General features: G+C 26.2%; 5 protein-coding genes and 1 long non-coding RNA gene across 11 annotated transcripts; 3 read left to right on the top strand and 3 right to left on the bottom strand.

Annotated features, from left to right (window-relative positions):
* Window positions 1-18,650: 18,650 nt before the first annotated feature.
* LOC113552629 (protein FAM200A-like) lies at window positions 18,651-19,235 on the bottom strand. Its single transcript, XM_026955477.1, has one exon. It carries the CDS (start codon window positions 19,233-19,235, stop codon window positions 18,651-18,653), a length of 585 nt encoding a protein of 194 aa, XP_026811278.1.
* A 2,474-nt stretch (window positions 19,236-21,709) lies between these two features.
* Window positions 21,710-26,251, bottom strand: LOC113551520 (sugar transporter SWEET1-like). The gene is made up of 7 exons (XM_026953800.1): window positions 25,856-26,251; window positions 25,699-25,790; window positions 23,680-23,757; window positions 23,491-23,614; window positions 23,253-23,408; window positions 22,106-22,225; window positions 21,710-22,048 (listed from the first exon to the last, which is right to left on the bottom strand). The coding sequence occupies exons 2-7, from the start codon at window positions 25,764-25,766 to the stop codon at window positions 21,959-21,961; spliced, it is 636 nt and encodes a 211-aa protein (XP_026809601.1). The 5' UTR covers window positions 25,767-25,790; window positions 25,856-26,251; the 3' UTR covers window positions 21,710-21,958.
* Window positions 24,877-25,426, top strand: LOC114253650. The gene is made up of 2 exons (XR_003625198.1): window positions 24,877-25,120; window positions 25,212-25,426. It is a non-coding gene; the product is annotated as an uncharacterized LOC114253650 (long non-coding RNA).
* Window positions 26,252-27,781: 1,530 nt separating the features above from the next.
* On the bottom strand, window positions 27,782-30,045 carry LOC113552312. Its single transcript, XM_026955132.1, has 6 exons — window positions 29,524-30,045; window positions 28,888-29,134; window positions 28,604-28,823; window positions 28,292-28,536; window positions 28,108-28,207; window positions 27,782-27,986 (listed from the first exon to the last, which is right to left on the bottom strand). Exons 1-6 carry the CDS (start codon window positions 29,739-29,741, stop codon window positions 27,868-27,870), a joined length of 1,149 nt encoding a protein of 382 aa, XP_026810933.1. The 5' UTR covers window positions 29,742-30,045; the 3' UTR covers window positions 27,782-27,867.
* Window positions 30,046-30,326: 281 nt separating this feature from the next.
* Window positions 30,327-63,561, top strand: LOC113552311 (rhotekin-like). Of its 6 annotated transcripts, none has more exons than XM_026955129.1 (10): window positions 46,641-46,817; window positions 50,316-50,496; window positions 59,892-60,073; window positions 60,154-60,369; window positions 60,434-60,613; window positions 60,708-60,802; window positions 60,900-61,117; window positions 62,021-62,175; window positions 62,236-62,348; window positions 62,675-63,561. In XM_026955129.1, the coding sequence occupies exons 2-10, from the start codon at window positions 50,338-50,340 to the stop codon at window positions 62,890-62,892; spliced, it is 1,536 nt and encodes a 511-aa protein (XP_026810930.1). In that variant the 5' UTR covers window positions 46,641-46,817; window positions 50,316-50,337; the 3' UTR covers window positions 62,893-63,561. The 6 variants fall into 6 exon arrangements, with proteins under 6 accessions (XP_026810929.1, XP_026810931.1, XP_026810930.1 ...); XM_026955126.1 differs by having other exon boundaries at window positions 60,897-61,117; XM_026955127.1 differs by having other exon boundaries at window positions 50,289-50,496; window positions 60,897-61,117.
* A 3,166-nt stretch (window positions 63,562-66,727) lies between these two features.
* LOC113555200 (ATP-dependent DNA helicase Q4) lies at window positions 66,728-71,789 on the top strand. Its single transcript, XM_026959583.1, has 14 exons — window positions 66,728-66,936; window positions 67,025-68,267; window positions 68,360-68,496; window positions 68,569-68,662; window positions 68,736-68,965; window positions 69,032-69,286; window positions 69,348-69,647; window positions 69,723-69,834; window positions 69,894-70,069; window positions 70,133-70,444; window positions 70,530-70,680; window positions 71,047-71,233; window positions 71,301-71,427; window positions 71,491-71,789. Exons 1-14 carry the CDS (start codon window positions 66,844-66,846, stop codon window positions 71,734-71,736), a joined length of 3,663 nt encoding a protein of 1,220 aa, XP_026815384.1. The 5' UTR covers window positions 66,728-66,843; the 3' UTR covers window positions 71,737-71,789.
* The last annotated feature ends 300 nt before the right edge of the window (window positions 71,790-72,089 follow it).

The following is a 72,089-nucleotide window of genomic DNA, read 5'->3' as shown; positions in this document are numbered from 1 at the left end:
ATTAGTACAACTAAAAATTTCATAGATTTTGTGCAAAGTAAATTAGAATCTATCTAGATTTCTTCTAGATTTCTCTATATTTTATTCTAGAATATAGAATAATTTGTCCAAGGTTAAAATAAAAGAGACAATCATTGGCTCAGCTGATTCCAACTCGAGCAACCGTAGGGCTATTTTGTGTGTTTTTATATACATATATTATTATACAGAATATAATGTGTACACATTAAAAAGTAACTTAATAATTATTGTCTACAGATAAAGATAGTACGTATTATTTATTTATTTATTTATTTCGTATATAATTATGGTATTTCGTGTGAAATATGGCCTAGAATTTTAGATTCTGTGTGGAGAACTCTTATGAATTATGTATTATTAATTTTTTTTTTTTGGAACCGAAAACTGATTGGTTCTAAAGTCAAAACAAATAGGATCTATTTATAAACTATATTCTATATGATAAAGAAAATTAGAGACTACCAAAAATTAATATCTTATATTTATTAAGTAAAATAATATAATACTAATTCGAAAATGCAAATGTGCAATACCTATAATTAGTTTATTAAAATGCAAATATACTCCTGTATTATATTTTAGTTTCAGAGGAGAGTAATGAATGTATTTTGATTTTACAATGATGTGTGTGTATTTTTTACATAATAAATAGTATATACATTCTTCGATTTTTAATTTTGGGGGTGCTTTTGAATAGAAGATAGGATATAGTTTGTACTTCATTTTTATTCTTTATAACATAGGTTTAATAACAACTTTTTGATCCCAGTTTATTATAAATATATTCATTATTAAGAAATTATATTTTAAAAATTTTATCCTACTGGCTTTTTTTAATCATGTAATAATTCATAATACTAACTTCATAAATATTGTTTATTTTTTATATTGCATTGTTTACAACCATTTAGAAAATTTTTTTTTTTTTTTTGTAGATCAAATATGTATGTAATTATTATAATTTTTAAATTTATATTTATATTTTCTACATGGTAAAATAAACTAGAAACTATCAAAAAGTTATAATACCTATCTTATTTTGATTGAGTAAAAAATGTAATACTAATTTGATAATATAATATTATTAATTATTATATTACCAAATTTTACTGAAATGCAATTAAAAAAGTTCTAACTTAACGAAAAAAAATAATTTAACAACCATATGGTTCTACAGCAGAACTTTTGTATTTCAAACTGACATAATTATTTTTCATTGTAAAAGCTATAAGAAGATATTATAGTTTGAAGTTTATGTAACTCTCCTAAGGAATTACTGAATATTTTAAAATTCTGATTATTCATAAATTTCAATACATTTCAATAGTTATTCATTAGGCATAACTAATTGGTAACGTTATTAATTACATTTTTTTTAGATGTGATACGTGGTACGTAGATGTTATTAGTATTTTAATTTTATTTGTATGAAATTTCAAATTCGCATTAACAAAATGTATAATGTGCTATGAACCAAAAACTTGTTAAAACGATTTTTTTTACACCGAACCAATTAATTAATTTTTAAATTTAACTGTTTAGTAGCCTTATAATTATCATCATTGTTATTGCAATATCCGTTTTTTTTTTCATATCTCACATCATTATTGTTTCTGTCAAAGTGGCAATAATGCTAACTTTGCGTTGGACCGGCATCACTGATAACTTATCAGTTATCATGAACAGTTAAATTGTGCTTCTGGGACACAAATTAATTGCTCTCTGCTCTAGGACACTACGCCGTCGTTGTTCTTCACAATTTTTATATAAATAAACGTCATATATATTGTATATTATTTATTCGTTATTGCTTGTACGATGTAACTGATTGTAATTTTTGAAAATTCTGCTTTTCTGCGTCCTTCATCAACATCGACCTTCATCACCTTCTCAATAAATTAGTATTATTTATTTTTGTGTGAGTTGGTGGATCATCGCAAAAAATATACGACATTTTCAATATTAATAATTTAGTAGGTATTGATATTATGATATATTTTATTACAATTTGATAAGTGTTACATCTATTATTAATTCATCTGTAGTACTAAACCTGCATGAATCGTTTTTAACTTACAAACGTATAACATTTATAGCTAATTTTTTATTAGAAGAAATGGTTTTGAGTTGTTAGCATTAATATTAGTTAGAATTGACCAATGATTAAACTTAAAGGTAGTATCACTAGTATCTTTATAATTTATCTCTCGTATGTTTGATCACTGTTTATTGCCATATTAAAATTCTTAAGTGAGTTATAATCAGGATTAAAATCATCACACAATTTTATAACATGTACGATAATTTGAAAACAAAATTAAATTAAGGGCTGCAACCGAGTTGGGTCCCGAATTAAAAATTGCTATACTAGTAGTAGTTGGGTTCGTAACTTTTCAGGTCCTACACTAATTACGTCCCTAATATTTTAGATTCTGAACGGAGTGATGAATGTATTGATTTTACAATGATGTGTGTTTTATTTTTTTTATTATTTTTTTTTATGTCTTTCATCACGTTTTGGAGTAGTAATAATGCTTCAATTTTTGACTTCAGCCCCTCTTTAAATAGAATAGGAAAATTCATCTAGTTGGTACTTTGGGGGTCAAGAGTAAAAAATTTCCAGTAGTTTTCAAAAGCGTCGTGAAAATCCCTGAAAAAATAACGGAAAAACGGGAATTTTTACTCATAATCACTTTTTGACAAAATCAAGTTTTGCTGTAACTCAAAAACGAATCATTGTAAATACTTGAAATTTTCAACAGATGTTAATATTATGGTTATATATTTACGATTCAATTTTCAAAATATTTTGACCTTTTTTAAGCTACTTATAGACAATTGAAATTTTAGACTTTTCTAAGTTTTTTTCTTAAAATGCCGATAAAAAAAATTTGGCTACCCAAAAAATCTTTAAAATGTAATACAAAGTTTATTATAAATTGTACTTATCGTAGTAAAAATAAATCAAAAATCGTTAGTCATAATTTTTGTTTATAAGCATTTAAATTTCAAATGTTTACGAAATATATCAAAATCGCGAAAATTTGCAAGGAATTTTGAAATTAAAAATTCATAAAATTTTTGTGATTTATACTTAAGGTTCAAAAATTCAATACAAGGTTATCCATAAGTTTTCCTTCAAGTAACTGTAAAAAAAATTCCAGCATCAATATAGAAAACATTTTATGAGCGTATGAAATTTAATTTTTTATGAAATCGCATAAAATAACGATATATTACAATTTAAATATAGGTAATAAACTAATAATATAATATATTAAACTAATTATCATTAACTGACAAATCATCTCCGTTCAGAATCGTTTTTCGTATACAATGATACCCGTCATTGCATTCAAATTTAACACATCCATTATAGTGACCAGTGACCTACTCTACTTACAGCAGAGTGATACCCACTTGCCCACTAGTTTTTTTATTTATATGTAATTCAAATATACAACTATAAATTATATATTATACAATGTATAATATAAATAAAAACAAAAAAATTGTATAAAAACCACATTTGTATTGGTAATAATTTATAAGACATTAATTTTACGAAATAGAATCAAGTAATTATTCCTGTATTTTTTTCATTCACTTTGTCATTTATAAATTTTTCTTTTAGTAAAATGTAATTTTTTTCATTATTTCTGATCTGCTTATTTTAATATAATAAGTGACAATTTGTACATTTTTGAAAACTTCTAAGAACTGCTAAATATTTGAATTTGGTGTGTAAAATACTAAAATATAAAATTAATATTTAAATGAAATGACATATAAAATAGTAATGCTAATGAGTAATGATATCGAATAAAAGTAAAAATATGACTGTATTGTGTTTTCTTGGATAATAATTGGGCACTGACATTTTTCATAGATGAAAATACCAGTTTAATGCTCATCTGTATAACTGTAGATAGGTTAGGTTTTTAGTTAGTATTTTTTTTTACAAATTATAATTTATAAGATCGTATGGTAGTTTATTTTTATTGTTAGCGTTGATTTTAGCTCGATTAAACCTGGACTATTTTTTTATAAAAATAGTATTGTTATTATATATAAAACAATATTTATTATATAATCTCAATTTACAATTTACAATTGTTACATTTATTTTAAGTTTTGAGTGTCCTAAAATTCGGTTTCAATTTTTTTGGTACTATTCAGTACAATTGTTTACAATAATAGTACGTATCTTGTATTTTTTTGAAAAATAAAATGCATGATTCTAGTATAAAATGTATCATGACACTTGATACTTTATAATTATATATTATAACACTATATACAATTTTATCTTTGATACTGCCCAACACTGGTTATAATAATATTTTAAATATTAAAACAAATTAACTCCGATAACTCGCTTGAAAAATTGTTTGTAAAAAAACGACGAAAGATGATATAATATTCTTGCCTTTATGTTTCATAATAGAAAAATTTGGATTAATATTAAAGCTACACATTATAAATCTCAAAAATCATTTCTACTCAGGCTACAACTATTTTTGATTTTTTTCGTGGTTTAAATGTTTAAATAACTATTATTTAACTCTAACATTATAATTTTTACATATTTCAAAATTAATAAAAAAAATTATTGTTTCTAGCCTATGAAGCAAGTACGTATTATTTCTTTATTTTGTATATAATTAAGGTATTTCGCATAAAACATATGGTTATAATTATAAATTTTGAGGCGAGAATTTTGATTAATGTGTTTTTCTTAATTTTTTTTTTTCGAAATGATTAATGTATGCTTCTATGGTTATATATTTTTGGTATAACATTGAATATAGCTGGCAAAATTTGTGATCAAAATTAACAAAACAGTAGCCAAAAATGGGAATATTTACCCGGTACCAGTTCTCGGCAATAAATATTTTGTAGTAATCAATCATGAAATTATTTGAATTAAATAGAACTATTTGGTTCTAAACTATAATTTAAAACTAATGGGTTATTACAATCATCGAAAATAATTTTAGATTTATGCTCAAGTTTGTTTTTTAATCGCAATATAAACAATTTAAAAGGGAACTTTTATATATTTTCAAATTGTAGACTGTTAGAACATTTTTTTATTGACGCTAATATTTTTAAAAAATAATTACTTTGATCAAAACTTAACAGTTTATTTGTTAATAAATAGCTTATATTTTATATATTTTGAAAATTATAAAATGTATATACAAATATTAACACTTGGTATAACGTATAAAAAACGATTATTCGTTATTAATTGCAATAAAATAATAAAATCAATTTCGTCGAAAACTTGTTTAGTTTAAAAATCACTGTCTTTTCATAAGTTTTTTCCATTTCCTAAGAGAACTATCGGATATTAATTACTCTTCACCCCTAATAATGTTCCAACTTGATTCAATTTTCTACTAGAAATTAGCACAAACTTTTAAATTGAAGTATTTTTCACATTATATAAAATCTACTTTAAACACACAATAAATAATTTGAAAAACAAGTATTTATTTTATATTTTATACTTTATGATAATATGTATATTTAATATTATTGTATCAGTATATAGGTACCTATTTTATAACTGTACTTACCATAAATTTTAACAATTTCACATAATATATTATAAAATGTCAGTCTATTTAGAGATAAATTAATGTACACTTTTTTCATTTAAATATAGGTGTTTCAGGTAATGTTGATAAAATTATTAGATTGTCATTATTCTTAAAAAATTCCAATATTATAAAATAAGATGTGGGTTTTTTTTAATTTCAAACATTTTTGTGAAAAAAAATTAATTAATGGTATTTAATTATAATTTAAAATACTTTTAAAAAGTACTCAGAAAGTCAGAATACTTAAAAAATACTTACAAAAATTGTATTTTAAATACCATAAAAATACTTCTACAAGTATTTAAATACAATAGTATTCAAATATTTTACAAGACTACATCAATTATTAACAGTTGTAATTGCTTTTTTTTAGGGAATGACAGAATTTGTAAGTAAATATTATTATTATTTTCTAATTGTATTGGTATGAAATTTCGTTATTAAAAACATTTTTTTTTAATAATTTCCAATAAAAGAAAACAACTTATTTTTGTAAACAAATGATATTTTTTATCATTACATTAGTATATTACTTTTTTTTTACAACATTTTTATTTTACATTCTGTAGCTAAATATTTTTTGAAGTATTTCACATTAAATTAAAAAATGATAAAATATGCATTAAAACAAAAAACTCTTTAAAATATGTGTATATAGAAAAAAACCTAAAATATACATTAAAATTTTTTAAATTTGAAATCCTTGTTTTAAAAAATAAATATGTAATATGTATTAAATTCAGTTTAACTTATATTATATTTCCCAAACAAATATATATTTATGTATAAATGTATTAATACTCCTAAAAAAATGTTGCTTCAAAATGTGAAATTAAAAATGTATAACGTCATTCAAAAAAGTTAAAACTTAAAAATTATAATTTTTAGTGATGTTGTTTTAATTTAACTGGAAGTTATGTAAAAATAATTTGTTCTACAAAATCCTTAAAAAGATTTTGAAATAATGAATATTGTTCGATAAAAGAATCACTTAGTATAATATTAAATATAGTATATTACGAAATGTACGTATTTAAAAATTAATTAAAAAATTATTATCCACAGGTCTTGATGGTACGTGTTATTTTTTATTTTGTAAATAATAATGATATTATATTGTGTGAAATATGGTATACGATTTTTTATTTTTAAAAGAGAATTTTAAAGATTATGTGTATTATTTGATTTTTAGGAATAGTAAAAATAATTCTATATTCTAAAAAAGTTTTTTTTTATTGTTCAGATCTGATAACAATAGCTCTACACTCTGTCTCAAAATAAATAATTAGTCATCCGACCAATTGTGATTTAATACCATGTTCTCACCAACAACCAGAACTTGGGATGTGGTTCCCAAATTATATATGATAATATTAGTCAAAATGTTTGTAGTTTGTACGTTGTTTTCGGGAAACATTAGCTAGTAAGGTGAGGGAAATCTGGCGTCAAAGCCAAGTTTGGCCGCAGGAGCGGCGGTCAGATGGTACTACAGTAGCACAGTAACTGATAATTATCTTTTGAGACAGGCTACAGGGTAAATTCATACGTGTTAATTATCTATAAAAAAAACACTAGATGATTGCCACTTGCCAGTTTATTTAAAAAATGTATCCATTATCTAGAAATTAAAACTAACAGTTTAATCAAAACCTATAAGTCACTAAATGTATAAAATTAACTCCTATTGGCTATTTTGAAATCACGATAATTAATAAAACATGTTTATTGTATTTTTTTTTATATTACTTTATCACTTGCAATTATAAATTATTATAACTTTTTTTTTGCAGAAAAAAAACTAAGTAAGTATTATATTTTTTAAATTAATATTTAATTAGTTAACCAAATGATGCTTTGTAAATACAGTTATTATTTTATTGTAATATGAATAGAGCTTTTTGGTTCTAAACTACAGTATTAAAACATTTAAAACCAATATGTTCTATCTACAATCTAGATCATAAAATAAATTAGAGATTACCAACCAGTTATTTCATATTAAATTAATTGTGTAAAAATGTAATAGGTACTTATTTGATGGATCAATATTATAAATGTTGTAATATCAAATTGTAAACACCAAACAATTTCTAACCAATTGAAAAAAATAATATGGTTTATGACATTTTTTTTATTTACTCTAAAATATGATATTATAGTTTGAAGTTAAAGTAGTTCTTCTGCAGAATTACTGAACATTTAGAAACTCTGATAATTCGTAAATTATGTTAATAATGATAGAACTAGATTCTTTTATTATAATATTAAATCATTTATCCTGTAGTAAGGTAATTAATAATTATGAATATTTTATAATAATGAAATTATTTTTTTTTTCATATTATTAAAGTTCTGAGAGGTACGTAAACTGTAAAGAATCTTATTTTCTTATAGACAATTAAAATTAAGTTTGTAGATTTGATTTAAAACTGACGAATGTGGTATTGTATAAAAGTCTCTCAGTCAATAGGTATAACTGGTAACATATATGTATATAATCGTAACATCGGGAATTCTACTCATGTAATTTTAGCTTATATGACGTTCAGAAGATTCTATGCGAACCAGTTTCGTTATTTATATCTCTATTATGTTAGTTAGAATGTTTAGTGAAGATAGGAATGCTGTAGTTATATGATTAATATGAATAGTTCACAGTTATAAGTAAGTTACTCTATACTTTGTAGTTTATCAGTATTGGAATTTAACGTTTGCACATCGTTAAAGTAACAAAAGTAAAATATTTCAAAGGTTAAATACTCATTGCTAGTTTAATAAAAGTTTTCCAATTTTGAAGGCATGTTGCGCATCACACTTTTATTTATTTATTTAATATATGAACATGAGTCCTATTATGTAAATATCAATGTGTGCAGAAAATACAAACATTTGTTTAACAGAAAAGTATAACTACAATTATGTTATGAAACAGTTTGTTGTGTCCGAAAGAATCTTATTATATTTAAAATGACTTGTGCGAAATTATGTTGTTAATTTAATTTATTTTTAGTCCTAAATCCATTTGAATAGATTTTAAAATATGTATTCAGTTGCAAAATACAATATTATCGGTTTTCTTGAAATTATGGTTGTAAAGTTTACAAGTTTCTAGGTTTTGACTTTATATATTAACCTTTAATAGGGTTAATCAAAAAGTTTTACTCAACGTCTTAAAACCCGCAAGTTTTAATGACCCATTAATACCATGTTTTGATCAATACTTATCTAATAGAAGATAAAGAGTAAATAGTTTATGGAATAAGATCTTGTTTTCCTGACATCCTTTCTGGTGTTCAACGAGGAGGTAAAGAAAACAAAAATGCTCTACTGTAGGTTGGTTAGATTAATTTAGGTTAGTCTACATATTGCTAAATTTAAATAAAGACAATGTTAGATCATCGATATTGTAATAATGTTGAGAGATAGACTAATTATTAATTAGTATGTTTATCATTTTATTCCAGACTATTTCAGTAAGTGCATTTTATATATATTTAATTTGATGTATGGAACGTTTTAACTTACGTATGAAATTTATCTCAATTCAAATTCAAATTTTCTATTATTGACAACCATATGTATAAAACTGTTTAATAAAGCATTGGGTACACTGAGATTGATAACAACTAATTGTTGTAAACGACTGCTAAAATTATCATATACCCGCCACCCGGTTGATATATTCAGGTCAAAAAATTGGTTGACCCCACACAAGTAGCAATTAAGGTTCAAAAAGGGTCTATTTATAGTTTATTATTTATAATTTGTTATGCAGAACATAGTTTATATTTGGTTCTTGAAACCAACCGTTAAAAAATTTCTACACGGAACTTAACATAGTATTGTCCGGGTTGATTGACATTGCAAATATATTTAATTTACGATTCTTCTACGAAATGTTAAATCTTTATTCTTGGTTTATTTTACGAGTACGATGTATAACTATAAACAAATCAAAATTGCATCTTAAATTTTTGAAGCATACGCATATTTGAGAAGAGACATTATAACGACATTGATATAATGGCCTCATATAATTATGAACCACAATTTGAAAAGCATTATCAATACTTAAGCATATATTATTTCTTTTGATTTAAAATCGGTTTATAACAGAAAATTTTAAACGCTTGCGTGTATATTTTTTTCTATACTTGGTTATACGGTAGGATCAGATACAAATTATATCACATCAAAATAACAATTTATTAATTTTATTTTTTAGTTGAAATTATTAAGGGTGCGTATGTTCTTAATTTAATTGTGTGTACAATATATTTATAACTATTTAGGTGCGTTTTCTACTATAAATATTTTTATATACTTTTAATAACAATTTTTGTGGGATATTGAATTACATTTTCAAGCATTTTGACTATCGAACAGTATTTAGATAAACATTTTTACTAAAATTATTTGTAAAAATTGAAAAATTATAATGTTTATAAATAATTCATAATAACCTATACAATAAGAATATAAATAAGTGTAAAAAAATAGTAATTAACTATATTTTTCTTTATAAATATGTTATTATCTCATTTTTATCTATATAATATTGTATTACTATTATCCATAGATCTATTGACTATTAATTATTTTAACTAGTCGTAGAGGATTATAATAAGTAATACAAATACTTTACAAGTTGAATTTAACTTTTAAATTTATTTTATTTTAAAATTTCTTGCTAATACACGTTTGTAAAAAGTACAAGTTTTTATTATCACTTTGTCAGATATATTTTTTAATTTTTTAAAAACTTAATCAATTAACATAACCTAATAACGTAACAGTTAAATAAATAATAATAATACAATTTAATCGGTGTGACCATCTGTGCCACATACTCCCTCTTCAGTAAGGGTCAACTTCTGAATCTCAGTGGCAGTACTGGTTGGCTACTTCGGGTAGTTCTTGGTCAGGTGGTCTATTTACTTTCTCTTCCGTTCCTCCTCGTGGAAGCTGGTTTTGGTTTGGTCGCTGTTAGATTGGTAATGTTTGTGACATATGACCTTGGTTAAGGGACTGCTGGGCTGGTGCTTCAGCGTAGGCTGGTTTCACCCTAGCAATTGAAACTTCCCTCTCTCCGTGCCTAATTTTTTTGTCATAGTTTTGTCTGTTCATTCCAAGACTTTAAATGGCCCATTATTTGCGGTCTTTCAAGTGGTTTTTTAACATGATCTTTTCTAAGCAAAGAATATTTACTATTGCTTAGATCCTTGTATACGAATATGTTGGTCTTATTTCATCAAACCAACGATGTAGTTTGGCAGCATATGTTTTCTGGTCCTCGTGGATATTGATGGGTGTAGTGATCTCTCCTGATAATCATAATGTACAACCATACACTAACTTTGCAGATGTGGTATTTATATATTTTTTCCTGCAGTAGCGCGTACCAAGTAGTACACTGGGTATAATGTATACCCAATTCTGTGTCATAACACTTGATTGCTGATTTCAGCTGTCTATGCAACCGTTCCACTTATCCATTAGGTTGAGGGTGGTATTCTGCTGCTCTGATCTGCTTTATCCTAGAAGTATAATAGTTTTATTAAAAGACAGTGATTCGAATTGAGTATCTTGATCTAAAGTTATAACTTATATTATTTAATTTTTTTTCTTCGGATTCAGATAAACGCTCAGCAAGCAGTTTTTTTTAGTTTTAGGTATTTATTTATTTACTGATAAATGGTGTTCCTAAGATATCTGATAAATAAATTATAATAATACAATATAATCAGTCTGAGTAGTCTGACCATCTGCGCCACATAGTTAATAGGTCTATATGGCTGTGCGGGACAGTTGCCCACCCTTGCCCCCTTGACGTCATCCCTGGGCCTATGCTATTATCCTATCTATCAATTTTCTTGATATTTTTTAGTTATTTATTCCTACACTATTATATATAAATTAATTATAACATTTTACAGCGTTAGCCACCCATTACCGAAATCATTATAATGGTATGTATTATTGTGTCGCAATATTAGCTATAAATACTAAAATATTACCTATTGTAATATAAATTATATTATAATCATGTTATTTATTGCAAAATAATAACTGAGTACTGTTATAATTTGCATTTATATTAACTAATTAACTAAATTTTAATTAATTTCAGAGTGTTTTATAAAGAACGCAGTTCTTGAAATTCTGGGAAATTATTTATTGTTGGGTGGGCGACATTGTTCTTATAATTTCTGTTATCTATTGGTTTTGAAGTTACTAAAGTAGTTATTAGTTTTGTGTCCCTTGCCATCGGAATTGGATTTATGTATTTTGATGTCATTGAAATGCATCTACAGTAAGTAACTATTTGATGCGACTTTTGGGATAGGTGGGTTGATTGGCCCAATATTTTTTGAAAATGGACATGGAAATGTAGGAAAATTGAATGGAGATCGTTATTGTGTTTCACATTTAAACCTTAAATCGTAATTCGTAGTGAAACTATATGTATCATTTATAATGTATTTCTTATAAAATTCAAAACTACATTCCTTATGAAACAGCCTTTATTTACAAATAATTCGGATCAAGGTTCTCCTCCGGGTTCGCGGTAACACCTTGTTTTCGTATTAATTGTAAATAAACGAGTTTTAAGTATAATAACACCCGAAGAGAGTGCATGCCTAATTTGTATGTACAATGAAACCTCTTAATACCGGTCACCCTCAGTCGCTGAAATTTTGTCTGCTATTTGGAGGAGTTCGGTATTTAGTGGGAGAAAATATACAATTAGAGAAATAAAAAATTGAAATTATAATTGAAAAATTGATTTATTTATTTTAATTATTTGTATATCTTTTAAAAAATGCGAAGATAAAGAGATAAAAAAAAATTAATAGTATAGATATTAAAACTAACATATATTAAAAAAAATCAGTTACTTTAGATTGTTACGTATTTTAACGCGAGATAATTTCGTATGTTAATGAATTTTCTAATTTCATAAAGTTACGATAGAAATGATTAAAATTAAATGTTAAAATGCCATAAAAGTGTCCGTTATTTAGAATTTTCGGTATTTAGAGGTTTTCTTATAGAAAAGTAGTGAAAATGTCCCTGTTCCCGAAAAATGTCTGTTATTTAGATGTGTCCGTTAAGGGAGGTTTCACTGTATTTGTTATTTTCATTTATGTATATAATTTACCACTTGTGTACATAATTCATTACACACACATAAATATATATCACGCACAGTACACACACACTCTAGTCTACTACCTTCTCATATATATATATATATATATATATATATATATATATATATGTGGATTTAATTATATGACAAGTTCATTTACCCAATTATAACTGGAGGCTTACCATTAACTACTGAAACAAGGAGCAGTAAACAGGTTTAGTATTAATTAAGGAAACACTCAATGAACTTAACACGTTTAAAAGAATATTTTTTTATTATTTAAAAATACAAAATACTATAATGAATTTATAACCTTACACTTACACAGTTACACCACTTGTTACATATGACCATTGCAAGGCACAAACGCAGCGAGTGTGAAGTTGTAGGGATCCGGCAGATAGTCTTTAAGTACGGTTCGAGTGGAGTTAGATGTTACAGCTTTATTTTATGTCAAGCACATAACATTATTATTTATTATTTACCCATGACTCATGACTATATTATAATGCATGAATGTGTATACCATAAGGCTCGGAAGTTGACTCTCTTTCTAGTCATTGACTGAAAAGGGTGGTTGTGGTTATCATTACATAAGATAATCGTATTGATGATCAATCAACCAAACTAATAACTAATTTAATTACTTTGCAGACTATAAACGGCATAGCATAGGAGCGTTGGACGCATACTGTATTGCTTTTAATAGTGATGCAAATGATGTTCGTAAAAAATTTTATAGAAAGATTTTCACAGATGCTCAGCAAAAATTAAACAGACGATGACTGTTATATGTGTAAACCAAACCTTCTTTAAAAAAAAATGTTTTATTTAATAAAATAGTTAAGTTTACAGTAATTTTTTTTTTTAAATAAATAATTTTAAATAATTTTAATTTATGTTTTAGTACCTTTATCTATATTATTCAGTACAATTACTATAAATAATGCATGTTTACAATCAATCAAAAGTTAAATGTTACGTTAATTAAGAAACGTTTTCGTAATGTGCACAATGTTTCAAACAGATTCGTATGTCATTCAACGACGTCACAGCCACCGAATAATCGGATCAGAATCGAATCGCACACGTTGCCAGATCATTACAGAGGCACACGAGACGGGCAGCTCAAACAAGAGCGATACACCCGTAACGCGGAACTCTGACGAGTCACTGCCTCACTGGAACTGTGCCATATGATCTGACGTACGCGCGACTTGTCATTTCTGCGGAACGTAGTAACCCGTCGTAGCTCTGCGCATATGTCGACAATTACGATAACGCACGGGGAAACGGGGTTTTACGAATATACTATCTGTTTGGGAAACATACTTGAACACTTACGAATAACGTATTCCTACGAATGACTGTTTATCGCTTAACTCGGAAACAGAAAAAATAAAATATGCATTAACGCAAATATTTAATACTGATGTGACGATCAGTGTTCGCGCAAACGCGACAAACCAATAACCACTGACGCTCTGCCCGAACCGTGTCAGACTTATATCATTGAGGGCCACGGAACAAGGCCAAGGTCAAATTTTGTTTGTGCATACCAGAGCTTGAGCTAAGGAAATGTTAGAGCTGCGAATAGGTATGAATGAAATCACTATTTAATAATACGAGTACAAGCAACGTAACGTGCACGAAACATAATATGTTAAAGATAAAAAAATATAGATACCAGATGACTTCCCTAATCGCGCAAGTCTGCCCGAGGTGGGTCTTGCTACGACGGAGGACAGACAGTGAATGTCAATGCTGGTCGTTTCGCCAGGCCTTTTATACCCGGTGTTCTGTGACAGATAACAAGAAACCGTAGAAACCCCAATAGTGCAATCGCCGATAAACGCACAATTTAAATAAAAGTTATTATAAGAATAAAATAATTATAATAATAATAAAAATAGTAATAATAATAATAATAAGATTAGGAATAAGAATAATAAAAAGGGAAAGAAGAATCTAGAACCTTATCCGTGCATTCCCCCCACACCGAACGGAAAAATCCCCCCTCTCGGAAAAAAAATTAAAAGTTAAAATATTAAACAATTATTTATTATGTACAAACTTTTTACAAGAGTTTAAGACTTTTCCAAGGTTTTTTCCTAACCCGTTCTTTTCGTATTCGCGTAGTTTGCGTCTTTTGAAAGCCGTGCGTATATACGATTTTTTTGCCGTTTGCGTTAACAAGTACAACCACCGACGACAGTCCCCCGGACGTTTTTCTTGGTTTTTTTTTTATTTTCGCACATAGGATTGCGGACGCCCATCGATGCACGTGACATTTATTCTATTGTTATTGCTTAAATGTACACGTGTATAATATACGTTTGATTCGAAGCCCAGTTTGTCGATGTACAATACTGTTTTTTTTTTTTTGTTCAATAAATTGCATTATATATTTATATTATTTTTGTTGTTCTCGGTAGCTAAACTTTTACGTCATATTTATATCTTCAACCACGGGTTGTGCTGTATACCATAAAAGCGTTTCTCGACGACGTTTGTCATGGGCGGATAGGCCATTTTTGGCCTACCGGGAAATTTTAAAAAGGGGCCCCTACACAAAAAAAAAGTCTAAAAAAAGCCCCATTACCGAAATACGAAGGGAGGCCCACCGGGAAATGCCCGGTTTCCCGATTGGCCTATCCGCCCATGCGTTTGTGTCGCACAATACTGTATTCATGTGTATGGGTGTATTGGTGTATATATGTAATAATACATGATAAGTTTTTTGTAGGTGTATTGATGAGTTATTAATAACATGTTATATATCTTTATAAATCGTAATTTAAATTATAATGTCATTGGATGGTGTGTAATAAATAAATAAGTGTTTCTTTATTTTAAAATATTTTTATATAATAAATTTAATGATTTTTGGGGATTGTGGGTGACTGAAGATGATGTGGCGGGCCATCCACTGAGTTCCCCTTCTAGTTTTTTTCCAAATCAAGCACTGATAACAACAAATATACTATTTTATATACGCAATTAATATTGTCTAAAAAGTTTAAAAAAAACACGAGATTTTAAAATATGGTAATGTTATTGATAATAAGTATTAATAAATATACTCATAAAACATATATTTTATTTACATAAATATTAGATAAATATAATATAGTATTTATTATTTGTGTGATGTTAAAAATTAAATCTTTCAAATATTTGAATAATATTAATTATCTTGTGTATATTTCATGGGTTTAATTCCTAATGCTCCGTGACTGGGATTGACTATATAACCTTAATATAACGACCTAACGTACAAGCATATCTATAGCATCCACTTAGTGTAATCGTATTTTTCATGAAATGGATATCCATTTCATGAACTACGATCATATCGTGTAAGTCAAATTTTAGTTCATGAAATGGACATATATTTTATCCATTTAATGAAACGCAAACTCTTATTTTACACTTTGTGTAATATTTTAAATCAATTACATCAATAGGTAACTTTTTGTGAAATCGAAATAATAACATTGATACGATAACACGAATTTAGTACCTTTAAATTGTAGGCTTTAAGATACTAAATAGGTATTATAGAACTTACTGTAGTACTGTACTACATAGGTGTGCGCACGGGGAGCACACCGTGGTGTGGCTAGGCACCTCCCGACATGTGATTGGGGCCCTAAAATTTAAATGTTACTAGAATAAAAATGGTATTTTTTTTTAAATATGTCGTAAAAAAAATTAGGTTTCGGGATAAAAAAAAATAATACAACGTAAACTATTTTAAATTTGCGTGGTAAAACTTATTATGATTATAACAGCTAGATGTTATTGACTACTAAAGTAAAAATAATAAATAAATATTGCAATTATCTTGAAAATAGATTTTAAATCCAACTATCTAATGAAATATATTATATTACTTGGTACTAGTAATACCACTGATTAATATGCGATATAATGTAAGTAATGTTTATTCGTGCATTATGATTTATTAATATATGTTCATATCTTTTTAAAAGTGGGCCCAAATTAAGAAAAGGGCCCCAAAAAATTGTAGGCACCTCCCGAAATTCAGGTCTGCACACGCCTATGGTGGCTGTAATGATGATATTTTGTCATCGCTAACATCGTGTCACGGACTAGACGGAGCACATTAATTTGCATAGGCATGCACGCGGAAAACATATTTTGAGTAGGAAAATTAATAAGTCTATCATCACCCCCCCCCCACCACCACCACCCCCCACGAATGCTATAAAAATATCAATGAGTTACTTGCCTCACCGGCCGGTAATTTGATTGCGCGATTGCCGCAACGTTGATCTGTGAAAAATATTTGTCGTGCCGCAATCGCCGTAATATTTTCCACCATACAGTTGGGGCGGCGTCGTTAACCGCGCTTTTACAGCAAACCACCGAGCCGCCAGAGTCTTCGGGTGGCCGAATAACGCGCGTCATTGGACTTACTGACACGTAAGTAGTTTATTTACTGTTCCATTTTCTCCGCGTGTCGCTGTCGCTCCTGTTCGACGACTCCGGTTAATGCGGTAGTTTTTCAGCGCCGTGTACGATATATTATTTCGGCTAACCTAACGCTGCAGAATCACACCTCACACGTTTGACGCAGCTTCGCTTGGTCGCTCCGGATAATGGTAACAAATCAAAGATACCCGATGTGGTGAGTGCCGCTGTATTAGCCGTCCCGATGGCAGGCAGCGGCCCAGCCATCGCAACCAGCATAGCTATCGCCGTATGATAGCTTTATTTGCTATATTTGTTTTATGATTATAAAATTATAACATTTTTGATTATTAGGTATTATAAACACAAAAAAATAACAAACTATAAAATGTTGTTAAATAATTATATACTGATAAGTGATAATAAACATATATAGGTACCTACTATTAATTATGATCATTTTAGCATTTATTCACATTTTTACACCTGTTACATTTTACAATTACCTTTTACCTATATATATATTATTATACCTACTTACCTGTCTGCTGCTTGAAATAATAAAAGTTGCAAATGTTGCAATAAATTGTAATTTCCTAAAATATGGTACCTAATTATGAGTATATACTCTAATGACACAATAGTTATTTTTCAATAGGTACTTGTAAAACTTAAACGATTTAAATCTTTAACCAAACACGAATACATGATTATATAACATAATTCTTCTTCAAAAGACTTTCAACTAGAAATATCCATTCAGCTATATAGCTACCTATATATATTATTATGTTCTCGGCTAATGGTAGACTTACATCGAGTGTCGAGTTAAATCAGCTGCAGATATTATGTCAATTGTCAAGACACTTCGATTAGACATTATATTTATAGATATTGTGTTGCTTTACGCATAACTGTATTCAAATTGTCTGTAGGTACCAGGCGGCAGGCACGTAGCCAGAAAATATTCATTAGGTGCGCAAATGTTTCGGCTCATAGTACATAAAAACAAGAAATTTATTGTAAGAGATACCCCTACAGCCTTTGAATTTTACGGAATACTAAAAAAGTATCATTTACTCTTCCTTGATGTCAGAGCACTGTTTTTGTTTTTTGTCTCTAGTCCAGTGGTTCTTAACCTTTTTTAGTTCAGCGCCCCCTTTATCGTAATAACTAATTGCTAACGCCCCCTCGTGCAAAATCAAATTTTCTTCTTATAAATATATATATATTTGTATATTTATTTATTCATCAGTATATTATAACATTATTAATTAAACTATTAAAGTAAAAACTCTTATTTTTAGATAGTTATGATTATATTTTACACCCCTTAACAAAACAATTTAATAATTTACTATACAAAAAGATTTACTGAACCATAAAAAAAAAATTATAAAATATACAAATTATACCTATCAATGACTGCCTTAAGCCTGATGAGTAGCTGCTAATTTAACGATGTCTGGTTTGATATTGGTCAAAGCTAAACGTAGATCACCTTTGTTGCAAATGTCCAACCGATTTCTTTGTTTCGTCAAAAGCTGGACAACAACGCTGAATCCTTTTTCAACTAGATACGTTGACGGGAAAGAGAGAAGCAACGATTTAACTTGTTGCCATAGTTGTGGATAAGTGTCTTTAAGCTTGATCCAGGCAAGCTCGTAACCGACCTGCTTAAAAACAAGTTGTGCCTCACAGTCGTGTTTAAGATCGATAAATTCCATTTGTAAATGAGGTTCGAGATCTTCCACAGATTCAAACGAAAATGGATCTAAAATCCAATTACAGATTTGTAACTCAAGTAGATCTTGAAATCTTGATTTCATGTCTTTTTTGAGCTGCAAAATATGATCAGTGAAAATTAGAATTTTGTCTTCTGGAATTAAACCATTTGCGTCTGAACATGACTTGAGATTCGGAAACTGAATCAGTTCTTGACGATTTATGTTTGTTCTGTAAAGATCTAATTTAAAAATGAATGAGGAAATACGTAAAATGCGATTAGATAACATGCCGTATACCGTTACATAGCGTACGCAATTGTCGCAATTACAACTATTCTGATTTCACGTTCAATTATTGTATTATTTTTCATCTCCGAGTTTGAAAAAGCTTACCGCCCCCTTCAAAACTATCGCCCCCCAGAGAGACCGAAATGCCCCCAAGGGGGCGGTACCGCCCCCGTTAAGAACCACTGCTCTAGTCCATGCACAACGTACTAAAAACGCATTTACGCAAAATTATTTTTTTATATTTTTGAGTCATCTTAGGGTAAAATTGCCCATTATTGGAGAATAAAATTGTTGAAGGTAAAAAATATCGACTTGTCTGATTATTGTCTTAAAACAATTTAAACATCATTTAAATGTACATTTTTTTTTTCTGAAAGTCGATTACAAAATTAAATATAAAACCAATACGCCATTCTCTTAAAAACATTGTCCTTTATAATTTTCGTTAAATGATTTTACTCTAAAATTTCTCAAAAATCATAAAAAAACAATTTTAGGTAAAAGCGTTATATCCATGTCACGCGTTGGTCTGATAGAGAAAATAAATATTGCGCTGAGATAGTGAAATGCTCTTAATAAGAAATAATAACCGTGAATAGAGCCGATAAGAATGTAATATAGACATAGTAAATTGGTATATTATGTATAGTTAGTAAACAATACACGCATCACAGTACCTACACGATTTACCACAAAATACAGATTACAGAATGGCAATCTGACTATCTCTATAAAATAATATAATTTTATTTGAGTATTACTTATTGTCAAATTAAGTATAGTATTTTTTATACTCCTCCAAAACGGTGTTGAAACTAGTTGAGTAGTCTAAATTGAACTAAGATTGTAATTAAGTTGGGTGGGCCGGCCTTCTCCCCCTTTGACTACGTACCTGGTAGGTACATTTGGTACAATACGCCGGACAAGCCGAGTAATATTATGTTGTATACATAATGTATTATTACTATTGTCTATTATAGCATTATTATTATATTTATATACATTTTATCTTTTTAGCTTTAAATACTGCCATACAGACGTTATTAGCTATAAATGGTTACTTTACAATATTTATTATTTTATTCATTCATTATCATAATTTTATTATGTTATTAACCACGTAAAAACTATTTTTCCTCTATCTTGCACAATTATTTTTAAAACATATTGAATTATTGATATAAATTTGATTTTTAAATAAACAAAGTATTTGGTAATGAAAGATAAATAGTTTCACTCGTGTAGGTAGGTTTCTTCAAATTATTTAAATATCTCCTTGGCATCAAGAGGAAAATTTAATTTTATATTTTTAATTATTTATTCGTAAAAACACTGTTATAATGAAATATTAATTATTGTCCCCACATTTATTTTAATTTTTCAAAATCTCATATTATGTGGTTATTTTTTCACGATACCGTTGTAGAGCAATGGTGACTATAATTATAGTACATGAATTTCGTAAATATTATAATTGGGCCTTTTTTAAATTTTTTTGAAAATCAAATTTTATTTTTATAATTTCTGGCTCCGCTTATATCCAACACGTCTCAAGGTAGCAAGCGAGTGAGGAGTGACCCTGTTTGGTTATGATAAGTCTAATAAATAAAATTGCAGTGCAATAGAATTGTGGTTATTATTATTATTTTTTTTTATTGAGAAAAGGCTCTTGGCAGTTGGCATGAGCAACACAGGTCATTGGGTGTGGGGGGGGGGGGGTTATTATTGATTAAGCATAGGTAAGTATTGCATAACTAAAAATAAAGATGTTACTATTATGTATTATATAATAGGTAATAATAATATACAAATCTCAATGTTGATGCGTAGGTCTAAATTTGTGACCCCTGAACAACGCTATCCGTGGCTCATGGGTTTGGAGCATAGGCGTGCGCACTTTGTTCGCATAGTATGCGACTGATAACATTTGCCCCCCCCCCTTTTCATTTTTCCAAATTTAATTTTAAAAAACAAGTCTATACTCCATAACAATATCGTATTACCATTTTTTAATTACCTACTAGTCAAGTTATGAACTGCAACATTGTTCATGTGCCCCCAAGCATCTGGCACAGGGTATGCAAGCACATACTCTGCATACCCCGTGCGCACGCCAAAGGTTTGGAGCTATTGCCTTAACTAATAATGTTAAAATAAAAAAGTAGTCAAGTGAGTAACGCTCTATAGAATAGTAGATACCGAATAGGTCACTAAATGGATATGTTAAATTTAAATTTAATGATATATCATTGTATTTTAAACATGAAAAATAATTCTGAACTGTCAGTTTATTTATAGATTAGTAGGTACATTTTATGAAATGTTTTTGATATAACTGCTAAAGAATTTTTTATTAAAAGATATATAATATCTAAAATTGTATTCATGATTTTTATAATTTAAACTAAAAAACAGTGAAATAGGTAACTAAATAAATTTAGTTTATTGGAATGATTTTGATTATTTGTATAAGATTCAGTAAATATAATTATATTTAAAACAAAAAATGACACTGACACAAAGTTAATAACTAGTACTTTAACATCACATTTTGGAATTTAAGAAAAATACATAGGTAACCTGTAATTAACTAATTAATTATATGAGCTAGTACTAAAAATAATGGAAATGTAAAGATATTATATAAATGTAATATTGCAGGATGCATAAGATAATCACAGTACACATAAATACATGCTACATTAAATAGGTAACTATGTTCATTAATCACGTTTCTTGCTTTCTGGTTTTGGATATTTGAATATTAATCCCAGTTGTATCAAACACAATATAACAGCTACTATGTTTTGAACCTAAAAAAGAAAGACGTTTAGTATAAATGCACGTTAAAATAGGATCTTTAATTATACCTTAATGAAAATGTTGTCTATTAACAACCCATATATTAACCACAAGAATCCAACAAAAGCTCCAGAAGCAATCATTGGAAAAGGTAGCATTGATGCATCTTTATTTTTAATAATATTATTCTGTAAAATAAATGATAATATAATAAGAAAACATCAATTTTTATTAATTATTATTTATTACTAATATTACTAATATTCACTAAGTATCACTCTCTAGCCCAGCGTTTCCCAAAGTATGTTCCGCTGAATCTTAGGGTTCTGAGAGACAATCTCAAGAGTTTTGCCAAATGTACGTGATAATAGAGAACATTATTTTATATAATTAAAAATGATTTTATATTATTTAAAAAAGGGGGTTCCATGAAACACAAACTATTTTTCAAGGATTCCGTGGTCATAAAAGTTTGGGATTGGGAACCGCTGCTCTAGCCTACAGAGAAGAACTAGCTTTAAGCAAGGGATGTATTATTTCTCCTTAACTCTGACATACCAGTCAACATGCTACTACATATGTGCAAAAACGGACACATTTTTGTTGAAGCACAGGTTCTTTCTTTCATGGGCCAGAATATAGAATTGACTATGAATGCTGGTGGGAAATTGATATCAGTCTCAAAAACTATTTGCATAATAAAACAATTCAACATATTATAATCAAAATATAATTAATCAAGTTTTAATTTTAAATTAATTAATTTTGTAATCTATTGTGCAAAAAAGGTAAACAAGAAATAAACATGGAAAATTATATTTTATGTAAAAACAATAATAATAAGACAATTTAGCTAAAAACTTAAAATAGCTATACAAGTTTCTTTATGAGGACATTTTACTTGAATAATATTAATGAAGTCAGATCCAGATACTAAAGTGTGGAAGGGGTTCATGCAGAGCTGTACAAAGAGAGGGGCATTAGAGCAAGTGCCTCAGGGCAGCGAAAAAGCCCCTAAAGCTCCCCCTTTAATTTTTGCCTATGATTAAGGGCGCCAAATATAATTTCTCTAGGGCACCACTGATGGTTAACACAACACTTAACATATTCTTAACATAAAGCCTGATTATCAATCTATATTGATATTTGATTATCCCCCACCCACAATTACATATCTTAGATCCTCCTTTTAATAAAGCACTTAGAATAATTTACCAAAGAGAATAAAGGAGATCCAATTAGTGCTAACATTAATACAGTGAGAATAACTCCAAAACGGTATTCAACTAGTTTTTCATTTTCAATTGTTGAATATCCCCACAATACACCAGTGAACAATGTAGCTTTTGTTAGCATGGAAAATAATGGTTTCTATAAATACAAAAGCAATATAATATTTAGAAAAACATTAGATGTTTAAAAATCATTTTAAAAATAACAGTAATTTATTTACCGAATCAGCAGTATAAAAATAAAACACTAAAAAATAAATCAAGTTCAAAATAAATCCAAAAATGTTAACTGGTATAATATTAGGATCATTCATAAGTATTCCATTTTTGATCATAAGTATGGACCTAAACAAATTAAATTAAAGTGAACAGATGAACAAATAAATAAAAATTATCAATATAATACTTACATAGCCATACCTCCAACAAAAGGTGTAGGATCAACATTTTTGGTGCTTTTATTTTTTATTATATCTCGACATATAAGACTGAAAAAATGAAATGTAAATTATTGAATGTTAAAAATGTATAGCCAACCAATAAATATATTTTTGTCTTATTTTATTAAGGTTATAATAGGTTAGCTATTAGAATAAGATAAGTTCAGTATAACTGGATAAAAAAAGGTTTAAAAAAATATTATTTTTTTTTTAAATACAATATAACATTAGTTATATAAATTAATATATAATATGCAATACAAATACATTTTAGACTAATTTATTTACCATTATACGTTTCACATAATAAAATAAATAACATAATTATATTTAAATAGAATTAAAGATTGATAAAATCATCTAGTATAATAAAATTATGTTAAGGATATGTATTTGTCAGAAGTTATATAAATGGATATGCTTTGGAATATATTTAAAATAAGTTGACATCAATACACCAACAAAAAACAAATATTTATTATTTACATATCATACATATTTTAAATTAAATATTTACTGCATAGATTTTCTTTTAAAAATATATATTTATTTTACTAAAATTCTAATCTATGTACTGTCATTGTTTATAGTATATTCAAAATTATTATATTATTATTGACCTATTTACTATTAAATTAACTAGAAAACTTAAATTATTTTTAAAAATTAAAATTTTTTCTTGATTATTTTTAATTTTAGAGTTTTGTGTTTTTTTTGAAACTTTTTAAGATATTATTGCATTTTAGTTTGTTTTTTTTATCACCATCTGTTCTATTATATAAATAAATAATTAAATAAACAAATTAATATATTTTTAATTATTATTAATCACATACTAATAATTTGATTCTTTAAATAAGATTATACATGGATTTAACTATTTTATAATCCTTTTTAGTTGACAACTGTAAATAATCTTCAAGTACACATAAAACTATTAATATAAATTATGTTTTCCTCTTTCAATATTATATTTTAATACATGACTAATAACTCATAAGATGTCATGAGATTATTGTCTGTATTATAGCACATATTTTTGCTATTTAGGTACTTCAATTTTATTGTTTAAAATATTTTTTAAGTATTCATTTAAAATACTTAGCTCATTGTTTAATTAACTATCAAAAATTTAAAATATCAATTTTATTATTGATTTAGCAGGTTAATGATTTCAATATTTTCAAGAGCCCAGTATTGATTTTAAAGGCAACTAATTTAAAATCTACATATATTATTATATTAATGGTAACAACACAAAATTGATTTTACTGAATATTACTTTTGTGTTCTACGCTTTTAGGAAGGCGACACATACTAGAAAAGAACAAAAACCTGTCAAATTACCTATATGAAACATTTGTAAATATATTTGATAGGTAGTTGATGAAAATTCATATAATTTATTCAAGTATGTATAACCATTTAACCATTGATTAAATATATTTAAAAAATATGTTTAGATGTCTTTTATTCTTTTTAATTATTTCTTTATGTTACAGGTAATTTACACTGTTCAGTGTCGGTAACATAATTTATTTAATGTTTAAATATAGAAGAACTAAAATATGAAAAAAATCGAAAAAAAGACAAAGAAATCATCATATGAGTAACTTTACTAATATGCTAAAATGAATGTATTATTTTACTGTTAAGAACTTTTCTTATAATATGCACTTAGGTAATAAACTGCAACCTAATAGGAATTAAAATGTTATATTGGTTTATATGATTGATTGATTAATAGAAAATTAAGTATTAGTGTTATTGAAATAAAATACTAATTCAAATTATTTAATGAACTTAAAATTATTCAATACTTAAAATATTGTGAAGTATAACATTATATGGTTTTAAGAATTTTTTTTTTTCAAAAAAATAATAATACAATTTAAAAATATAGGCAACAGTTTTAAAATGTGTCCAAGCCAATTATCAATATCAAATATTATAAAATACTGAATATTTTAAATTAAACTATGTACTTACACAGGGGCAAAGAATGTTCCAATAGTTGCAATTGCAGCACATTTGCCAACAGTGTCTGTGAGACTCATATTTCAATACCAGTTATAGGTAATCTAAAAATTATGAATAATATTTAAAATTTAAATACAATAAGTTATAGTTATTGGTAGATACCTACCAAGAGAAAGTGTTCCAAATACAATTAGCCAATACAAAATAATTAAAAAGTGAGCCAATAATCAAATAAATATATTTAAATAAACGTCATAATAGTAGTTTATGTATCTATTTATACAGGAACATTAATTGTTGAAGTGGCCACCGGACCACTTGTGTGGTTGACCTTCGAATGTCGTGACGTTTTTTTCATACTCCGACAAAAAATTGTTTAAAATACTACGCGAGGAGGAATAATTGATGGATTATTAGGAAATGGAAGGTGTAATGTATAAGTATACGAGTAATACCGAACATCCAAAGCATATAGAGTCGGGGGGGATTGTGTCGATTGACGAATGTGAATGTAGGATTATAGGAATAAAAAAAGCCGAATACCGAAATATTTTTATACCTATTACTGGTTAGCGAATAGTGATTAGACACCGATCATTATTGAGACGACAACGGCTGTAGATAGTATACTATCTACAATATTACAACCATCTGTGCACTACTGTCTAGTACATAATTACATAACGTCACTACTACCACAATAATCTATTCCGTGATAGTACTGATCGTGACCACAGAATTTATAATATTTATATTCTGTGATCATGATTTACGGCAACGGTTCTTAACCTTTTGTAGAACACGGACCCCCGATGAAAGATTTTTAGAAGTCGCGGAACCCTTACCAATTGTTTGTCGAATACCTTTTTTTACACAACAACCAAAATTATAATAATTATTTTATGTTACAAATTATATAAAGTAGACATAACAAAACATACACATTTATAATTATTTCTATTAAACTTCATTTTTCATAAAACAGTAATATAAATTATTTTATTTTTAATATTCTTAAAGCTACCATGGACCCCCAGGGGGTCGCGGACCACAGGTTAAGAACCGCTGATTTAAAGTATATCATAAATATCCATATATCATCACAGAATATGTAATAGAATGTATTATGTATAGATCTATTTTGTCATGTTATAGATATTGGATAGAATACATAGAATTATATGTCTATGAGGTTAGGTTAGGTATATCATCAGGGCTTAAAGTGGAAAAAAATTCCAGTGGGGACTACGATTAATGTCTCTAGATAGTTTTAAGCGATCCATATAGGTATCATTTTATGCATTATGTTTAATGCATAAGGTACAAATAGTGATTGTGTAACATAATCATCCCACTATAATTCTTGAATGATGTTTAAACTTATATATATTTCGTGAAAAATTTAAACCACGAACAATTTGTTAAAGAGAACACTTTTTAACCACCATAAGAGGTAGGGGTGACTAAAAAGAATTTTTTTACTATAGATGAAAATATGATCAAGAGATAAGTAATCAAAGAAATATTTTCTAGTATCAACTTAGCATTGAAGAAATTGAATTAGAAAATAACTTAATATCGTAAAAAAACAAGAAATTTTTAAAAAGTGCATTATGATTAATTTGAGGATGAACATAATACATTATTTCTATGTTTAGAAACTTTTTTTCTCTCGTGGTATTGCTTCATGGATTTTTAAAATCTAAAACACCAAAGTTAGTCTTTGATTACTTTTTAAAAATTGTCATTTTTTTTAAAAACAACCGTTCAGTTCTTTAATAGAAAATTAAAGTGTGGTACTAGTTTTTTCTAATATTTGTGACTGTAGATTTTTTTAATTTATGTGATCAAAATGTTGTAAATGTTGTTTAAGTAAAAAACATTCATTAATTGTAATTTGTAATGAATTAAAATAATATTGATATTATTATAAATCTGTTGTTACACATTTTTTCCTTTTGTAGTACACATAATAAATTATGTGAAAGAGGTCATGTTTTATAATTATTTTTCTTTTGAATTAATATTATGTATACTTCTTATTGTGTGCGTCTTTAAATCAGAACCTTAAAATATAATTTTAAACAAAAAATAGAGATAATTGTCAATTTATATAAAACATGAACAAATCACTCATACATTGATAATAACAATATACAAATAAAACAGGCAAACAGATTAAACAAGTTTAAAAATTTCAAAAAGATCATCAAATTCGACTTCACGCTGAGTTCCAATATCTTCTTCATCATCCATTTTAAATTTTGGATTAATTGTCATAAATTCTTTAATTCCAGCTAAAACAAATTAATAATAAAATAAAAAATAATAATTTAACCATAGCATTTATGTTCATAAGTAAAGTAATAAATAAATAATATCATATTTTACCAAATAATAATATAATGATTAACTTACAAAGTACTTGAATATGTAATGTACATTTATAAATGTGATCTAAACGTGCAGTTATAACTGATGACAAATGGGGTTCACCACATTCATTCATGGACATAATCTGCAATCATATAAAACAAAAATACGTTAAGCTTATAATACAATTAAATATATTTATACGTAGAATATAATAATAAAAACTTACTTTGAATTGTAATAAATCATAAATTTGTAACTCAGTAATATTTGTTATTTTTATCTGTGTCATGTTCTTCCAATCTACAACTAACATATCACAATGTTCACTTGTGATGCTATCACTAGATTTATTGTTTTCGTTTTCAGTATAATTTTTATTTTGTGTAGAAGTTATCGGTGTACATGTTTGACCACGTACAAATACTGGAACTTTGTGGAATTTAATATTTAATGGTTTTTCGTTTTTCCAAACTGAAATTCAATGGTAGGTAGTAATAATAAATTTAAAGTAATTTTTTTTTAAATAAATGTAACATACTAGGAAGCTTTGTATCTTTTTGTTCTTTAAAATTCAGAGCTGGAGAGTCACAACGAAAAACTTCTCTTGTTACTTCAAGTTTTTCTTCTTCAGAATGTATGGAATGAGAACTATCTTCTTGATTAAGGTTTTCTACATTATCTAATTTAAAACGTTTGTGCATTTTACAAGTTTCCTTTGAAGACACAATAGAAGTTTCAGATAATGAACCCACATAATCCTGAAAAAATATTTTTTTATAAGATGAGTATAAAATAAATTATATTACAAATTAAGAAAATTACTTTTTCAACAGGTTCAAGGTTTTTTTTATTTTTTTTATGTGTCCTCTTGCGTATTCTTTTCTTAGGATTTTTTAATAGTTCAGATGAAGTTGAATTTTCAATATCATTAATGGGTTCTACAACCACATCATGAAAGGTAGATAAAACTCCATTGGTATTATTAGGAATCATATCATGGTCTATAATAATTGATTCAGTTTGGGTGTATTTTGGTTCATCATAAATATTTCTTTTTTTCACTATAACACTAAAAAAATAATTAGGTAGTAAACTAGCTACTAATTTTAGTCTGTCACTGGTTATGGCAGGGTAAATAATCTCATGCATTTATAAATATTTAGCATTAAATTATTATCTGTAAGACAAGTTAGTAATACCGATTAGCTTATCATAACCATACCATAACATTCGATCACGGTAACAAATTTTAATTTCAATAAATTGTATTTATAAAGTAATATGCAATGTACTCATACAAGGTAAATGAAATAATTATGAGAATACCTACATTATTAATTATTATAAATTACAAAATAGCAATTTTGAATGGTAATTTTAAAATATTTTGTATTGTGAAATTTTTTTAACCCACACAACCAAATCTAAAAAAAAATATTATGTTAAAAGTATACTAACGTTATTTCTTCATTTTCATTAATTGCATTGATATCATCTTCATCCAGAAACGGTACATTATCGAAACATAATTCTATATCACGAGGTTCATTTAACACTTTTTGTACTTTTTGTTTAAGTTGTTTTATTAATTTAATGTAAGTCATGTCTATATGAAGCCAGTAAATGGCTGGATTCCTATCAGGTGTTAATTGCAAAAGGTTTAATTTAATGCGCATTTTTAAAATTGTTTCAATTTCTAGACTATTTAATAAAATTTAAAACTAATATTAGACATTCATAAATGTAGTATAGATTAAGTAAATTTAAGACGATTGAGAAATGTATAAGTTTTGAACAAATAGTTTAATCAGTAGTTATGACAAACTTAAACAGTGAAATAGTGGAAAAAACCAATTAAATGGAGAAAAACTTATAAACAAAAGTCAGTCAGTTTCACTGTATACATTTAGGATTTTACAGACAAAATAAGAATTAAGAATACACGAGTTACGAGTCGTTGAGCCGGTACCGGTAGTATCAACATGCCTCAAATATTTCAAAATAATACCGACAGACAACAACAATACAACCACGGCTGTACTATCTACCGCTATTCTTATCGCCGTAGGTGAACACTGGGTCCAACTGCCCGAGCCCCAATAGAGAAATCACTAGCAGTGGCGGCACTGTAACACGCACAATAACTGTGTTATCATAGGAAAATTTCGAAAAATAATCCGTTACCATTATACAATTGTTTTTTATCGACGTGTATTTAACTATGTGATAAAAAATTATAATAATTATTAATAACAATTAATAATAATGCCATTTACGTTTGTTATGTTTTTGACCGATATATTATTATTTTTTTTACGTAAATTGATTGTAGTATAATTTGTTGTGTTTCATGTCGAACGTTGTGGTCGTGTATTCTGAATAACGTAGTGTTTTATTGATATTTTTAATTTGTTTTGTTTTAACAATAAGTCGTAACGCCCGTTTATTTCGAAATCGTGTTCCATCGTAAAATAACAAATTAATATGGCTCCCACGTCAAAAAATTCAAGAAAATCCTTGTCGACGAAATGCCAATTGCCTGGTAGCACGGCAATTGACAAAGAAAACGCGTTCTTACATAGTGTTAGTGAATTTCATAGCAGAATTCGGCGGAGGGAATCGATACGACTCAAATATAAGGTAAGTACGCCTAAGTATATCAAGTCTAAACGTAACATAATATGTATGGTTATGGAAAATAGTAATAAATTATGAATATTGTGTATTTATTATTTATTTTCAATTATTAGAGGAATTCAAAAATATTTTCATTTTTTAGTACAATAAGTGGGGAAGATAGATTATTTAAATTGACAATCGTGTAGTTTGATTTGATAAGCCATTCGATGTTATACTCCGGAGTATTTGTTGTAAATGGAAAATATTATGGGCATTCCTTGGTTAAAAACGATTTACTTTATTTTTTTAAATTTCCATTTCCATTATTGGTTTTATCTTTAATACTTATTTAATTTAAGATAGAGAATAATTAAATAAGATAAAGTGACGAATTATTATATATTATTATTTTTATAGTTATATATAAAATACACTAAGTAAGTTATACCTAATTAAGTTCACGTGTATTTTTTTGTTACCAATAAAATTAAACTTTACAAATTAATTTGTATTACGATTTCAATATTATTTTTATATATCTAATATATATTTGCGATTTGTCCTACATGATAGTGTTTAATACAGTAAAATCTCGTTACAACGAACTCCAGGGGACCGAATTTTTTTTTCGTTGTAACGCAAATTCGAATGAGCTTTTTATAAGCCCTGCTTTTTTGCAGGGGAATTCTATGACTTTCGTTTTAACGGAATTTTTCGTTGTATTGGTATTTGTTGTAACGAGAATTTACTGTATAATATTTATGTGTATTACAATAATCATTAACCGATGAGTTACTTTTTGATATTTGTCTAGCCTTTATATGTATAGAATTAAGAATCAATGTAATTATGTTTGTAGTCTACATGTCTCACAAAAAATTACGTAATAAGTTGTAAATTGTAATACAACAAGCTTGCAAATGCGTACTGTGGATAAATCCTTTAAAAAGTTTCGAGGAAAAAATTTCAGGATTACTGTGAAAATATTTTATAAAATTTAAAAATATAAGCATTAATAATTACTATATTTGATACGAATTGTCGGCAAGTGATTATTAATAAGAGTAATATTTGATATTTGCTTTTAAAAGTCAAAATATTGTTATGACATTTCATCTAGAAATGTGTTACCAGTAAGGCCTGTAATTTAAATACCCCAAAACAATAAAAAAAACAAAAAATGCCTCTTCAGTTTTCGAAGCTTTGTTGACAAAAAAATGACTTAAATTAGTTAAATATCTGTAGGCACACTAGTAAGAGTAAGACGACGGTTTAACTTTTAGAATATTTAATACATCGTTATTTTAACTGAAGTTGAAGTAACTGTATTACAAAAACAAAATACTTAAATTTGGCATTCACAAACTCGTTAATTCGAGTACCTATATGTGAACGTGAAGGTATTCGAAATAAACAAGATCAGTATTTAACTTCCAACTCGCCAATTCGTTAGATACTAGGTACCTACATTTGATAATTGCTGTAGAGTGTAGATAGATAAAGACGTTATCGTTTCGTATATAGAACGATTGAGACGATTGATATTTAGTACGGATGAAAAATACACAAAAACTATGAAATCAAATATTATGAAAATAGTAGTTCTATTTATGTTATAATTTGAATTTTATAATTTCACTGAAAACTCGTGTATAATGTATCAATAAAATACTTTAAAAATGGTGAAAAGTTTCATCAATTTGAAGTATCAGTGAAATGAAACATATAACTAACTTGGAATGAATTATCTTATGGTCTTTATTGTCTAATTAACTTTACATTGAAATCCGGACCTATATAGTTATCCTTATCATTTATCAGATAAGTGTTAAGCTCAATATTTGCCGATATACAGAGCTATCCAGATTCAGATTTTAGTGCCATAATTTTGCAAGTCATTATAAATTCATTGCTAAGTCACAATTTACTACTATTTACATAAGTACTGAATATTTCGACTCTTTACATTTTTTTAATTTTTTATTTAGAGCGTGAATTTAGTTTTATAATGGTATAAAATATAAATTAGTTTTTATTATTTATTCTTTGTATCAAATTCTCAAAATAAGATTCAAAACATATTGTACATATAATTTATTATATTTTTGGTAGGCTAAAAAAGCAATTTACAAAAAGTAAGTGTGGAACTGTAGACACACATCTTGCACTTCCTCCCACAAATGACGTGCCTGTACGAAAGACTTAACCAAACAACAAACATAATTAAACTATATACATTAAATAAATATGTTTATACACACAAGCATAATATATTTTTATATATTTTTTATTTCCAGCAGTAAACCTTTGTAGGATTAATATTGATGTTTTGGCTAAGTACGGGACTTTTTTGGGATACGAGTAAAATCAGTTTAATCTTAAAGCAATTCCGTAATTTATTTTTGTGGTTTTGTTTTTTAAATTTATTTTATTTATGTAAAACAGAAATTAAAACTTTAAGCTTAGAGGACAAATGAAAAAACCTCAGGTATATTTTGATCAGACAAAAGTCTAAATAGATAATAATTTCTATTTAGAGCGAGCGTAAAATTATCAATTAAGAATTGTTAATACAGTTAAATTAAAATAATTTAATGGTATCTATATTATTAATACTAAACTTAAATATTTTGAGAAACTTAATTTATATATCTACCCTTATATATTTGATTAAGTATAAGAAAGAGGAATATTATGTTAAAGTATTGTCACGGTAATATACTCGACTGTCATTAATACCATTGATTATATAAATATATAATTATAAAATCAATGTTAAAACTTCTAATAATCTTATAACTTGTGTTATTATTTATTTACATGAACTCTAATATATTAAGTAAATACATATACCTACTATGCTGAGTTGTTTGAACGATTATTTAACATTTATCGAATCAATATAGTGAGCTAATGATTTTATAAACAAAATTTCAAGTTAAAAGATTTAAGTATTTAGATAATTGAATGAATTAGTTACAGTAATTTATAAGGTGCAAATAATAATTATTTATTATTAATTTAATTTTTATAGTAGAGTTATCTTATAAAGAATAGTTTAAAGCTCAACATTGTCCGATTGATAAATACTTTTCCAGAATTAAAATTTTTCTAAACCTAACTTTTTCTTTTACTCTTATATTTAATAAAAACATTAAACAATTGTCTTTCATTTTTGAAAATATTTTTTTCATGGTTATTTTAAAAATGAAAAAATGTAAGGTACCTATAGTGATATTTTAGTGATATTTTAGTGAATGCGTGATAATTTTTTCTTATTAAATCATGCTGAGAGTTATAAGAGTACGTTTCCCTCCTTTTATGCCTACCACTAGCTGTGCCATCCATCGACCACCGACAACTGGTTGTATAGAAACAATTATCTATTGTAGACGTAGTATTTTCGTGTTGTGTCGAAATCGACAGGCAACGTGCGTAAACGTTATTTCGTTCAGTTTGAAATGTACGCTCACGTGCCTAGGTTATTCTTGGCAGACGATATTTTTCAACGAAAAATAATTCGAATTTATTAAACTGGTATTTTTTACAATATAATTTATGTATACTTTTTTCGTAGTTTATTATGCCTTTAATTAAAATTTAATCGTACATACGTATAAGCCCCTTTTTTGTTAACTTAACTTCATTTTATGGCCAATTCATGTTGAATTTTAGTAAGTAGTAGTATGATATAATAGTAACAATTTTGGTGCTCGTTAATTAAGTTTATTGTGAGTCCAGAATGTACAATATACGGTTGTACATAGTACACGAAGACACATGCCAAGGCATGCAAATTGTCAAAAACTCTACTCAAACAATGAACATGTACAAGGTATTTAATTTTGCAAATATCTTTATTTCTAAATGTGTATAATATTACACATTTACACACACAGTTGAATGTTTTCTCAAATGTATGTGTTAAAATTTATTTTAAATAAGAAAATAGAAACGTTAAAATATTGGGAAAATAGATTTTTATTTTTGTATAGTTTTTATTATTAAAATAAGTAGAAGTATTTTTTAAATTCATAATAAGTTTTAAATGTTTTTTATTGTAACCTAATCAAATATGAAAATAGTTTAAGAAATACATCGAAATAATACTTTAAAAATATGCAATATTAATGTGCATTATATTATTATTTGCGGTTGAATTAGAACCGCACAATAAAATAGTTTAGTTTGATTCAACGTTAATTTAAATTTTAAACATAATAGTCTATTAATTTGAGTTTATTCTGGTTTTACAAAATACACACATATGAGCAATAAGCATATTATAAATTTTAAAAATATTACTGGTATTAATTACATATTACAAAAATGTTTAAAAGTCATTTACGAAATTATTAAGAAAAAATGTATAATACATTTATAAAATGATGTAATTTTTGTAGTATTTTTAGTATATACATCAATATTGATATATTTGTACTGAGAAAATTATTAGGATTAAAACAATTATTTTAAAAATTGAAATGAAATACAAGTAGGTACTTACGTATCTTCAAAAATCGATTTGTTGTATAAAGTTACATGTGTAAAATTAATTTTTTTTTGAAATAGGCAAAAATTCATAAAGGTGTCTAAATAAACATTATAATAATATATGGATATTAAATACCTTATTATTGAATTGTTTTATCTTTATTTAAAAATTAGTCTTAGTAAATTATTTACAAGAAATTTAGTACGAATTTTACTAGAAAAAATTGAAAAAAGAAAAAATAGAAGGTATATTTATATATCAAAATTGATAAGAGAAAAGTCTAAAACGAATAGTTTCCATTTAGACAATAGGATATGGAGTAATAATAGAGGTTATAAGATGAAAAACATTTAGGTGGATGCCATAACGAGTGTAAAATTGATAATTGTTTATATAAGTAAATATAAAAATAATATTATATTATATTTATAATAGTCGATTGTACCAACAATGAAAATGTGGACAGGAAAAAGGAAACCGGATAGTTATTAAATCAAGGAAAGTGTTCAATAAAGGGATTATGTTATTCCATTAAAACAATGATAAAGTGTATAAAGTTATACAAATAAATTCTATAGCCAAATTTAACTTAACTAAAGCTTATTTTGATAGTTTAAGGTAGAATATTTATATTTGTTTCTAGGTACAACAGTATAGTTCTTCCATGATTAGATATAACAGTCAGTCATAATGTAAAATAAAGAAATACTATTTTTTTTAATTATGCATATGATTGGAGCCCATTTCCTCTGTATCTACAGTATTATATTATATTTATAATATATGTATTTTCAAGACGTTGGTGGGTAGCAAAATCGTGTGCCATCAACCTTTCACAGTCTATCGATCATTTTAAACAATTGAATTATTATATTGCATTGTACTTCCTTCTTCCATACATAGATATATCATATATAAATATATTTTTAAAACGAGACTATGCTTACTTAGTCAATAAATTAATATGATTATATTATTATTATTACCGTTTTAACGATTATAATATTTATTATTTATTATTTTGTGTCTCAGTAGAATTTTGTGCTTTAATAATAAACAACTAGGCATGTTTAGGTACTAAAGTTAGGTAATTATAAATATCAACAATCGACATACTAAAACTCTTAACAACGTTACACCTAATTAAATTATTTGTAATGTGATTCGATAAAAATCAAATTATACATATAGTATAATCAATACGATATCCCAATATATAAATATAGTTAAATAAACCGACTAGGTAGAAAAACTTTTGTAAAAAAATTTATTCCATAGGTAACTTTAGATTTTATTTATTTTAATGAACTTATTTAATTTTTGTAGCGTTTATAAATAGCGTCTCAATTCCTTGTTATTATAATATCTTAATGCATTTTTAGATTGTTAAAATATGGTCTTTATGAAGGTAGCTAGTATGTATTTCTTATACGGATATTGTGATAGGTAATGAGTTAGCTGTCGTCATGCAGCAGTAGATTAGGAGTACTAAATTTTATTTTATTATTTAGATACGCCGATTCATTGATCATTTGACATAAATAACAACAGTTTTGTAAATATTAGAGGAGATTTAACTATGATGACATCCGTGTGTTTAATTGAATATTATGATTGGAATGGTGAAATTGTATCATTATGTAATGGTACCTATAAGGCTTTTGGTAATCTACTATACTACTATAGTATCTATAATTCTATATGGTGTACCTATATTATTTTAATACAACTGTACATTGGATAAATCGCACAATATTCCATGACAAATCACATTTACTTACCGAGATGTAAATGCTCTCAATAGGTATATGAGAGCTTGTAAAAATTGAAGTTTTTAAATTTAAATGTTAATTTGATCTACTTATTTTATTTTAAAGCTTATAATAATTCGTATACCTATATTCTATATAATATTATGTTTTTGCAGACTAATGTGTTTTTAATAGGTATATGTTTTTATTTAGAGTTTTTTCTCTAGCTAATATATTTTTTGAATTGAAATATTGTACTTTATTTTATTCATGTATTTTTTTTAAATCGAAAAAACAGCTCTTTATTTAACTATATTCTAATTTTAATTGATCTTATAGTTTTTATAAGCATGTAAATAACTCATCGATTATACACATTATAAATATATGTTATAAGCTTAAGGTATTAATACACTTTTAATTCGATTAATCAATGATTTGATTTAGTTTTAACCAATATGATCATTATATTATATTTTTTATATTTGGTAGAACTTATAAGGGAATAAAATTATTTTTTTAAAAAATGGCCTTGTGTATAATTTTATCTAGTGATAACACTGTGAACGACACGTGTACGTTTTCTCTTTTTTGAATTGACTACTGCGTTTCCATCTTCTATTTTTGTTATGTATTAAATAATAACGATCCACTCAAACAATAATAACAACATACGTGTGTGACAATCTTCATTAAAGTCCACTGACCGATTGAGCCATAGGTAAAAAAAAAAATCCTTTATGACTAATTTCAAATCGAAGTTTGAGGACTCTATATACCTTAAATGTATCTAATAATTTAGTTTGTTTATTTTATAATTAAAATTTATTTTTATGTAAAAAAATACAATGCGCAAGTACTATCTGCAATATCTAACTATACTGTAAAAACACTATATTATTATGTAATTAAATATTTATTTTATGTTACGGGTAGATTCATCATACGTTCATCCCGTTTGTTATAAATATGACAATAATATAAATTAAAACAATATAACATTATAAATTCAAGATTCATGTAACAATGATCGCATATTAAGAATAAATATCTTAAAAGAAACATGTAAAAGATAGTTATAACTTCCCTCACAAGATACATTCTTTTAAAAGGTACAATAATTTTTTTTTTTGATCGGCCTTTTCAAATTTATAATGTTGTGATTTATTTACATCAATGTTGAATAATGTTCATCATAATTCACGACTGTTGTATATGGTAATTGTATTACTTATTAGTTATTTTATTAATTGATAACAATTAACGAATGTTACCTATAGTTGTTTATTTGTTATAAAAATTAAAAATGAATTTATTTATTTTTCTTAAAACTAGTTACTACTTCCTAGTACTATTTTAGTAAATAACTAATCAATAGTTATTAATTATCACAAACAAGTCGTACTATATAATCTGTAATGTACTAATATTAAGTTGTTATTTTTTTATTACACACACACAATAGATAAAAAAAAATATACGTAATTGATTATCCGATTGTTGACTATAAGATCATACAAAATGTTATTGTTATTCATTTTCTATGTCACAACTGTTTGTAATCTGATTGAAGACCTATTATTTACACAACATGGATAATATATATATATATACATATATTATACATTTAATTATATAATATTATCTACGGTACACAGATATTTATAAGAAATGTATTTTTTCTTGTAATTTACAATTTGGCTTCTTAATTTTAAATGTGTGTATCATGAAATGAATCGATAATATTATATAAACATATATTATTTATTAAAAAATATTATTGTTTCTGGTTATAATTATTGCGTTATTTTAATTTATGTGTTATATCAAACTAATGTATTATACCATTTTTATATTGTATATATTATACAATGTATATAGAATATATATTATTTTCAATAATTAAATTTATAGGGATACTCTGAGAAATAATATTGGATTTATTTTATAGTTATTTTATGTATGAAAATACTTTTTAAAATTGTTTTGTTTATTTTAATTAAACATATTAAATTAAAAACATAAGAAGTGTATAACATGGTATTATGTTTGAATAATTGGTTTATTTAAATTATTTATTATTCTATTTTATTAATAAATTGTTGAATGGGCATGAATATGTTTTTACACAATCGTTTTAAAATAAATAGGTTTAATTTATTTATTTCCCCCCCTACTGTTTTTTTTATATATTTTAATATTTATATTCGGTTTTTTATTACTATTGTGTTTATTTTTCATTCTGAATTCATATTAGTTGTTTAGTGTTTACACATGATGTTTTTTTTTTATCAATTGGCAATTATTAATAACTCTTAGACCAGGTTTACATTACACCGTGTACCGTATATTTAATATACAGGTAGGGGATAAAATATAGGCAACATGTTATATTTACAAGTTGAATATAACCAACCCTATACAACGTTACTGAGAATCCGACTTTATTTAATTTATATTTTATGAATCAGAACTTGATTACAAAATAGTAATATTTTTAAATTTTTAAACACTTATTTAAATAAACTAATTAAAATATAATTAACTCTATAACATTAAAGTAATTTCATAAATAAGCTATATTAGGTATAATTTGGCATTTTTTTTAAATTTAGTAGTATCTATAAGTAATATCTATTAATTTATTGTAAAACTAATTTAGTAAGTATTGTTATATTTGTTGCGTCTCTTTGAATCTAAAACGTAATAAAATATACCAAATATTTATAGCCAATATTATATCATCATAATATGATACATAAAATGTAATTGATGTTGATATATTACCTCTACCTTCGCACTATATACAAATTATAATTGTAATTTATTATAACATAAATAAATTCTTAATTATTTGTTTTAATAGGTATTTAGTATTTTGGATTTATAATTTAAGATTCACATAAAGGTAAATTCATAAATTTATATTTTATTCATCTCTTGTAAATTATAAATGTATCTATTGTATCTAAGATGTGTGAATTGAATCGGCTTCGCACGATTCGTAAGAAAGCGTAATAATTGATTAACTCTGAATTAGTACCTATATTGATTAAAAAACATAATATTTTAATACTTATATAGTTACTCCTAAGAATTACACGTTTTACATTTTGTCGAAAAGACTAGTTTCAAAGAGTTCAATTCTTCATCTATATATATCTATAAAATGCATTATTGAATATATTTTATTTATTAGGTATAAACACAATAAACCTATGTACAGGCTATATTGGCTATAATATGATAATTATATAAAATTTAATATTATTAAATATTTTGTTTGAGCTGTATGTATAGTACAGAGATTGCACGATAGTGCACCCCTTTCTATTTTTATACCTAGATACAAAACTGTATATTATCATTTTCTATAATTTATAATTCATACTAAAGCAATAATAATAGCGTTTTCAAAAAAATGGTTATAGGAAGTGCTCAGTTCTAAAACATTGCTTACAGAGATAATTAAAGTATCTTTGAATTGCTTAAAAAGAGACAAAATATTTTGAAAAATTTACTGTTATGAAATACTAACAAACATTTAGTGAAAAATAAATTATATAGTTATTATTTGATTTTAAGTTACGCTAAAACTCAAAAACTGGTTTTTCGTAAAAATTTTCATTTCTTTTTGATTTTAGATACTGAGTGGAGCGATTTGAGCTATTGATTTTACAATATGTGATTTCTTGTCATTCTGGTCATGCCTCCAAAAGTGATGATAGACGCAAAAAATAAAAAACCACATCATTGTAAAATAAATACATTCATCGCTCTGCTCAAGATATAAAAGTTATTACACCTCTTTAATAAAGTATCAACTTAATGCAATTTCAAATTAATTAATAATATATTGCTGCACACAAATCTTCAATTTTTAATCCAACAATTTTAGAGGAAATAACATATTGTTTAGAACCAATAGATTACATGCTTCTATATTCTAAATCTAATTTTGTCTTTAAATACCCCTTTTCCTGTATATTTATTAATTAGCTCTTGTTATTTATTCAACATTAAAAATAAAATTTATTTGCAAGCAATTTGTTAATATTTTTAGTACTTACCTATAGTTTCTGTATTTATAAAAATTACTTTACTTATTTCATGTAAACATAAACATAATATTAATATTATTCTTTAGTAGTTTTTACGCATAGCAAATACATTACTTTTTAAAATTTTAAATATATATTTAAGTATTAAGTATAAAACAAATAATTGAATTAAATGTATGTTATATAGATGATTCTTTTATCATTGTACACTCAATATTTCAAAAAGTATTTATGTTTTTGAAAACATTTTTTTACATAGTTTCAAGTTGTTAAAAACAAAGTTTTTATTAAAAAATTATATTTTTAAATATTTTTAATATTGACACGACTTTTGAGGTTAAGTTATTATATATATCAGTTAAATATCACATACTTTATAATTTCTATAGTATAGGTTGAAAATTATCGAGCGAACAAAAAATATATTTATTTATGAGTATATATTTTTCAAAATAACCATACTATTCTTTTCTTAAGTAGATTAATGAATGAAATTTTGTTTTGATTATTTAATTTTATATCCCTTAATTGAAACGTAGTATAACTTATTTTATATACATTAAAATAATATTGTAGACAATTATTATACTAAATTTCATTTTTATGTAACAAATAAAAATGAGTAGTTTTATATCCTATATGTATATCTTATGTATATTCAAATAATTTAAAAACCAAGTGCATTCATATATATTATTCTCAAAGAGAAATATATAAAATGTAAATAATGATCTATCAAATATGATTTAACTTAATAATATAATATGACTGTTTTTTGTATTTAATACGGCTAAAAAAAAAAAAAAAAAATTAAAAAAAAAAAAAATGTATAATTTTATTTACTATGAGGCTATAGCACATGAGTGATTACGAAAACTTGATTTTAGAAGAAATTGGTTCTGTCCGTTATCAAATAAATGTATTTCGGTCTTTTATAATTACAGATCACTCTATTCTGACAAGTTTTATATTTGATAAAACGCTTCAAATATTTTTGTAGGTAGGTATATTTAAAATACCAGCAATTATATTTTACAGTCCATTATTACAGCTCATCATGTAGGCTTTTATGGACAATAATAATAATACAGAAAAATATTCCATATTATTATTATGATTGATGGCAATTTAAAAATACATATTTTTGGCCTGTGCCTGCAAAACTGGATTTATGAACAAGCCCGTTTAATTGTGCATATATTATGTTGATTAAAGGGCAAGTTGTTTTCGATTATTATATGATTTAGTAAATACTATGTTTTTTGTAGTTAAAAATAATTGTCTAAAATAATATTTAAACAACATACTATTTCTCAATAAAATAAAGATTATTTTTATTATTCATATATTGTAAGTTACTAATTATAATGTATTAAAATTAAGTTTATAAGTTTGTTCAGTGTGATTTGCTATGCAGATGAATGTAAATTTTAAATTCCTATACATGAGATATTAAGTATAACTGCGGGTCAAAATCACTCATGGATACGCAATAAAAAATACAAAAAACAAATTGTAACTAATACAAATTTCCTTTTCAGTTTATTCAGAATTATGACTGACAACTTAAATGTATAGTTGGTGGGGTTAAATTTTATTTGTATCAGTGATGCATAAAAACAAATCTAATCCAATTAGTTCATACATATAATAATATGTAATGTAGGTATAATCCTCATTTAATACGTAGTATAAACTTTATATACTATAAAGAATAATAATAATCACAGCAAAAATTAAATTATCAACGAGTATTTAATTTAAGAAAATGGATTGTTCATACTAAATCGTATCATAGGTAATAACTAATAAAGATAAGTCTAGATAGTATGTGGTGACTGAATAGTAGATATAACACTTATTAGTAATATTAACTCAGTACTAGCCATGCATTTAATTTTATCGTCGTACAGGAAAATACATTTTGGTGTATTTTTGTTCATGTAGAAATTCACATATGTAACCATCATCTTTCTGCTTCGTGTGGGAGTTTACTAAACTCCCGCCATGCATGCTCACTATATGTATTTACAATATACTTACTCGTAATTTGAAAATAAAAAATATTGAATTTTGTATATTATAAGATTAATTATCAATTTACAGTAAAAACGATGGTTCTTTTATTTTTAAAAGAAGTTTTTATTGTCATAAAACATTTGTTAAATAACGCAAGTATCAAATAAAATTCTAAGTAATTGAAAATAATATGGTTTTGTAATTTTTAAAATATTTAAATATTCCAAGATCAGGATTTAAAATTTAAGTAAATAAATTTAAATATCGTAAAAAACAGACGATGAATATAACATTATAATAAAGTTGTTCTAACCTTTAAATTTTATCATAAATCAATTTACTTTTAATATCGAAGCTAACAACACCAAATTCGTTCTGTTAAACAGAAATTTGCTTTTTTAATATTTGTAAGACGGAGTTAATAGGCGGGTGTAAAATTCTCTTAAAACTACATCTGTTTTAGCACATATTACTAGTGCCACCATTTATTTGATTCATAGGATCCCTAATACACCCTAATTCTTGGAATTATGGAACACGTATATGTTAGTTTTCACGAAATATGATCAGGAAACATATTTAAGGGTAAAAACTACCAATAGTTATATCGATTACATCGCTATTGATTAATACTTTTTGATATAAGTTAACATAATGTTCGTTTGGCAGAACAAAATATATATTCTTGAATAAAATGGTTAATTTTCGCATTTTGTAAATATGATGAAATATATATATATATTTTTATTATTATGGATTAAACTATCAAAATTTTAAAATATGTATTATACACTTATAAATCCATTTTATTTCAAAGAACAATTATTGATTTCGTATAAATATTTAAAAATTAAATAATATATTGGTCTATAGAATTTCTGATTATTATTATCGGACATTTATTGAAATTTAATATTGTACATAAAATATTATAATTTTATACAATATATTTTAACTACTTCATATTGTAAATTAATTATTATTTTACTTGTATATATATATATATTATTATACATAAATTAATAATAGAAGTTTCTTTATTACGATTTGATTGGTGCATATTATATATTATTCATTGATTATATTATTGACTACTGATTAGGTATATTGATTTTATAAGTATTTGGGAAGAAGAACATTTTTACATATATAATGAATGAATTTACATGAAATATGTTTGGTATTACGCAACGATTTTTGTATAAGTTATTTAAATTATTTAATATTATTTTATGATAATTTATTCTAGTTAAAGAAGTTTACTATTTATTCGTATTCCATTTTAAGGTATATAAACATTAGGTCTATATTATTTTATCAAATATAATAACATATATGTATTATTATTTAATGGTGTTAATTTATTGCATATCAGGCATAAGCAACATTTAGTTTGTCGTAATTTATTATAAAACAATTATTACTCGTTTTCTCCAATGTATTATGATATCATTTTTTATATATATTTATACACAAACATTCCGATATAACTTAAATATATTTTGAATCTTAACAATTTAGTTTAGTTTAAGTTTAGAGAGTTTCTCTGTTTTTATTGCTGCAGGTATAAACTCATTCGTATGCACTAATCGTACCTATTATTGCATCGCACATTCCACCATAAATATATTATAATTTATTGTCTGTATTAAATTTTGAATACTTTTTGTTAATAATTTTGATACTTAAATATTAATTAATAATTATTAATATGAATGTGAATTGTGTGTCACTCTGATATTTCTGTATGTTTTCTATTTTTATGTTTTTGATAATATTATGAATACTATTATTGTATTCTTTATATGTACTTGGATTAATAATTAATAATTAGTACCACCTACCATGACATTTATTTTATTATATATCATATCAAATATATATTAATTTTAATCGAATAAAATATATTTCTAATTATGTTATAATAATTGTTAATTTTTGGTCATTCATTAATCATCATTCATGATTAATCATTAGAATGATTCTAATTTTAGAATTATAATAAATAAATATTTCTAAATATTTTCGTAGTTCTTTATACAATTCTTTATTATAGTATCACAAAATTATACATACTTAATTACATTTATATATTTTTACACTTTGATCATTTTGGAAAAAATTCATATGATATTATTGAATTTAAGTTAAGGAGAAAGACGACTGTTGATCTTATAATAAAATATATATCATGTTTTCAGGTTATAATTTTAAGTCCAATGTTGATTAGGTTCAGTTATTTGATTGACTATATTTATTGTAGTAAATTATAATACAAATATATTAAGTAAATTTTATAATTAATTGTATTATTATTTTTAAATTTATTAATTTTCGTTAGAAAATTCTTACCTAATTTATATAATGGTATTAAATTGATTGATTGTATAATATTTCAAATAATAATTTAAAGAGTTCATAAATCAAAAATTTTAGTTTGAACCCGAATACCTGGTATAAATACAATCAAATACGATTGTACATATATTAAACGTAGATAGTAATAGTATGATACAATTTCGTACAATATAGATGTAAAAGAGTAGGTACATAAGACTTTTAGACTTAACTTTAAAGCGTCAATAATTTACTTATTCAAGTTATAATGACATATTTGCGGGGGAGGGAGATCTCTCCTTAACCTACCTTTTTTTTTAGTTATTTTTATAAAGTTATAGATTTATTTTTTCCATTTATCACTCTATCAGTAAGTAATCAAATTTTGAGCCGTTTGGCATCGACAATTTTAGTTATATCTCTTCACTAAATACACCTATATGGCTATATAACCTAAATCCTAAATACGCCACTGGATCAAGTGTCTTATTTCCTCTTGAATTATATTACTCCGTATATCTATAGGCAATATATGACTTCTGATGACGGGCACTTTACTGTATAATGTATACTTCAATACTTCATATATATTTTAACTGTTGTATATATTTACAAAATCATTAAAACCTGTGTTTGTTTGTCGGTCAATAAATATATAGGTATTTTTTATTAACTCATACTCATATAGCTCATATACATATATATTACTGGAACATCTTCGGGACACCAGAGTTGGAGAAGATCATTCACCTTCTTCTTTTGTATGATTTTATTTTATCTCAAAATTTAAATATTGTCGTATTTATTTTATTGAGTTTGACCAATTATCATAAAAATAAGCTTATGGACAGAAAGATATGTTGTAACTTATTCATTTATATTGAATAAGTCATGGTATAATTAATCGAAATATTTTATTTTTAAAATTAGACTAGTTGAGTCAAAAATAAACACAATTAATTTTAAAAATATGAGAAATCATTTCAAAACTTAATCGATCTACTTGCCAAACGTGAAAATGTGAATATGTTTTTAAGGAGGCTATATGTACATTATACATATACGGGTATGTACCAGCAAGAATCTTCTCCCTAGCCAGGTAATATGCCACAAAATATTTTACATCCTAGTCGTCATCGTAGGTCTTCAATCATCGTGGGCGATGACATCATCGTTTCCTTCGCAGTGCGATTAGTGCTTGCATCGGCCGGCAGGTCGCGTGTCGTGTACCGAATAAAAATAACCCACGCCGCGTCCGACATTGGTCCTCGCGCGTAGTACCGTAGTCGTGCGTTCGTGCCAGTGGCCGCTGCACCTTTGTCGTGTGTTCATACCTGTGAGATACAAGTGATAGTAAAGTACAGTGCATAGTATCATAATATAGTGTCGTATATTATTATATTATTCGAGAAACGGAAACCGTCTTCGCCGCCATCGTGTCACTAATTGATGTCCTGCTTTGAATATTATGTAAGTTCGTCACGAGTTTGGTCAATAAAATCTTGAAGATGATCACCTGCAGCATTTCGGTTAATATAAATCATAATCTGTTGTGCGTCGTCGCCGAAGTCTACTACGAAATCAGTCGTATACGTTGTTTACGTTGTCTCCCTCTATCATCTGTGTATCCGTTGAATTAGAGTCGATTCGCGGTGTACCTATGAACAGCTTACTCTCTTCTATAAATTTACGACCCTCGCAATATTCGCTATCGTTGAAAACAACTCGTAAAATATGAACATAATATGATACGCGGTAAGATCAAATGGTCGTTGCTTTACAATTTACGATATACGTTTTTACTTTAACCAGGCAGGTTAATATTTTCTATCGGCTGAGATTTCAAGTGTGTAAGACATTAAGTGGCGTTTTTAGAGTGAGACTTATACGTTGCGGCTGCATAATATCCTCTTTTCGTGTGTACAGCGTGTGTTTGTAAGTATGAGAAAAGGTGATTAAAATTAATTTTTATATAGGCATATCATATATAGGTATATAATGATAATCGTAAGTGAATATTAGGTTTTCTCGAATTTTTAATAATCAATCTCTATCGTTAGTATTTTAACACACTTGGAATTCTTTTATTTTTATAGAATTATTAAATTGCGCAGTCATAAGGTAATATTATTCTTCATATTTTCTTGTTCCTTATAATATACATGTATAAATACAATTATAAATATATGCACCTTATAATAAAACATTCTATCAATTTCTTAAAATTTTAAATAAAATCAAATCATAAACAAATAACAAATAAATTATAAATATTATTTTTGATAGAGGTTTATTTTTCATAATTTATTACTGTAGACAATTTATAATGCGTCCGTCAACAAATTTATTGTATTAAGTGTTAATCAATACTCAGAGTCAGTCAATATGAATAGTTTAACATTAAATAAACTATATTTCAAAGCGGTGCATGGTGCATGGTGACTCAAATATTTTAAGTTTTCAACAGTAAACTATATACTTTTTATTATAATATAATTAATAATAAAATTATGATAAAATATTGTTTAAGGTTGTATGGGCCCCATTTGATTGTTCTAAACTTTTTTGCTTATATTTCTCAATACTCTGTGAAAGGTGCGGAACCGGTTTTCGCGTGACATTTCTATAGCGAACGAAACCGGGCGGCAAAACCCTAAAAACATTACGATAGCTGTCTATAGGAATAGTATTTGATTTATAATATTTATATGTTTACAAGTTCATTAATGTTTTCTTACAACTGTTAGTAATTTGTATTTACGACCGAAAGCTTTTAAATGTTATCTTTTATGTTTCTCTCCCTATCATATTGTATATTATACCATCGTGTTATCATTCCAGTAACTGCAAACACGTGTAGGAGATTTGGTTTACTTATCTGTTTATCGAGAACATATTGTAATTTTTTTTAATGCAGGTATCATACCTGCATAAGGTATCTTAGGTATCTAAGATGATCTTAGCTTAAACTAGTATTCTGATGAAATTATGTTGTCGGCTCAATATTATAAATGTTGAAATTTAGAAAGAAACAATAAATATAAGTTATAACTATCACATTTATACATAAAACATATTTCTTAGTCTGGACTAGGTGTTTTTTTAATTATTATTTACGTATCATTTTTATTAACCAAACATGTAACTATACAAAGATTTTATAGTACACGCTGTAATGCTATTTAGCGTCCTTTATACATCATTAAATTGGCTTAAGGGTCTTCGTAACCGACATAATCGATACTAATAATTTAAAAGTCAAGTTTTAAACTTTATTTCATATGAAATAAAATTATTTGTTGAAAAATTTGATATAATTATCATTTCTTACGAATTGATACATTTTATATTTATTATAATTTTGTTAGATAAGTAGGTTATATAATATATTAATAATTGTTTATAGTTTTAAAAAGTCATCAATTTACTATTATATATTGATTATAATATTGATATTAATCCTTTTGACTTTTAATTACGTTCAACTGTAATAATCTTATTTATACTTATATTTATCTTTTTAAATTAAATGAAAATAAATAATATTAGACTATGAAACTTGCATATTTTTTAAAAGATTCTTATTCTAACATTTATATGTTTTATCCGTTTGGCCGAATAAATACAATAATAGTTATTCATTTCATACCATTTTAATGGCATTCAAATTGTCGTTAGTAGTTTTTAAAAATAAATTAGAAAGTCCGAAGTCGTACTCATAATAATAATTCATGAATAACAAGAAGGACGCTGGACTAGGAAATTTAATACATGTATTGTTCCTCGAGGATTCATTCTCCCGACGGCCCCTTTGATTAATTGCGTGCAAAAATTAACAAATATCAACCGTTTATCCTAGAAGTCCTAAACTACAAATGATTTGATCAATTAAAAACAAAATTAGATTAAATTTAACATTGCTATGATATGCAGCTCAGCAGCTGTTATAAGCTTTAGGAATATGAAAATTTCAGTACTGAAATGGCAAAGTACCTAATATATAGGTATGTAGGTCACCCGAAAATGTCAACAACATACTTTATTATTAAATAATAACTGATATTGTGACATTTTATTTTTCTATCTCTATTCAATAAGCAAACAATATATGCTAACATAAATAATTTTTTTGTTAACTAAGCTAAAGTTCGGTGTACCAAGTTCAATGTGCACCATATACAGTTTGTATCTATGTAATGGAGACATTATTGTTGGGTTTGATACATATCTAATTAATTTATATAAATTATACGTAGCTATACTATATAGTTATAATATGTATATTGTATTTCGTTATTTATTGAGAACCGATATTTTATATTGCATTGCGGGGTATTATAAGGATAATATTTCTAAACCATTTAGTTTAACGGTTGATCGTTTCGTTAAACTAATATTATTTTAATTTCATAATTCTGTGTATTTTCCCCTTAATCATTCAGTTTTTTTTAGATCACGTGTTTTTCTAAATTTTCTTTTGTGTATTTTTAAACATTCTAAACATAATTTTATGCGTCTGTAGATCCTAATAAAACCATAATCTTGATGCTGTATAATTAAAAGTGTAGTTTAGAATTTCAAGACTTTGTTTTAAAAATCTTGTACATAATAGTGGGAAGAAAAATGATTATAACTTATTCTTAATGTTTATTGTTTATTAATAAGCACGGTATGTGCCCTTTGTGATCAAAGAAGAATGAGCTCCTTTCTTTTGTCGACGTTCTAATTTTTGTTTTTGGTAATTCATGCGAACCATTATTCTCTGCGTTTAAACACATATACACCATGGTTTTGACCGATAGGATATTATAAAATGTTAGACGTTACAACGACTCGACGCACGACGATGGCGACGACTAAAATAGAGAGATACACTGCTGATTTGGATCAGATCCATTTCAAGACTTAATAATTTTCTCTCCACCTTTGTTTCTGTCATAGTGTAAAATCCATGCGTCCCTTTTACAGTAGTCAAATTTGACCGTCGGCCATGAATTCGTGTTTTCCGCCATTGGCCGCTTTAACGTTGAAAGATAAACGCCGAAATTCCGCTTATTTGGAGACCACCGGAAATCAAACCAGTGGAAAACCTAATGTTATACAAGACATGGAAATGTTTTATATAAAACAAATTGCTCATAATCTTAAGGTAAGAACCAAAATAAATTGTTAAAAACATTTTAAGCGTATATTATATTATTCTAGTGACGGAATTGATTTAACAGTTTAACGTTGTTATCTATTTAAAATAAATTATATTTTACACATAATAATACGTATTAAAAATAAGGTCTATCAGATGATATACACGATAATTATTTAAAATATATGTATAAAAAGGAGGTAGGTAGGTATCGCCCTACTGTACAATAGGAGTAGTGTTTACCTCATCATTGAATAAGTAACTATTAAATGTTATGTTTAATTTGAATTCAAATAAATCAATAATAAAAATCATTTCATACAAAAAACGATTTTGAGCGAAGACAATATAGCCGATAATACCTATTGGCTATTACCAACTACTATGTATATTTATACTGCTATTATAGTGAATTATTTTTCTATCAGGGTATACGGTAGAATGAATTAATTTTTGCCAAAAACATAATTGCATTTGAAAATTTCATTATTTGTATATAGTTATATACTTATACATAATAATACATGTTAAAAGTTTCAAGTAATCAAGAATAATATTTTTTAATTATACAAAATTACTAACATAATTATTTTTCGTTTAAGCATCTGATTTCATCCAAATTTAAACTTATTATGTCAATAAAGTAAATCGTTCTATTTAAACATTTCCCCCTAAATTCTAATTGGAAGTAGGTAGTGTCGATGGACTCTCCTTTCCATCAAGTTTCCATGTCTAGTATTCTATGTTATCTTATTTACTAATTGTATTATTCTGTGTATACAGATTTTAAATATCTTTTATAAATAAAATAATTAAAAAATACATTTTTTTTAGGTTATTTAGTTATAACTTATAACTTTTGTACATATATATTTTCAAATTTTTTGACTAAACTAAAATTTTCTCATCAATATTTATAAAAAAATGTGTTAAACTATATTTAGTATAATTATCAAATATATTATATATTATACTATTTTTATGAATGATTGTAATATTATCATATGCGAATTTTTTTCGCACGAATGGTTTTACATAAATAATGATAAATAACTTTAATAGGAAGTGCTTAATGATAATGATTTTTAACAATACACGTATTACATAATATGTGGTCTGTATCCCAAATAAATTTACTAAACTATTGTTAAATTATTTTTTGCATAAATAGTTATATTTTTTTGATAAATATAAAATAATTATTAAGGATTGTATTATATAATATAATATATAGGATTATAGGTATATTATCATAATTTATTGTTGTATAATTAAAGAGGTTATTATAAAAAAATTCATAAAGCATTTATATGCTACCATAAACATTGAACTCGTGACTGTCTATATAGTACAACAAAATGGCGATTCAAAGTAAATAAATTTAAGTCCTCACTTAACATATTAACCATACCATAATCATACCATCATATTCGCCTATGTGTTGTTTCTTGTCCTGAGGGTTGAGATATTTTTGGATAATATTATAATTTCTCCTCTCAATTGATTAAATAATTTTTAGTCACCATCATCGGCTTACCTAGTAACATTAAATTAGAACCAAAGCTTTAAACGCATGTCTAATTATGCTTAAAATATTAATTTCAAATAACTAACACATAAAATTACACAACCTAACCTAAACGGTTAGAAATTAAATAAAAACAATATAGAGGTAGTGTCGCCACTTTAGTGGCTTCTTTTGTCAAGCAATCCACTGTCTTATTTCATATTCACTTATTACATCTACTCCAGGGTACAAATTATATACATACATATTTAAAAAATAAACTTATCGTTAAGGAAGGTTTACTATACATATTAGTTCATATTTTAGGTATCTATTTTAATATTTTACAAGATTTTTGTTGTATAAAAAAAAAATTAAAATTTTTAATTTCAGTCATTGTCATTACCTTATTTTCCACACATTTAATTTACTTATTAGGTTTAAACACGCGTATTTCACTAACTATACAAATTTTTATATTATATCTTTACAAATAATTTTTATGATTATTTTCATATTAAGAGAACGCCATAGCCGCATGTGTTGTCTCTGTCTTACTAACGTACATCATAACAAATTTTCATTCAGCAGAATACATTTTGTGATGTTAGCTTTAATATTAGAGTACCTATTATCAAATTTAAAGGTGAGAATATTATCTAGACAATGATATATGATTTTATTGATATTATCATTTTAAAGTGAGTTATGAACATTTTAAAGTTGTAATATTTCACATAGCTACAACTCACTTTAAAATAATAATATCATTAAAAGCCTATGTCATTGTCTAGATAATATTCTTACCTTTAAATTTGATAATTGGTAAATTTACTCTAATATTAAATATAACATCACAAAATGTATTCTGCTAAACGAAAATTTGTTATGATGTATGTATGTTAGTAAGACAGAAATAACACATGCGTCCTCTTAATCATATTAGTTTTTATTGTTTTTAATCTGTTCATGAAATGAGGTTTGTATTATCAAATGATCCATCTCAGAAACTATACTGGACCGATTTAATAAAAGTTATATCGATAGATTCCTTGAGAGCAGGGATGATTTAACTACTTTTTTCATCCCTTAAAGGTAGCTTCTTTTTTTAGTTCACGACGATCGAATAATTTCTTATTTGTATTGTCATTGGTTACAGAAATATAATTTAAAAAAATTAATTGTATTGATTATTTTTTTTTTGAAATAAATTTAAATAATTTTGATTTAGTTTTTTTTTTCAAATATACAACCAAAGGTAATGTACTTATTTTTGTAGCTTATAGACCCTAAAATTACACAAAAGTGATTTTAATGAGTTTTGGTGACTGTTTTTAAAAACAGAAAAGTTCTACATCCAATTTCGGTCTAATTAGTTAATATAAAACTATAAGTTTACTGATGTCAATTTTTCCGTGACCGATAAGTACACTAAACTGGAATATACCGATATAGCACCGTATTTAATGTTTGTTTTTTCTGGATCAATTATTACATTATCCTATTATATGCAATTTCTGATTTTAGTAATTTACAAACGATGGCTATATTTTGTACTAGGTATCTAATCTATAGTTATAAATTATTTATAATTGTTTCATAATAAAAATGTTTATCAATTTTTATTGACCATAAATACTTTGTAGTATAATTATTACAAATTAACAAATTTTTAAGTAAAAACATTACTATGGGTCTATGAAGATTATAATCATTTTAGTCACTATAGTGATTATTAAAATAATTGATGATTTTTGCTTTTGTTCGGTTTTTTATTTTTCCATTTACATAATGATTTTTAAATAAGGGTAATAATTTATAATTGAACCTATAATAAGACTTGTGTATATGTTTATATATAATTTTTTTTATCGTTTTTTCGCGTGATATAAATCGGACGGTTGGATATGCATATTTACCTGTAAAATAGCACAGTGTTTTTTATTTTAAGCTTAAAAAAACCATACCCATCGTTGTTTGCATATTTCTTAAACTACAAAAAAAATTTCACTTCTCGAAATAAAATACTTATAATATATTATATACATGCATGTATATTATCGCCGTTCCTTCGCTTAATGATAGGATGCATCGTGATCGCGGTATTTTTTATATTTTTATAATTATAACGTAGGATATCTTTATTTTTTCATCGTAACACCGTCGTTTAGTGATCCGTTTTTTTTTCTTTTCGAGTCCGCGTGGGTACGGTCCGGCAAAATTCGCCATGCCCGTCGACATCGGTCGCAGAGTTCGTTAAATAATAATGGAAAAGACCCGTTATGATTCGAAAAACCATTATTATTACTACGCTTCATCGTCATAGGTATATTATGTATTATTATTGTTACATACGATCACACGAGTTGATCGCCACGGCCCCCGTACGGACACAATATGCGTACCTACATGCGTATTATAATCGTCGTCCATCACCATACGCGATCGGCACAATAGGAAGGTTTCTGCGCTGGACAATGCACCGCTGATTTACCCAACGCGCGTTGCAGTATATAGGTACTTTTTCATATTATAGTCAGTCACCTCAGCGATAAACTCTCGTGACCGGAATCTCCGACGACCAACTTGCTGCAGCCGAATGCATATTATTATTTTTGTTGATATTATGATTCAAACCAATAATATGTAGAAAAATGTAAATTAGTACTCATATCTTTGTTTAATTAAAATAGTAATTCAAAAATTACTTTACTCGTGATATTACCCGATAGTTTGCGGTAAAAGAATCACCCTGTGGCCTGTGTATATAATATATAGGCACAATAGGCACTGCATTAACTCTGCACCTATATCGCACAAACCTACGGTTTATTAGGCGCAATAATTTTTTTTTTTATATGTGCACGGAATTAAATTATTATATTATGTATATACAACAGGGTCCCTTGAACAAACCGTTATTATTATTTTATATTATATGTACTGCGCGTATTCGATTTCCGCAACCGTTAATTAATACCTCCAAATAATATCGTTTTTCCGCTGAAGTCTCTGCTGCACCGTTATCGTTACTATATTACAATAATTTAACCTATTTACTACACGGACTGATGTTCCTGTACATATATTATTAAATGTATTGGGCGCAAACCAATTTTTTTTCTATTTATTTGTGCATGACATGGCGTTAATTGGGTTTTAAAAATGCATATCTTATACCTACGTATATATTAATTGTTATATATAAAATAATGAAAAACAGAAAATTGGCATCGATAAGAAAGTGCATTTATACTATATTTGTACGTATAAATTGTTAATCATGTACAGATATATACATAGTTGTATACATTTTTTTAAAAACGTTAAAACACGCAGTCATTCATTATGTTAGAATAATATTAAAAACCGGAAACTAGAGTGGCACCGTCGTAATAACCGGTATCGAATATATGGCAAATATGTAATAGTCACGGTAATAAAATATTTGATAAGAAATTTTTTCAACATATCCTATCTCAAAAGCAGTTAAAATTGAATATAATCAATAGTAAAAACGAAGATACTTCAAAGTATTATATTATATAGCTAAGGACATTATGGTAATATTTTTGTGAAATTCTACTTTTACTTAAGTAAAACTCTTGTGGTACCTAATTACTTTTGAGTTATGACTATGAGAGACTTGTAACATTTATACTAATCGATGTAACCGATTATAGAATTGCGTGATAATTTTAAATATTTTAATGGTATATATAAGATATAACGTATTATTTAAAGTTTAAACACTATATAGCTAGGGATATACTAATATTGTGCCTCAATTAACTCTATTTGGTTATTTTAATTTATCGTTTAAGTAAATGTCTTCTTTGTATCATATTAAAAGATAAAAATGTATTAATTTTATATTCGTTAACATTTAATATTTTCTTAATTAATAATCTCTTTAAATATAACTTATATAATATGCCAAATCTTTATTTTTACTTTACGTGTATAATTTATATTACAAAATATCAAAATTTAATATTACATATACATAATGTATGTTTATTTTTATTTTTGTACCAATAATAAAATTCAAATGTTAAAAAATATCATATTTAAGAATTTATTTTAACTAAGCTTGTAGTCTGTCTCTTTCTCTTTCTATCTATCTAATGGCCTTATATTATAATAATATATTGTTGGTATTCATTTTAGATATCAATTACTCATCTAGAAATCGTAACTTATTTCTTTACACGTTTCTGTTATAACTAGGCTCGCTACTGCTTTTTATAATACTTTCCATTGAAGAATAACACATGCAATGCATAAGCCTAGGTACTGAGATGCATTCGTCCACTTCCATTTGTAAACCTTTTATTGTGCCGAATTATATGTGATATTCTTAATCGATAAAGACATTATACAGGTATTGAACTACATCATAAGATTCTGTTACGTCTTGCTTTAAGATGTAGTTACCCATTTAATTTTCGTTATATTTACTTTTAATGTTAGAAAAATAAAAATAAATGTTAAATGTATTACTTTTTAGTTAATGTTCAACCCTGCAGTAATTAAATAACAGATTTTATACAATTACGTTATAAAAAATGATAATATAATTTGGTTCGTGGAGTATGTGCATGTTAAGAAGAAGGTAATTATTGTCCACAATAAATTTGTATGGACCGTTTCCGAACCATCGCCGTTGATATATAATTATTATTAACACACTCATTCGCATTAATTAATTAAAAAACAGCTGATGTCGGTGAGTCATGTGTGGCATATTGCCCAGTCACAGTGGTAGACATCAAATAAGTATAGATACAATGGAAAAACATACATCTTCACTATAGACAAAAAAAAAACAAATAGTATCAATTCTAAAAGTACCATTTTGTCTCCTATTACAAAATTCTAATTTCCGTTTTGTTCAAAAATTTATGCACGCGTCATCAATTTTATTATTAAACATTTAACTGCTTTATCAATATTTTTTTATGTGTTGTCTGTGTGGAAAAAAACTTCAGTGTTTTTGTATCTGACACGTTTTCCCAATATTATTTTACTGTTATTGCGATCTATATTCAAGTTTGAGGCAATTGATAGTAAATAAATTTATTTATTATTTCTTTTTCTTATATTCATTACTTTTTCTATACAAATAACTCAAATGTATGTCGATTTTTAACCTAAATAGGTACATATTAGTATTAGGTATTTTCAGTAATTTTTAAATTACTGCTAAGAAAATAAACAGTTTATTGTATTTACCATGTCTACCTTCACATTTTTTTATATTCAGTTTAACTTATCTTATAAAATAAATTAAATTATAATAAACTATTTCATTTTTGAGTCATCTTAAATGTATGACACATTTATTTAATACTATTTTTCTTCTTATTTTAAGGTGGACTATGATCATATAAATACAATGAGCTGGTATATTATTATTTTAATAATAAACAATAATACATCTGAGCTAATTAAAATGTATTTATTTTAATGTAATTTCATATTATGGATGTGATCGGTAGGTATATAATGGTTTTAAATCATTAAAAAATAATAGTTAGCTATAATTAAATAATTTGAATAAATTTACAATCAATAACGAATTTGGCGTTGAACCACATAATAAAGTCCATTTTTTTATTCTGAGTTAAACCTAAATAAAAATACTCAAAATTATCACAATAAACACAATTCATCACTTTCAATTAACAACTATAAATATATGCCTATACTACAAATGTGTCAATTAATTTTTCAAGATTAGTTCTCCTTACTATAATAATTTGTATTACAAACCAGCCAGCATTTATTTTTTTATAGTCACGAAATATAGAGAATATTTTTTGAGTGTGTTTCTGGAAGACAACAAATTTTGAGCTAAAATAGTTTTGACTTAAATTTATTACTTGTCGCTCTTTATTTATAAAAAAAAAAACAAGGGATAAAAAGTGAAAATTTGTATGGTTTTTTCTCAATATACTTCTTTTGTATGGATTAAACTGTAGTTTTCCACTCTTTATTTTTTTGAAGTATATAGTCATGGTGTCACACGTGTTTTGAATTTTATTATCATCTGCGCCGTACCTATACAAAAAGCCCACAGATGTTATCATAGCCACGTGCCAAGACGATACAGGATATTGGTGTCGGTTCTTTAACTTCCTGTAACCGTATATCCTTCTTATTCCCGGACCACCCTTACTACATTTTTATGGGATGTTCGTTGTGATCAGAAAGATAAAATGCGGGAATATTGTTTGTACCTAGGTATATATTTATTGTATTTTACATTTTTATCTTGATCACAGTGATATTAATAAACGTATCTTTCCAGTTTTAATTATGAATTAATGCTATTTAAAATTCATTGTATTCAAGTTTTTAAATACCAATATAAAAAAAATTATGTATAACATAATATTTTTTTATTGGTATTTTATTAATTGAATGTTTTCAAAAAATTAAGATTTATATATAGGTATATACCTACTACTATAGTATATTATAATTAATATTAGAATAAATTCAAATATTTTTATGTAGATACCTATCAATGTTGAAAAAAATATGCATCTAGTATTAATCGTAGACCATAGTAATATATTAAGTTATAACTTAACATTTATAAGGGTCATAATTATATTTATTTATTAGGTATTTTAAAAATATCTATATAACTATAACTAATACAATTATTCGGTTATAAACTATTAGTTACATATATAATAATAAGGTAATTGTATTCCATTTTATAATTAAATTATACCGCGTTATTTATATTTAATTTCACTTTGTTAAATACTACACACTTTTACAATAAAACCGTTTCAAATGTGAATTCTACGCCGTGTGTGTATATTATAAAATACAAATATAAATATTATACACACATTTTTTTTTGGTTCATCTTCTACAGAAGTCATCATTGGAACTGATTATTTGTTATACACTTATGACCTAATTGGTTAAATACGATATACCTATGTTATATAAGTATAAAAAGTATATCAAAATAGCCTTTAGTATACGTCTATTAACAGCTAACTTCCTACTCTGACCTTTTCGTTCTATGCATGAAAATATACAGCTGAATTTATCCTTAATAATTTGTCGTTGCAATGTGTAACTTTATCCTTTGACCTTTAAAAATCACGCTATATTATTTCTATTTAGGTACCAACACTGTATATTGATGTGTTATGTATGGTAGGCCAGCTGATGTCAACCTATTTTTTATAATATATGTATATACTATATACGTATAATTTATAGTTACATATAATATAGTTACATACATCGATGGTCATTGTGATTGTATTTTTTTATTGTTACTCGAAAACGTACTATTCTTCCCTTTTGAGGTTAATTAATAACATATGTTTTTTTTAATTTACGAAATATGAGTGATTTACAACTATTAACTTGAAGTAGTTATGTTAAAAAAACATCACGTATAAATCATTAAAATAAGGTTATAAAATGGTTTTGTGTAAAATCGAACCTGGGAAATTCAGAAATTGAATTTTTTGCACACGCTATTCGTGTTTCTTTTTATTAGTTTTCAACCTATTAAAATACGTATAGTGTTACTGTGATTATGTTTATTTATGGTGACATAAAAACGTAGTTTAAAAATTGGCTTGACACAAATCTTTAGATACGCAGTTTTTTTATCGCCCATTTAAACTATAACTGTGCGTTGTATCTGGGATATGTCTTATAAATATTAACTATAGAAACTTTCAGTAGCCCGGAACACATAAATATATGAGGTGAATGAAATATTATGTTCTCGCTATCCACGAGCATTGTTGATTATTGTTCTATATTTTGTTGGGTTCATTGGCACGCGTGTATTTATTTTTTATTTTGTACTTATATAATTGTTGTGATTTATTTTTGTTACTTTGAACAGGACTACGAATTGGAACAAAAAATGGAATTCGAGATGAAAATGCGCGAGGGTACAACTCGTCTCCTTGCCGCCTGCAAACACCAAACTCAATCGTTGCAAGCCGCCAAGAGCTTGTTGACTTCTAACGAAAGAATGACCGCTTACATCGCCGAATTGCACCGGAAAAGCCGAGAACCCCCACAGTAAGTATTGATGAATTATACATTATTATAAAATCAACGAGGTACCGTATACAACCGATCGATATTTTGTATTCTTTTAGAATCGGATGGAACGGTGGCAAGGCTCGGGTGTCGCTTTCGGACTTACGACTCCCGTTAATGTGGCGGGATACGGATCATTTCAAGAATAAAGGCGACTATAGGCGATTTGCGGTGTTCTGTTTGGCCAAAATCGGCACACAACTGTACGATACCAGCCTTATGTTCCCGGTAGACAGATCCATGACCGACGTTACGTTTAACGACGTATTGCTCTTGTAAGTCACGTGTTTTAAAGTTTCGTGAATATTTCTATTTTTTTTTTTTAATTTACTGGTGTAGTGAAAACGTTGGACCGGATTTCAAACTCGACTTAGAAGTATATGCCCATGTACTGCGCGACGATTTTTCGATTGCTAGCACGCCGAGGAAAATTAAGAACACATTGCACAGTTCCATAAGCCGCACGGTTGGTAAGAAGTTGGCTGCCACGTTGAGAGACGAACTGAATAACGGTAAAATGTAAGTCTCAAACATTTATAACGTACACATTTTTTACAGGTGTTTTATTTTTATATCAGTATTCTGTATTAAAGTGTATTATAACGCATTTTAGTGGACCTAATTTTGAACTAATGGCATCAGCCAAACTGACTTTAGAAGAAGTGGATGACAGAGTACATACGCACGACATGAAAATCGAGAGCACTCGTAAGTAAAACAAAACAACGTAATAAAGGCTGCCGAAATATATATTATATTTGTAATGATAAATAATGGTTTTATTTTTATAATTTCATATCAGCAGAAAATCGTAATAACCAGTTACCTCTATTTGGTCATTTTTGTTGTCGGCTGGCTGCACAGCCCCAATGTATATCATCTCCGGTATATTCAGGGTATGTACGGCAACGAAACGAGTCATCTACCTCATGGGCCAGTCTCCAAGCATTTGAACTATCGGTATGGTCAACAGCAGAAGAAGCAAAATCTCAACCACCCCAAAATTCATTTCGCGTTGATAAGGTATAATACGTTAATCAGTGTGTTCTAATCAGAAATAATAATAAGCTAAATAACTTCTACGATTGATCGACAAATAAAGTGCATAAAAGTAACTTTTATAATTTGAACTTGAAAATGTACATCAATTAGATTTTCCATTACTAAAAACAGAGTTTAGTATTCGAATAACTTATTTGTGTTTTCGATGTTCAGATACACCGAAATAAAATATTAAATTTAATAAACATTCTATTAGAGCTTATAACTGTTATTTTATCCTAGGTGATACCTAAAAGTTAAGTTTTCAGGTAAAACTTCATTTAGAAATTATATTTTCTTTTATTTCTTTATTATATAACGTTCCATTTTAATCTTGATTTTAAATGATAATTTTTCTTAAAATATTAATGACATAAATACATAATTATAATTATCGATTATTTGATAGTTAGACAAAATGTCCATTTAGATAGTACCTAGACCAAAAACAGTTTATTTAATTTAAGAGTTTTAACATAATCTATACCTATTCATAATTATTATTAAAAATAAACTATAAAATTGAATAAAATTCAAAAAATACACACAAAGATCAAACCACATAAATTTACATTGTAAAAATTAAATGTTTTATTTTAATTAGGTTGTGTTTGAAAAAAATGTTTGGGTTGTATGGGTTTTTAGTCTTCAGATTGTTATGGGTGTTGCAAGTATTAGTTAGTAAAAATGTTTAGTCCCGAACTAAGGATTAATTTTATGTAAAAATAACTCATATTTCATTGTGAAAAAAATATTTAGTGAAACTAATCATGTTTAAAATTATAAATATAATCTTCTTATAAACTTTTACCTTTGGGTAATTATTGTTTTTTTTTCTCTACTATACTAATATAGCATTACAATATTTTGTTTTGTTTCATTTAGAATACAGTAATTCGAGTGCTAAAGACTAATAATGAAATTGAAATATCCAATGAATCTGAGAAGCGAACAGTATCATTTATATTTTCAGTGGAAAACGGTGAAGAGAAGGGTAATTGGCTGAAATATTTAGTACAACATACCAAAGAACATTACAAGTAAGGTGTATTCATATAATCATGAGATGATTTTTAAATTTAATGAATTTCTTTTCTTAGATGGAAAAAAGCAGCTGAAAATGTCATGGAAGTACAATTACTAGAAACTAACAGGCATTCATTTGTTAAACCAGAGCGACAAGGATCACTTTATGATGAAACTCCACTGTTAGGTAAATCAACTCATTAAATTTATATTTATATTTTTGAATATTGCTTGTGTAGATAATGAAATGTCTTAACTTAAAGTAGTGTAAATGTTGGAACTAATATTTATATCTTTAAATTTTTATATTATTTTCAATACCTACTAATATACTAATTGATTTAATTAAAAAAAAAAAAAGATATTAAATTTGTATTAATAAAATCCAAACCATACATAATAAGATTATATTAAATCAAATTAAATGTTTGCTATACTGTAACACATTTTATGTAAAGCATGATTTTATTAATCTTAATTACTCAGTAAAAGTATTTAATCTTCTATGCTTAGAATCTTTTGATAAGAACAGTCGCGATAAGAACAGGCCTAGTGTAATGGATATGTTTTCCAACGGAGGCCAAGTGTCTACTAGCAGTCTTAGCTCATGTTCATCCACCAGTTCTGTGTCTCATAATTTACGCTCAAACTCGTCATCATCGTCATCATCAACTGTGAGCAGTAGTGGAACTCAAAAACGATTGCATTGGCCGTTTTCTAGAAAAACGTGATTGGCACACAAAGTTTCTATTTCTTCATTAAGATATACATACTGGAGTGGGCTACACCTTATTAAGATTCCTAGTTTTATACCCTTATTTACCATTTTTGTACCTGCTTAATGTTAAATTTTAAAAGAACTAAATTCTAATAGTTTTATTATTACTCATTTTTATCTATTTTGTACCTATTCCCATGTGTACTATTTCATTGATTATTCATTTTATTTTTAAGCATATTATTATCATTTGAAGTATAGCCCTCTCTTATTCAAGTGTCTTTAAGATTTGTAACAAAAGTATTAAATTTAATTGTACAAAATGAATACTTATTATTATTTTAGAATTATAAAACAAGAACTTTTTTTTATTTTTATTTTTATCATTATTTAATAATATGACAATTGTTGTATTTCAAATGTATCCAATTGGCAAATTCATCACCATAATATATCCCATTTTTCATGCTAAGTTAATTCTAAAGCTTTTGTATTAAATTGTATAATTTGAAAGTATTAATGTAATAATTATAATAATGAGTAATAACTATATTTTTTTTACTGATTGTTAAATTGTGTCAAGTGTGTATAATTTAGTAGACCATGTTTGTTAAGGCTATACATTCTTACACCTTGTATACACATACAAGGACATTAAACACATATGTATATTGGCATACAATTCTGGTGCATTATATCAAATATTATTCAATTTAAGCCAGAAATACCATGGGTGGAATACAGTGCCATTTCTTACGAAGAACATCCGTGTTAGATATACAAATATACTTTATGCATCCATAATTACAACATGATGTTTTTAAATCAATACTTGTTAAGTTCTAGAGCCATTGACAAATACAAATAAAATATCAACCATTAGAATAAGTACATATGGTTAGGTAAACACATTTACACATTTATGTGTATTGTTGTTTATCAAGTAATTATTTGGTAATGTGTAGTGTACGATTGACTACTTACCAAAGCTACTAGGTTTCTATAGACGTGTAACAATGCATGATGTTATAACTGTCGTGATTAATTTGAGTTTATTAATCTTCAAATAATATGGATTTTATTAACTTGAAATGAACGTTTGATGTATCAGAAATTATATAATGCCCATCGACTATGGTCCCATACTCCCATGAAATATAGATCTACATTTACAGCCATGACCATGAGTACTAAATAGTACAATCTCAATAATGTTAAACTTATTATAATTTATTCAAAATATTATTTAATTTTGTATTGTATATTTAATACGTATTATTATATTTTATTGAATGTATTACAAAAATATAATATATTAATATAGTATTAATTTAAAAATTAAATTATTTGGCACCTGGATATTAGACTGGTTATTTATACATTATAAATATTTGAGTACAATTATAAAAAAAATAAAATAAATTATCAAAATTATAATAAATTAATAAAAATAGAAGCATTTAGCCATTAGTTCCAGCTTACCATGAAGGATTGAAGGGACTATAGGTAAGTGTACAAAATTGAGTAATTCAGAGTAAAAATAAAGGTCTTTAAAATAATATATGAAATAAAATTAACTATACAAAACTGTATCAACAGATTAAAAATTGAAAAAATTCAAATAGACGCTGGAACATATAATTTATAATTATAAGACTACAACTATTTTTATACAATATCATTATTGGGGTTAATAATAATTATTATAATTAACAATACATAATGCATCCATTTTTATTTCAACTAAAAGTTATAACAAAGGTAGATGTACTTTATATAGAAATAAGTATTGTCTACCAGATATAATAACTAAGTGGTTGCAGACTATAAAGCTTACTACGAGAAGTAGAATTAAATTAATTATATCAGATTCAGTGGACTCAGACATAAATTGGGTAAAAAATTATCGGAGGGCTAACATGAAATAAATATTGAGTAGGATAAAAAATGTTTTTGCTTCTCTCAAACAACTGTTAATACAATATAACCTCATTACAGGTACAAAATTCTCATACTACAAAATTGTAAATTCCTTAGGTTTTCAATAGATAGATAATTAAAATCACAGAAATGTACAAATTATTTAATAATTATTATAAATTAAATGCCTTAGAATTGAAAATGTTGATAAAATCTAATGTTTAAACTAAAAACACAATTTTTATCAAGTAATATTTGTATCATATTTCAAATAATATATAAATATATTTTTATTTATTAAATATAATATACAGTCTGTATCTTTGACGGAATAAAAATATTTGGCACAATTAAAGATAACATGAGAAAAAAAGTTGAAGAAAGGAACCACCCATTGATGTCACTTTCATTTATTATAATCCGATTTTTAATTATTTTAAAGTGTTTTGGGAGATTATCAAGTATAGTATCAAAGGCTAAAGTTTTTATAAGCAGATTTTTATGTGAACTTAGTCAGTTGTGAAATCTCATAGAAGGGTTTGACTTTCTCAATTATAGTTTATAGTTTTAGATTTGAATGTAGTGTATAATTTGATATAATAATGAGGGCCATTTGTTAGTTTCTTGATGACAATATTTTTGAATGTTTAACTTTTTTGCATTCCCCATAAAATATTTGATTAATTTTAGTTTTAATTAATTTAAAGTTGTGTACACCAAGTTATTGAATTAGTTAAATTAAAACGTTCCTGATAAGTTGTTCCATTAAAAATATACCAAAACAACAGGTTCACAGACTATGTTTTAGAGTTGCATAATACTACTAGTATTAGTAGTATTTTTACTAATGGTTAATGGAAATTACGAATACAATAATATTTTAACAGAAATGAAACTGGGTGGAATACTATTTAAATCACTGCCATTGTTGATATTAAGTTCCAACTCAAAAGATGAAACAAAACAAAAATTTAATCTATCTTGTGGTTCTATAGACTTCTAGATTCAATTATAAGTTATTACTGATTTATGACTAAATAACAATAAATATAATATATTACCTATGTCTATGATATCTACGTGTTCTCAATACTCGTTATTTGAATATAACTTAAGTTTTTTAATACTTTTACTTATTGCTCACTGAATTGATACAAATGAAATAAATAATAATACACTGGTTTTTTACCTACGTCTATGGTAAATGGTAATGAATACCTAATTATTATTGATTAATGAATAATAATATTAATAATAATAATATTTACAAGTGACTACACGGACTGAGATATACACCATAGTCCACGATTTACAAGTTAACAGCTTGAAATTCTGAATCACTGAATAAAATGAATGAATTAAATTACATTTATTCTGTGATTAATCTAGAAAACTCATGAAGACTAGAACATCTAGGTCATTCTAGTCTTCATGATAAAACTACTCATATTCATGATAGGTGCCACCTTAAATCATACACTTATACTAGTTATACTAGTTGGAAGTTGGAAGATGTTAGAAGATTATCTTTTAAGGTTATGTAAATAGGTATTATCTTCATTTTATACCTATTGCCTATGGGAGTATGGGCTATGAAAGTGTGAAATATGATATTATGACTATGGCCTATGACAGTCAAGTCGACGGACAACACTACAACAATTGAACAGAATGTAAAAACTTTCAATATTCACAATAAATATTAAATTGTTTAAATTGTTAATTGTTGTATTTTGTATTTCTGTGATACCGACAACCTTGACTTTGAAAGAATAGGTTGATAAATTTTGACAAGTTTTGAGTGTTTTGATAATCATATTCTATGATAATGTGTTACGTTATCAATATTTCAACCATGGTCATACTGCGCCTTTCAAAACTCAAAAAAACTGACAACTGAATTTTATTAATTAAACAGATATTTACTATTTACTTTTTACATTTTAGTCATTATTTACAATTTACTTTACTAGTTTATTTATCAATTGTCTGTTGTGAGTTTATAATACAGTATCACTTTTAAGTTAATGTTCATTTTTAAAGTATGGAAATAAGCGATCCATATTTAAAGTACAAATTTATTGTGAAGAAATGGGAAAATGAGTTTATCAAGACTAACAGTCGCAATCCCAGAAAGGTAATAACAATAGTAAAATTATAAAATATTATAAATAATAATATAAAAATTTGTTAAAATTAAAAACAAAAAAATCCTTTCATTTTAGGAGGATATAAAGTTAGCAGATCAAAAAGTGCGACATGCCTACAAAATGTACTGGAAAATTAAAACTTCTTTACTTGAAAAGACTTTGACTGGTGAATTAGACGATGCAGATGATTCCACAATTGATGAAACATTATTTCTCAGCAATATCAATGATCAGACACCAGCAAATAAACCAATTAATGAAGATCCACCTGTTGATATTAATAAACCATCAGTTTGGGGTAAACATTTGAATAATAAACCTAAGTCTGAAATACCAACTACAACTACTGTTAAGCACATTGAAAACAGCATTTCTGTAAAATTTTCAAAGAAATTATTCGATGGTTGTGATTTTAAAAAAAGAAATCCTCGAAAAAGTATTGTAAAAAAGAAAACCAGTGAACTTAATTGTTCACAAAATGTATCTGACAATATAACTAACATAACGTCTAATGATTCTAACACTCAAGAGGACAGTGCATTCCATGACGATTCTAATTTATCTGTTATCACTTCAGATTCTAATGCATTAATAAATAGTACAATTCAAACTTCTAATACTTCTAGTTATACACCTCAACCTCTAAGCTTACTGCAAAAATCATCTAATAGTTTTGAAGCATCTCCAAAAATGATGACAGTAAATAGAAAATTAGATGAAGGTTGGTTGGAAAGATGTAATGAAAATAATTCTAAAATAGTTAATTCAACCATTATTCAGCCTGATTTTAAACAAACAAAAGAAATTGAAAGTGATACAGATATAGTCTATGAAAGTGATAATGAAACACAAGATATTCCATTGTATTCATCTCAAAGAATTAAAGCTCAAGAATTGAGTGATAGTCAAAAAAGTATTAATCAGGAAACTAAACTAGATGATAATGAAATTTCAAGAAGTTCAAAAAAACGTTACAATTCTGATGAAGAATATGAAGAATGTACAATACAATCAAAAGTATCAAAAACCCATGACCATGACAGTGTTAAGTTATCAACTAAAGATAGTCGAAAAAAAATTTTGCTAGAAGCAAAAATTTCTAATGGTAAAGCTAGTGAAAATTTTGTAAAATTAGATATGAAAAGAAAAGTTTACAGTCGTGGCAAACGATCTGTTAAAACTACTACTTACAAAAAAAAACAGTGGAAAAATAGAAAGAAGGAACTTGGTGGAGATTTTTCGGCCACAGATCGAACTACATTATTAAAATGTTTTAAATGTGGAGATATTGGGCATTATTCTAAGAATTGTATCAAAAGTAAGTCTTATTAATTAGTTTAAAGTATTTTTTATTATGATTAAGTAAAAGATTAATAATCATCTGTTATTATTATTATTATTTTTTTATAGGTACTGAATTAATTCCTTTGGAAGATATCGGCGAAGAGGACAGTCCATATCTTACTCTAGAAGAAGCTGAGCAATTAGCTCTTGAAAAAAAAGAAAAAGCTCATTGTAAGAAATGGGCTCGGGAATCGAAAGATCAAGTATATGAATTATTTAAAATCAAACACAAACTTACTTTGTATACTAATAATAATAATAATACCTTTTTTTAGAACCATTCAATAGAGTACCCTCCAATATTAGAAGATATTTCCAAGTCTGAGAGTATTTCTCCAGTATATCAACTTCATGAAGATAATATTATTGGTATTTATTTTTTTTTTTTTTAATATTTACCTTGATATTTTCATATAATTTTATTTTTTTTAAATAATATCAGGTACACCAGATGAAGTATTTGAAGTTTTAAAACTATTTGGTCATACCAAATTTCGTCCGGGTCAAGAAAAAGCAATAATGAGAGTTCTTTCAGGTCTTTCAACTCTAGTCACATTATCAACAGGTTCTGGAAAATCATTATGTTACCAATTACCAGCATACCTATACGGTAAAAAATCCAAATGTATCACATTAGTAATTTCTCCTCTCATATCATTGATGGAAGATCAAGTAATTTTTATCAAATACTTATTGATATTAAACAAATAGTTCTTATAAATGTAAAAAAATTTTAAGGTCGATGGAATAAGTGCAGTAAATATAGCATGTTTGCATAATAATCAGACCACAAAAGAACGTGATATTATTATAGAAAAACTAACTAATGGAGAATTATCAATACTTTTAGTATCACCCGAGGCTATTGTTTCTGGTTTTAATACAGATTGGTTATCAAAACTTCCTCCTATTGCATTCGTATGTCTAGATGAAGCCCATTGTCTTTCTCAGTGGTCTCACAATTTTAGACCATCGTATCTCATGATTTGTCAAGTACTATAAATATATAATATAAATTTTATTTTAAGAGTTTTAATTAAGTTTTTCATTTTAGGTATTAAGAGAAAAATTTGGTGTTAAAACGTTTTTGGGTTTAACTGCAACCGCGACTGTTTCAACTGTTTCAAGTATTGCTAGTGAACTGATGTTGGACGATGACCCAAATTCAATAATTAAAGATACTCCTTTACCTGATAATCTTATGTTGAGTGTGTCAAGAGATAAAGATCGTGATAAAGCATTAATCAACTTACTGAATGGAAATCGTTTTAAAAATTGTAGATCAATAATTATTTATTGTATTAGACGAGAAGAATGTGAACGAATCGCTTCATTTATTAGAACTACTTTTCAGGTAATATTTTCTATATAATTTTAAAATAAATTGTGTTAAATTATATATATATATTAATGTGTGTATATTAATTAGTCACAACATACTTCTACCGGTAAGCGGGGTCAGTTATCTCAAGTTGCTGAGCCATATCATGCGGGATTAACTGCAGCAAAGAGAAAACGCACTCAAAAGTATTTTATGGATGGTAATAGAATTTAGATATTAATTTGTAAACAAATTATAATAATAATAATTATTATATAGGTCAACTTAAAATTGTTGTTGCTACTGTTGCTTTTGGCATGGGAATAAATAAAGCTGACCTTCAAGGTATTATACATTATAACATGGCTAAAAGTTTAGAAAGTTATGTACAAGAAATCGGTCGTGCTGGACGTGATGGAAATGTAGCACATTGTCACATGTTCTTGGAATCTGAAGTAAAATTTCTATTTAATTGTACCGTATATTTATAATTTAATAAAATGTTAATGTTATTAAAGGGGAATGATATTGCTGAATTAAGTCGTCATATTTACTCAAATTCTGTTGACCGTGCGTCCATTCGAAAATTACTTGAAAGAGTGTTTGTTGAGTGTAAATGTAAAGAAAAAGAATGCACTAAACATGAAGTAGTCTTTGAAGTAGAAGATACTGTTTCCATTTTAGATATGAAGCAAGAAAATATTCAAACACTATTATGTTACCTTGAATTAAATACTAAGAAATTGGTAAAAAATTTGCCATTATCTTATATTTTTTGCAAAATAACAAGTTATAAAGGACCATTATTTTTAAAACAACTATCAAAGACTGTAAGTAAAATTGTCCTCAATATCATAGCATACCATAGAAAATAAATAAAAATGTATTAATAATTAATCATTTAAATTTATTTAGTGTCCACCTCTTGCTGTTGCTTATGCCCTGAAAGGAAAATCTGTTAAACCATCAAATCAGCTTGAATTTTCAATATTTGAAGTAGCTTCTGCCATAGGATGGGACAGTGGTATTGTCAAAAAAGAACTTAAAAACTTAGAATGGACTAACAGTAAGTTTTGTTAAGCATTGATACCAAATTTAATAAAAAATGCTTTTATCAAACAAACCAAGCTTACACAAGGTACTATCTACCACAATTTTTATCTATTGTGAGGCATTATAGATCTATAATAGCAATCTATTCCATTACAGGTATTGTTAAAACAATGCCTGTTAGTGCTCTGGACTTTTGTATCTAATTTAAGTGTAAATTTAAAATATAATATTGAACTGATAAACTAATACAAATTTTCCAACCCTTATTAACCTAACCTCATCTGTCTTAAATCAAGCCTACAAAAGCTATATTGTGTTTGTGTTTGAATTTTGTTTTATAAAATATTAAACGTTTCGACATATTTATGTATTTTTGTAGCCAATGGAAAATTTCATAAAAGTGGAGTGGCAGTTGAATTTTATTGTCTAGGCTTTAGAGTATTAGCCCCAGGCAATATGGATGCAGAACAATTAGATTCAACTCTTTGCAATTTATATAGTATATCACATCAACAAGAAACTAAATCACTTTCTGAATTAAAAAATTGTTTTGATACATTTATGAGGTATAGTAAATATTAAATTGTTACTTTTATTAATATTTGTTATAATTATGAATCTATTTTTGTCTAGGTCTTCAACATCTACTTTTATTGAGTGCTGCGATGAGATTAATATAGAATTATGTGAAAAATTAAAGAATTCCGTAAGGGAATATTTTACCATTGACAATTTATCAATGCTTATTCAAAAAGAAAATGTATGTTATTTAATTTCATAATTAGATCTATGAATTTACTTTAATTAAATTTTATCATTTTAGGATGAAATAGTTTTAAATAAAACCGATGAAACCAGAATTGCATCTGATGTTAACCGTATATTCAATAGTTATATTGATTGTAAATTTACTGCTCGGGCTGTAGCTAGAATATTTCATGGTGTTGAAAGTCCAAACTTTCCGGCTTATGTTTGGGGACGATCTCCATTTTGGCGTATTCATATAAAAAGTAATTTTAATGCTGTGTGTAAAATTGCTCAGAAACAAATTATATCTAATTTAAAATAATTTTGTATTTATGTTTTATTTCTTTAAATTATATTGAAGATTATTTAATTACTTTTTTTTATATGTTGACAAATAACAAATTTGAATTTTTAGGAGTAAATACATTTAGAAAATATTTGTTATTTTTATTTTTTTAAGTTTCACTATTTAATCTGTAAGTTTCAAAACTTTAAATTTTTATAATTCCTGTGTATATTAATTATACTGTAAAATAAAATATTTTTAAATAATGTAACATAGTAGACCCAGACCAAAAACAGTACACATGCAAACTCTAAAGACATCATTTTTAATGAGTTTTTTGATTTTTTTTTCATTATTTGCCAATATTCATTATGTAGTGATAGGCGATA

The sequence above is a fragment of the Rhopalosiphum maidis genome, chromosome 2 (assembly GCF_003676215.2).
Source record: "Rhopalosiphum maidis isolate BTI-1 chromosome 2, ASM367621v3, whole genome shotgun sequence".
Classification (NCBI taxonomy): Eukaryota; Metazoa; Arthropoda; class Insecta; order Hemiptera; family Aphididae; genus Rhopalosiphum; species Rhopalosiphum maidis.
This window is presented reverse-complemented; position numbering and strand designations above follow the sequence as displayed.

Excerpts from the sequence above, each read along its gene's own strand:
- LOC113552629 (XM_026955477.1), bottom strand. The coding sequence starts at position 19,235 with ATGTTATCTAATCGCATTTTACGTATTTCCTCATTCATTTTTAAATTA.
- LOC113551520 (XM_026953800.1), bottom strand. The coding sequence starts at position 25,766 with ATGAGTCTCACAGACACTGTTGGCAAATGTGCTGCAATTGCAACTATT. Across the intron at positions 23,758-25,698 it reads GGAACATTCTTTGCCCCTGT|TCTTATATGTCGAGATATAA; the intron begins GTAAGTACATAG and ends TCATTTTTTCAG. Across the intron at positions 23,615-23,679 it reads TTTGTTGGAGGTATGGCTAT|GTCCATACTTATGATCAAAA; the intron begins GTAAGTATTATA and ends TAATTTGTTTAG.
- LOC113552312 (XM_026955132.1), bottom strand. The coding sequence starts at position 29,741 with ATGCGCATTAAATTAAACCTTTTGCAATTAACACCTGATAGGAATCCA. Across the intron at positions 29,135-29,523 it reads AATGAAAATGAAGAAATAAC|TGTTATAGTGAAAAAAAGAA; the intron begins GTTAGTATACTT and ends TTATTTTTTTAG. Across the intron at positions 28,537-28,603 it reads AAAAGATACAAAGCTTCCTA|TTTGGAAAAACGAAAAACCA; the intron begins GTATGTTACATT and ends ATTGAATTTCAG.
- LOC113552311 (XM_026955126.1), top strand. The coding sequence starts at position 50,338 with ATGAATTCGTGTTTTCCGCCATTGGCCGCTTTAACGTTGAAAGATAAA. Across the intron at positions 60,614-60,707 it reads GAACTGAATAACGGTAAAAT|TGGACCTAATTTTGAACTAA; the intron begins GTAAGTCTCAAA and ends AACGCATTTTAG. Across the intron at positions 60,803-60,896 it reads CATGAAAATCGAGAGCACTC|CAGAAAATCGTAATAACCAG; the intron begins GTAAGTAAAACA and ends ATTTCATATCAG.
- LOC113555200 (XM_026959583.1), top strand. The coding sequence starts at position 66,844 with ATGGAAATAAGCGATCCATATTTAAAGTACAAATTTATTGTGAAGAAA. Across the intron at positions 66,937-67,024 it reads ACAGTCGCAATCCCAGAAAG|GAGGATATAAAGTTAGCAGA; the intron begins GTAATAACAATA and ends CTTTCATTTTAG. Across the intron at positions 68,966-69,031 it reads TATCATTGATGGAAGATCAA|GTCGATGGAATAAGTGCAGT; the intron begins GTAATTTTTATC and ends AAAAATTTTAAG.